A 72,089-nucleotide genomic window follows, 5' to 3' on the forward strand; every position below is an offset into this window, starting at 1 on the left:
TGTCATAATTAAATGCTTTGTTAAAGAATTGTATTGCCCACGTGGTTTGTAACTGTTCATAGGAGCAAAGTATAGCTTATACGTTTTTGGCCATGTCAAAAATATCAAGCTGATTGGTTTTAAAGCTCAATTTAATTGTCAGCTTGAAACAGTGCCTGAAACAAATATGAGAGCATATAAAAATATGTTCCTGCAACTTCACCCTTTTTGTCGAAATCAGTCGTCGACAGACAATGTTCTTTAATAGACAAGTGAATGATATATATATATATATATATCATTTATTCAATGAACCAGTAGTAGGAGATTCTATAAGCGTCCATGCAAATATGCACACTGGTTTTTGTTGTTGTTTCCCTTTGTCTTAAAATTAGTTTCACTTTACATCACGTGTCTAGTCTATCTGTTTCTCACACAGCTAGAATTCATTCGTTTAGTCTTCTCTATCTTTCTGTTATAAAGTAGATTTATCTGGTACTTGCGTGGATACCACGCTGTTATCTGCTGTTTGTTTTAATCCTTGTTTCTGTTTATTTATCCTGTTGTTACTGTTAATGATTTATTTAACAACTATTCTCTTCTTGGTTTAAATGTTTGTTTAATAACATTTTTCATTAGTTATATATTTTCATTAGACTTAGTTTTATATCAGTTAACCAAGTGATAAGAGCATCATCTTCCTGATTACTTTTGGTTCACACGTAAATGCACCTTCTATTGCATGTTTAAGCTTTGCTATCTGTACCAAGCAACCACCAGTAAATTTGTATATATATCATAATTATGGTTGTTCAAACATTATCTGATTTTCTTTTCAATTGTAATCTTTTGTTTTTAGTAAAATGGAATAAATAGTTTGTTTTTACATGCATTTAACTTTTAAAAATATTTTTAAGCGAATTTGTGTAATTTAGATATTATGTTGTCTAGCCTTTACGCTCTACTACGAACCAACAACACAAACAAATTATTTTGTTGTTTAAGCATGAACTTACTACTTGTGAGTTATTTAAAACTTATTACTCTACAAGGGTTATTTAATGGGAGAAAAACGGCATTTAAAGTTATATTGTCAGGGAATAATATTCTTAAATACATCGAATTGTATTAAACATAAGAGTATAGGAATGTCTCATACTGTTCCAAAGAGAAATATCACATTGCATATTTATGTCAGAAATATAGTTGTGTTTATTTGGTACATAATAGAAATAATTTAAAATATACTACAAAAATTATACAGAGTTTGTTTTTGTTCCACTTATCTAGAATAGCTAATAAATAAGTACAAATAAACTGAAGAGAGCATTGAAATTATAAAATAAACGCAAGTAATACTTCTAAGTTGATGCATTACAGTTAAAGAGACTTGTTGGCACAGAATTTCGGGTTTTTTGTACTGTAATTTAGATATACTAATCTGTATTGGTACTTGTAATTGTGATACATAATTATACGTTATGAAAGAAGTTAGTCTCATTATTTGGCTCAAAAATCCAGATTGAGCTTTTTTTTTTTATGTCGAATACTGCTGATTGTCTACAATCAATTTGGTCAGAATCTCAAACTTAAAGACGACTATATGTAATCTCCAAAGGTCCCTTGCCTTGTCATTTAGCTATAGCGTGTATACAGTGACATGAAAAGGGTAAAACGAAGTATGTTGTAGGGCAAACTACCAAAGACAATAAGGAATTAACTATATATATATATATATGCTCCCGCTAGTACAGCGGTATGTCTCCGGGTTTATAACTCTACAATCAGGGGTTTGATTTCCCTCGGTGGACTCAGCAGATAGCCCAGTGTGGCTTTGTTAAAAGAAAAAAAAACACAACTATATATATGATTATATAAATTAATTTGTATCTATAGTTAACTCCTTATTGTCTTTGGTGGTTTGAACTGCAACATACTTTTTTTTTTCTGTATAAAGTACTGTTCACACTCAAAATTCGAATATTGACACTAACTTTCATTCTATATTCTGTATATCAAATTAAATATTTAAAGGTTTGTATATATTTAATTTTATATATTATGATTTAATTCGCTGTATCAAAATTAGTTAAAATTTCGTGGAAAGATGACGAATAACTTGTTATAAAACCTGATACATTTCAAAGAACGAGTTTTTGTGTTTCAGAAATTAAATACAACATGGATAAAAACAAAAAATTACGGTTTAGGTATTTGAACTAAATTCAAATATATTAAAACCATCAAGTTATGTTTAAAAATAAATTTAAATTAACAATTACCTTTATCTTTTCTAAATTTATTTCAGGTTTTAATAAAAATCACATCCGTTGCGGAAATGGGAGTCAGGCAGTGTTCCATATCGAAGATTACTGGGGCCTGTTTTGTTAGTTTAACGTAGTTTGTGATTAAGGTGTAATATATTTGTTTGATCGTTCAACGTAAGGTAGTAGTACTTAAAATTGTATAAATATTGTGCAAAAACCAAAGATTAATTTATTAACATTTTAGACTCAAAACTTTCCAGACGCCAAAACAAAGTTAGGTTTTTCCACCTTACCTAATTTTTACATTAAATATTTATGTTTAAAATAGCTAGCGTAACATTAATATTACTGTATTGTATAATATAACTAAAACTAGCATTACCTAAACTAAAAAACGTTGACGTAGCTTTATTACGTCTGAATCTGATAAAATGGCGTTTCAACCAAATAAGCGACAGTTGCCGGAAAACAAGCATTCGTCGTTGTTGTCACCTGAGGAAAACAGATTGGTATTTACTCTTCTTGGAAAAAGATGTACGGTGAGTTGATAAGTTTTTCTTTTCTAATTGTAATTGTGTTTCACTATTTCTGGCTTACATATGAGGTATAACTCAATTTATCGTAAGTTGTAACTACTACTACTACTGGTGGTAATACAACCAACTATTGTAATTTGTACTTATTATACAACATTTAGTTGGTGTAAGATTAATTTCTGTCTCAATGATAACTTTAATTTAGTTGCAGAAACAGTTTAAGGTTATTGTCAGTTTTTTATAACATACCAGCTAGTGTTGAGTGTTCTGAAACTTGAATATTTGGAGGGTTGTAAGAGACAGAATGTTTTATACAAATGCATAAATCAAATATATTAGCATCTGGCATTTGAAAAATTATTGATCAAGCATGGAAAAATGCTGACACGAAATTTAAGATCCTTGTTTAGGTGGCATTGTGTGGAAGCTGTAAATGTGGAATATTAGGTACTTCTTTCAGCCATTATCCTTACTGAATTTTTGGGATACATTTAGGGTGATGGTGTAAGTAAAATAAGGGGAAAAGTTACTCTATTTACTTTGGTTTGTGTGTACATCAACATATCTACCTTTATAATTTTAACAGAGTGCTCTTCAGATTACTCGTGTTACAAAATAATCTTGTTTCTTCAACTTGTCGATTCTTCATTGCAGTCAAACTAGATTTTTCTTTATTTGCCCAAAATTTATCAAAGTAATTTTCAAAAGAATGTGTTGTCTTAGATTCAGTTACATAATTTTGGAGATTGTTCCATGTATGTCTGGCTAAAGCTAAATTTCATTACATTTTTTTTATTTTAATTTTTTACACTTTAGAATTTATTGCTACGTGTTTTAATATTCTTTAGTTATTTTAAACTAGTTTTCTGTTACAGCAGATATCAATTACATGCCATATCACATTTACACTTAATCTTCTAAAGCATAATGTTGGTAGATATACTTAAATAAATGTTTTTTTGTAGTCCATATCTCTAAGCCTTGACATAAATTTGGTTTTACTGCACATCTTCATAGCTCACCTGAACATTCTTAGGATTATGTCAATACACATTGGTTATATTTTAATAAAAACACCTATGATGAGAGATTTCAAGCTAGAGATAACTATGGAAAGATCATGCATGTTGAGAGGGGAAAATGAAGAAAGAAAAGAAGCAAAAAAGGAGGTAGATATATTTTCTGAGATAAGGAGACCAGAATTGTACACAGTATTAGAGGTGATTACTTCTTTTTACTTGAAGTCTGTATACCTGAAAACATTAAAGAGAAAACTGGGGATAAATGGCATAAGTTTAAGAAGATGAGACTGATAGATAGCATAAAATATTTACAGAACCATAGGAAATGTGAGGACTTTTTTGGAAAATATTAGCAGTTATTCCTGTAGATATTAATTTCTTGGTAGTAATTTGGAAGAATGAGATTAAAAAATAGATTAAGCATATCACCAAGACAAGTTTCTCTGAAGGGATTTAAAGTAGGTAAAAAATCAGATCTGTGAGCCTCTTTCTTTCATTCTGATAGATCAATAGACAGTAGGCAGGAACTGTATGACTAGGAGTTGCTCATGTTACTGTATTTTTATTTGGAGAGAGAAGAATTATGCAATACATTATAGGCTATTTATATGTAGTATTATGTTTGAGAGAGTGTGATAAAAGAAGCTTTAAAATCATTCAGTGAAATATTATATTGTAAAGGTAATGTGGATTCGTTGAAGAAAGATCGTGCCTTCCTAATCTGTTAAGTTTTTTGAGGCTGTTATCTTAAGGACAATGGAAATATTATGGACTTGTTGTTGGAGTTACAAGGAAAATATTTTTTTTTTAATAAAACATCACAGAAAGAGTAGTTTAAAAGAATTGTATCAATAGGAGTTGGGAAAAAAACTATTTAATTCGGGCCTCAACAGATATTTTCAGATCTAGGGTCCAGCCCCAAAATTTGAGCTAAATATGCCTAACTTAAATTTACTACAGTTTTTATACTGGGAAATGTACATTTATTTACTTTCACAGCAATAAGTGCATGTTAATGAACACAATATCAATAATTACTTAATAGTAATGCCTGAATTAACTGCTTTTGCACCAATCTGAGTCTAAACACATGCACTGATTGGTTGAATTGAGAGAAAGAAGAAAAACAAAATGACACAAAATTATTAATGTTATGCTGAATCTTCCATTAAAATTCTAGAAACAAGTTTGATTTAGGACTTGAAGTCAATGCAGTAGTAGTTCTGGATTCAATTTCCATTTAATACGCGACTATGCACAAATAAAATGGAAGAAAATACTGTATGCACAATGAAAGTTTTAGTCATCACAGCAACCTAGTGCCTGTGATTTGTTGAAGTCTGATTTCATTAGATCATAAGGTGATAGGATAAGAAAAATAATGTGTCAGTTAAACTGGATCCTTGTTATTAGTTGAATGCCTCAGGGATCAGTGCTTGGGTTCTTACTTATTTTTATTTACATTAATGTACTAGAAGGGGCTTAATTAGTAAAATATCCTGATAACACTAAAATATAGGGAATTTTTAGATGTATTGAGTATGTTAAGGTACATGCACTACACAGTGACTAATCATGTGGTGAGTAAAAACAGTTTTGGAAAGCGATCATTATAAGGCAATACTTGCAGTTTATGCATATAATTTGGATTCTTTTTTTAATACAGATGGAACTCCACACAGCACAGAACTGGCACATTGTTGCTAGTACTCATGTAGTTATAGAACTGATATAATTTCATTATAAACAAATTGATCACAATCAAGATGTATATAATTATTTCTTTTTACAAATTATCAGTTATGTATCACTTGGATTGTTGGGTACAGTTTTAGTATCTTTATCTCAGAAAGTATATTGACTTGGTGGAAAATGCTAAAATGAGATATACTACTACATGCAGTTCCATAGATGTAAGGGTTATGTTAGAGGATTTGGTTAATTTTTTTTTTCCTTAGAAAAGAAGGGTGGTAGGTGATCTTATTGAAGTTTAGAAAGATTCTTCAAGATTCCAGCAAGTTTAAGGAGTATTGTTTCTTTTTGTTACCTTCTAAAGACAGTAGAGTTAGAGGAAACAAATTTAAGATTTGGTAAAAGACAGGCTAAACTTCAGTTAAGACATTTAAAAATAATTTTCTATCCAAGTGGTCAATTTATGGAACACTTTGCCATGAAGTGAGTACTGTACAAGTGTTTGAAAGAGGAACAGATGACCTCTAGAAAAGTAAAAGTTGAATCTAAATGTTTCATTTTTCTTAGAAGTGGGTGTATAAGGATATTATTAAAGGATCAGCTGATCCCTTGGTGTCTGTAATATTCCTATTTTGAAACAGATGTTAAATACATTACATTTCTGGTTTTATATACAAGATTTACTTTTAGAAGGCAACTAGTTTAATTAAATAAAATGATTAGGGAATGTATTTAAGGGAGAAATGTAAGTAGTGTTTGAGTTTGTTTTTTTTATGAGATCTATTCAATTTCCTAAAAAAAATGTATCTATAAATATAACACTTCTGTGTTTTGTCTCTGTGTATCTACTTTGGAGATGCATAAAGATTTTTGTATTGTGGTTTTTATGGGCAGTTTTGCATTTTTTACCACTACTTAGTTCCTCCTCACCAAAGTTGGCACAGAGATTCATTGTGTCCATGGGGAGATACAGATTTTCAGTTTTTACCACTGTTTGCTCCCTGTTGTTGGATCTTTACCAAACTGGCATGTTGGGTCGATTCAGAGATACACAAATATTTGCAGTGTCACATTTTGTAATTTGCACTTTTTACAATTACATGCCAGGGAAGCGACTTTTCAAGTCCTAAGATAATATTTCATTAATCATGAATTTACATAACTTCTATCCACGAAATGGGTAATTAACTAGTTTCTTATGTTTTACATTCAAACCAACAGGAGGCCAAGTGTGAAATGGTTAAAGAGAAATATTACAGTTTTGATAAATTATCATCATATTTAACTTTTAAGAATATAACATTTCTGTAAAATGGGGAGGACATGAGTGAAGTTTTTAAAGAGTTAAGTAGTTCTTCAGAGTTAGATATTATTATTTTAAAAAAATCATTGCTTGGAAAATATTAGAAATATTACTATAATGCAGTTTTAAGCAGGTTAGTATTAGAAACTGGATTAGTCTTAAGCCAAACAACTATTTGCTGTCACCTAGGAAAAAAGATTTCTATTAACTAGATGTGGAAGGAATAGAGATAAATAATCAGTAACATTAGTCTCTACATGATAAGTGTGTGTGAAGAATTGGGTTGACATATTTTCCTTTGTATGCAGGCATTTTTTAGCACATAATCATTACATATTACACATAAATTATACTAATAATAACCTACAGATTTCCAACTTATATTTTATGTAATCAATCATCTTTTCTAAGTTTAAGCTGCAGTGTATGATGCAAATGAATAGTCACGTGGTATTGGATGTACAAGATGTTTATTATTCATTGTTTTGTGATGTACAGTTGTATTATTGTAAACATGACTCTACTGTATACTGAGCTGTAGTGTATGAATACTGAATTGCAGAAAGTATTATGACTTAATTTTTGTAATTAAGTAATTTCTATTGTTTAAGGGTTTTCACTAAGAAAAAAAAAATCAAGACACTGTAATTTTATTAAAGGTACAGAAACGTTTAGAAGAGGATTAAGATGTTTTAGTGAAAAATATTATCCATAAGTACTTATTTATACAGTCATACCAGTCTGTTTTCTTCACATCTTTTGGGAAAAAGAAAAATTCCAGTTCTTATTTCAGTTTTACATAATTTATACTTGTGAAGGAACATCTAACAAAAACTGAAGGGTGATTAGGTTTAACTTCTTTACACTAGTTTATTCCAGCTGAACCACTGATTTACCTTTTAATTTTATGATTATTCAGAATTGTGATTCTCATTTATAGAAAGTATGTTGCATTGTGTATTAGAAACTACTGACAATATTATCAGTTAGTGTTAATAAAAACAACCTTTGGCTTCTGCTGAAATAGAACCATACATGTTGCTAAGTGGCACAGACAGTCCATGCAAACACATGTATGCTTATGGTACTTAACTAATTTCAGTTTATAAAAAAGAACAGGACAGACAAATCTTCACATGTATCAAGGATAAGATTGGACTTCCAGTTAGTGTCATTATTGCCTTTAAACTCTTTTGAAACAAACTGTGTAAATGGTTTGAAATTTTTAATTTTTCTACTGTAATGAAACTAGTAGTATTCAATTACAAATAACTTGCTACTTCAGAATGCAATGTTATTTCTATGTTTTACAGTTCAGTAGATTTGTGCTCTTTTATGAAAATTGATGTAACAGTAGAAATTTTGCAGTACATTATTGATACATAGTACTTTTCATATTGAAGTGGACTATGTTAGGTCTAGTTAGATTTAATAAACACATCATTAGACAAGTTTTTATACAATTCTACAAAACATTTTAAATTTGAAAACCAAAATGTTATGTAATCTGTATAGATTTTATGTATGAGACGTGCATAAATTTGTTTAGCCTGGAATATTATAGATATTCATAACATATCATAACATCACCAGCACAGTGATATTAAGGTAGTAAGATATAGATCGGAAGTCCTCTTGGGTCATACCAGTACTGTAACTTTGTGTGTACTTATCACTTGCTTTATTTACTTTATTTTGTTCATAGACTTATTATAACAATGAGTTAAAAGCAATACACAGAAATATAAAAGTAATGTATCTAGGCATAGTTAGTTTGACCTGGTTTCTCAGTTACTTGCCATTGAGGTTGGGTTTTTATGTTGTGATAAACAAATATTTAGCCTAGTAGAAGAAACTCTAGTAGCCCTTTGACTTGTCAGAATTGGTATGAATGTTGTCGTGTTTACTACTTAAAATGTGTATCAGAAATACTTGTTAGGTCAAATTAGTAGGCACCATATTGAGTGTTCAGTTGCTGTTTCTAAAGGAATGCACACTTGAAAATTCAGGATTCCTATGATTCATAATTTTGTGGCCTCAATGAAACACTTAAGAATGTCAATAAATTATTCTTACATTTTTAGGTTTATGCTTTGAAAGCCTAAGACTATAAGCAAGTACTTGTGACAATGTTTATACCTTCTAATGAATCTAAATAACTTGTTTGTTAATGATAAGATGTATTTTTACAAAAATCATTAATTCTTGTGTTTGTTTCTTGTTTAAGTGGAAAAAATAATTTTTTATTACTGGTCATGAAGCCAATTAAATTCAATGAAAAATAAAGATTTATTCATTGTAATTTCTTATTTGGACTAATGTACTTTAAAGTGTTGAAACTATTCAAGAAAGTGATATCTCTGAGCCAGTTTAACAATTGGAATGTTGTAGGTAGCAGTATCAAATGACAATGGCTGCCATTTAAAGGTGTAATCACCTTTTTTAAATATATTTTAAACAAGTTGACTCATCTCTGTATATGTTTTACCTATGAATAATATTATTTCATTGCTCTGTCAAAATGAAACAATTGCATACCATTTGTATTTATGACTCAAATTTTAAAAGTTCATGAGGCAAACTTGTATAGCAGAACAACTTTATGCAGATGTATAAAATCAGTATTAAAGGGTAAAAAAAAAACATCTGTTTATCAACATTCTTTTAGTGCACACTGTTTTTTTATTGTTTAGGAACTAGTATGTGTGTGTGTATATATATATTTATAATGTGTATATTTTTTTAATGTTAACAATAGACACTGGCTACAACTGTTGTCCAAGTGTTTCTGACTGAACCTCCTCTTCATTCTCGATGGTCTAAACACTACTGTGGTGTTGTCTGTTTTGTGAAAGATAATTCAAAAAGATCTTACTTCATCAGGGTATTTGATATGGATGTGAGTAAAAACACCAATGTCTTTTGTTTTTTAATTAGCAGTGGTATATCAGAGTCTTGTTTTGAGAACAAATTTCAATTTTGTTTCTTACATGTACTCACAAGTTTTATTGTTCTTTCATGTTTATCATCAGTTTTCCTGTTTTGAAACAGTTAATCAGCAAGAGAAATTCAACACTAAAAACGTGTTTAAATAAAAGTACTTTTAAATATGTATTTGGTGTATGAAATGGCATAAATTACTATATTTGCTTGTATTTATAAACTTGTGGGTGTGTATGCATGCATTCTGATATATCTTATTCTTTATAAATAGGTTAATTGTGTAGTTGTATATTCAAGCGTAAATGATTGTGGGAATTTTTTATGTAAATTTATGTGTGACAATATCTTATGTATGAATAATCCTCTAGAATTCTTAGTCAAGGCAGACTCATTTAAGATATTAAAGGACTAAAATGTTGCATTGCTGTGTTAATTGTATAAATGCATGAGTTTCGACATTGTAAAAATTATAATGTTTTGGTTATTTTACTGCACAAAAGAAGACCTGTATCATTTAGATCAGGGGTTCCCAACCTATTGGCACTCGCGACATGAAAATGTAATTGATGAAATAAAATTAATGTTATCCCAAGCTACTTCTAACAAGGCTACGTGACTCCCCTGCCAAGGCTTCGCGACCCACCGGTTGGGAACCCCTGATTTAGATTAATTACTAATTTTCATTGTTTTGACCAAAGTAATTTCGAATTTCAGGTGTAGTTTACGATTTTGATAATTTTTCTTTGTTAACCTAATGCAGTATAATTTGTATGTATTCCTGAAAAATTTTAGATTTTTTGTACCCTTTGCCATGTTTAAAATGACCATTATCTTAATTTTAAAAAAGCAATGGGGGACAATGTTTATGTAACTCACCAGTCTTAGTAAATAAAGTGAGGAAGAATTTTAAAACCTATAAACAGTCTTGTGATTTGGTGATATTTTACTATTTACATTAACCATAGACAGTTGAAATTTTAAGTTATTTGCATAATAATATAAAATTTTTATTCATTTAGAAGAAGAAGGGTGTCTGGGAACAGGAACTATACCAACAAATAGTTTATAAGACACCTAAGCCTTTTTTTCATACCTTTGAAGCTGATGTAAGTATCTTGTCAGAGCATAATAATGTTGTTGAAATATATCAGGTTGTGACTTACTTTTTTGGAATGGTATAGATACAATTTTAATATGATTAAAATGGAGTGATATACTACTGTAGATAATTTTGTATTACCATACATTTGTTAAATAAATTTGAAAAAAAATTATTTTAGTTGTTCCAAGCTCTTGCACTATGAATAGAAATTGTTTCTAATTTTGGTAGCATTTAAATGTTGTGTAATATGTATGTTAAACACTTGTTTTGTGACTTAAATCTCAGTGGCACTTTTTCTTTATATGTTGTCCTGTACAGTTTACTAAGTTTCAAGTAATGTTATTATAATTAATTTATGTTCTGCTATTAATTCCACCAACTTCAGTATTTATTAATTTATCTTTCTCATTGTAGTAAATTATGGTGTACAATATGATAACTATTAATATTAAAGTTTTCTTATCTGAAGTTACAGATAACTAGCCATTTTATGTGTGGCCCAGCATGGCCAAGTGGTTAAGGCACTTGACTTGTAATCTGAGGGTTGCGGGTTTGAATCCCCATTACACCAAACATGTGATGGTCAATCCCACTATCCCTTCAGTGTGGATTCCTGTCCTTGTTGGGAGCCACCCAGGGAAGGATCTGTTCTTTCAGTTTACCTCCTCTGGGATCTAAACATCCAACCACATGTTTGCTGTGCATGGTGACCCACGAAGGAGAGGAGAGGATCCTGGTGGTTGAGGGGTCCAACCCTAACATACCACTTTGGCCTTGAATTCCTGTAGACAGACAGCCTCGGGTTGGCCCTTTAGGGTCAATTGGCTGGTCCACTTGGGCTATGATCAACCAAGTACCAATGTTGGATGTTCTCAACAGGTGTTGTGGGCATTGTATCTGATGCTGGTGTTTAGACATAGTGCTCACAAAACCCTGGCATTGCTGCAGTGCCCTTGTTTGGCATTATAGTGTGTATCTTCATAGGAGTTCATAGCAGGTGGGTTAGTGAGCACCGAAAAATTCTTTTTTTTTATGGATCCTCCAAATAAAAACTTCAATAAAATAGTGAAAAAACAGTTCATAGGTAAATGACCATTTCTTGAAGATACTGAGCAGCAATCTTCAACACCTGTACCTCATTTTCTTATACTACATTCTCTTTCAGACAAACCTTTAGGGCAAATTTATTTTTCATTCAAAAGGGACTAGAGAGACTTGCTGGCTTTCCAAAGTCAGTCAAAAAGCTTTGCTCTGGTGACATATTGTTGTTAATATCCACATCTCAGCACAATGTGAACTCCTCTTACATTTAAAGGTAATTGTGAATATACCTATTGAGATTATGCTTCATGCTACTTTGAATTTGTCACAAAGAGTTATTGTTGAGAGGGATTTGAAGAACATCCTTGAGTCAGAGATTCTTATTGGTTTCTCTACTCTAGGAGTTTCTGCAGTGAGGTGTATCTCCACTTGCAAAGATGGAATTACAATGCCAGCCAATATTCTCATTCTGACATTTACATCGTCACATCCACTTGCCACTATCAAAGCAGGTTATCTTAATTGCAAGGTACAGCCATACATTCTAAACCCTCTCAGATGTTTCTAATGTCAGCAGTTTGGTCACTCAAAGACATCATGTAATGATGGTTCCTTGATGTGTGGCTGTTGCAGTGGCAAGGACCACAGTGCCTACAAGTTATGAAACAGACACTCATTGCATCAGTTGCAATGGCTCTCGTGCATCTAACTTTAATTTTTGACCTAAATGGTTGGAAGAATAAGAGGCACAGCATTTTAAGACGATTCAGAACATTACTTACCCTGAGGATCGAAAGTTGCTGTTAAAAAAGTTGATTAATCAATATCAACACTCGTCTCTGTGCCATTTATCTCCAGCTTCTCTTGCTGTTCTTCTGATTGTTTTTAACAGGATGTAGCATGAGAACATTTTTACTGATACCTGGCACCAGGTTATTGTTCTGCTGTTCTCTAAGCCTGGGAAGGATCCCAAGATTCCTTTAAACTACTGTCCAATTGCTTTGACAAGCTGTCTATGTATGATCATGGAGAGGATGGCTAATGCTTGTCTTGTTTGGTTCATTGAATCAAAGAACCTCCTCTCACCAAAGCAATGTGGGTTTGGATGGCAGCGCTCCACCATGGACCACCTGATTCGACTTGAAAAGTCAATTGGAAAAGACTTATGATACAAAATGGAGGTATGGCATTTTGTGCGACCTCCATTTATATGGGCTACATGGTTATTTGCCCATTTTTATTTAATATTTTTTAATAGACAGGCAATTCCAAGTTTGTATGGGTTCAACACTTTCCAGTTCTTTTTTTACAGGAACTTGGAGTCCCTCAAGGCTGTGTTTTGAGTGTCACACTTTTCAGTATAAAGATTAATGTCATCACTAACTAACTCTCTTTTACTATTTCAAATGGGCTCTATGTCGATGCCTTTCATGTCTGACGTCAGTCGTCTAACACGAGGTATATTGAGTGAAAGCTAAGGATTTCCCTCAGTTGTTTACTAAAGGGGACCACAGCAAACGGTTTTAACTTCTTTCTTTCTAAAACCATTTACCTGCACATTTGCTGCCAACAGGGTATTCACCCTGATCCTGAACTCCGTATCAGTGAAGTTGTGCTATTTGTGGTCCCTGAGACAAAGTTCTTGGGGCTTATCTTTGACCATAAGCTGACCTTTATACCACACATCAAGCAGGTATGGGTCAAATGTACAAGAGCACTGAACATCTTGCATGTCCTCTCTTCCACCACTTCTGGAACAGATCAATGTTCTATGCTAAAGATATATCATACAGTTATTCAATCAAAACTAGACTATGGGTCACTGGTCTATGGCTCTGCCAGAACCTCAGCCTTGAAGATGCTGGATCCCGTTCATCATCAGGGACTTTGGCTCTGCACCAGGGCTTTCCACACTTTCCCAGTTCAGAGCTTATACACAGTCTCTTGAACTTTCTCTACACCTCTGCCATTTGCAACTGTGTTTACTGTATGCTTTGAAACTTCGTTCCTTACCTCAGCATCCCACCTGTGATTGTTTTCTTTCCTCGATGGGCCAGGCTTTTTCAGAACAAATGATCTGCCATTGCTCCTTTTGGCCTTCGTATCCAGGTGCAGTTAAATGAATTGGGTCTGTTGTTGGATAACACTGCTGCATCCACTGGTCAGCCCCCCACCACGGCTTATTATATTCCCCAGAAGTAACCTTTCTTTAAGTCATCTGAGAAAAGCAGATACACCCAATTGGAAATACTATGTTATTCACTGAATATCTTTCAAATCTTCCCTCCATTCCTGTTTATATAGATGGTTTAAAATCGGATGACTCTGTAGGCTCTGCCATAGTTTGTTGTGGTTCAGTGGTTGCATGCAGAATTCCCTCTCTAGTTTATGAGTTTACAACTGGATTCTACACCATTCCTCTTGCCTTGGATCATGTAGAAGCTAAGCAGTACTCAAACTGCACTATTTATACTGACTCCCTTAGTTCTCTACTGGCCCTAGAATCGCTTCATGTTAGTTCTCACCGAAATTCAAAACTGATTGGCCTATTTCTCTTTAACATCTTCTGTCCAATTTTTCTGGATACCAACCCACATTGGTATTCGTGGGAACTGGCTCGCCAACACTGCAGCTAAATCTGTCTGTTCTGGCACTATCACTGCTGTGCCTGTTCCATACACGGACTATGGTTCTGTATTTGAGACTCGGCTCTGTGCCAGTTCACAGTCAACTTGGAGTTAGCAACATGAAAACAAACTTTTTCAAATAAAACCCTTTATTCGACTTTGTCCATCTTGCTTCCATAAGGATTGGAAAGAGGAAGCTGTCATAACTAGAATATGCATTGGTCACAGGTTTTCAACTCATCGTTTTCTTTTATCTGGGACTGATGCACCAATGTGTTGTCTGTATGATATTCAGGTCACAATAAGCCACATTTTACTGTCTTGCCATTGTTACTACTATAATGACAGCACCATTTTAAACATGTTTTATCCCAAGGTTTATCCATGGCATTAGACTGTTATTGATGATAGTGACACTGTCCACCTTAGAAATGTTTTTAGTTTTTTAAAGGCCATTAATCTTTATGCTATTTAAGCTATTTAATTTACAAAATATACCTTTTTTAATGTGATTCCCTTTTAAGAATCAAAGTACATTTAGTTCAATTTGAAATCAGAAAATGGCCATAACATCAAATAACTTGAAACCAGGACTAGAAAGGCCAACTTCATGTGACTGACATTGATTTTTGAACTTGCACATAGTCATCCTAGTGAGTTATGATAATTACAGTTATGCTACAGAAAGTCCTTTACAATCTGTATTACTGTAGTTTTTCTCTTACTGCTGTAGACTAGATGTAAAAATTGGATTTAATGCTATTTATGTTTTTAATTATAAAATTAAACTTTGTTTTGTTTTATCTTAATTTCCTTTTATTAATTTTAATAATTTTACTTTAATTTTAACTTTTTACCTGATGTGTGGCACTGATAGCCTAGTTGCTTTGTGCCATAAAACACTAAACCAACCAACCAATTTCACAATTCATTGGTAAAAGAGTAGTCCAAGAGTTGGTGGTGGATGGTGATGACTAGCTATCTTCCCTCTAGTATTACACTGCAGAATTAGGAATGGTTAGCATAGATAGCCCTTGTAGTTTGTGCAAAATGTAAAACAAACCAAACCATTTTATGTGAGAAAACTGCATAAAATTATAGCTTTTCTTAATTGACCAATAATGGCCATTTTTATTTTTAGTTATAACTTGTTACTCTATGTGTAAAGAATAAAGCCAAAATTAGCTCTCTCCTACATGTTTTTTAAAAACTATGAAATAGTGTATAATATAAAATCATGAATATCCTTTTTTTTTTTCCTGAAGTAATTTATATGTCATCTAAAATCAGTACATAATGTTTTATTATTTACCAAAATTCCAAAGAAGTAATTGAGGAGTAATAGCTCTATAAATAAATATCATATATAAATTATCTGTTTTAAATACCACTTTTTCTTTTAAGGAAAATAGTGAATTGTACAGAGTGGAACAAATCAGTAAATGTGAAGTGTGGATTTTTCTACCTATGTGTAGGGCATCAAAAAATTCATTATATGATTGATACTTGAAACTCTTGGTAATTGAGAAAACTCCATAACCACAGGATTGTGGAAAACAAAATTCTACGTTTTCTACAAATATATCATTTATTACAACTGTGGTGTTGCCAGTAAAGGCATTATTAGGTACAGACTGAAATTATTTTAGCAAGGTTTTTATATATATATGTTTAAGTAAAGAATTGGAAGTGATCTTAGCATACACCTTGGAATTACATGGGGAGGAAATTGTTAAAACAAACATCAATGTGACCCAGAAAAAGAAATGTGCAGTTTTATGTATCTGTGAAAAAGGTAAAAAACTAGACAGTCTAGAAATTTTGGAAATAAAGTTTAGAAACAAATCCAGAAAAGTTCAAAATGATGAAACCAATTTAATCTCACCATTTCTTACCTACACTTGTCTCCAGGTGAATGTCAAGGTTCTCTATCTGTTCTTTATTTAAATGTTTATTATAAACATTGCTACAAAGCACTTCAGTTTGTACCTAATGATGCCTTTGCTGGCAAAGCCATCGCCATAATAAATTGTATTTACACATGTTCTGTTCTGTTTTTCCTCAATTCTATCAATATGTTTGTAAGTTATATAATTTTGGTGGAAATTGGACTGGAAAAATATACAAATGGTAAATTGACTAGTCACAGTGGTTATGTACAAGAAAATGGCATACTTTTCTACAGATAGAATATGAAAATCCTCAGTTTAAATAATCCAGAAATAAACTTAGTAGTGTAACAACCTAATAAGAGACCCAGGTGTGACAGATGACTGGGACCCTTGGTGGAACTGAAAATGTTTCACTGTTGCTCACTCAATTAAAATAAGTGTTGGTTTTAAAAGGGAAAAAACAGTAGGTAGGGTCTATACAAAATGTCAGTATATAAGCAGGTTTACAAGTACGTGTAAGTAGGTATACCAATTGAGTAACAAAATTCAAATTTCTGACTTCTGACCAATGATATTAATATGAAAAAGCTACTTTTTTGACTTTTTTATTTCATGCATAGTTGACTTTGAGCTTAACTGCTCCTTAAAATACATATGAAATAAAAACACTGAAAAACGAATTGTTTCATAAATTTGAAGTTTGTTTTGTATTCAGTGTCATCATTACACACTCCAAAAATTATAACAAAAAATGCCTTCATCACACCAAGAAGTCTGTGATGTAGAATATTTGTGGAATTCGGATGTAATGACCATTGTGTTGGGCACAACCATTTTTAATGTTACTGGACCCTGTTTATGATCTTTAGCAGTTGAAATAGAAGTTAAAATGTCCCATTGTACAAAGGTAAGAGTGGATAAAACAAACCTGTTCAGTGAGAGCAGAAACATTATGGGCTTTGAGAATGTTGTCCACAGCATCTTTTATCACTAGGCTCAGATTATATACTGTACAATGTACAAATTTAACATTTAGCTGCAATTTTTTGAGTCATGCGCACCTGAATATAAACCATTCATATTTGCAGTGCCTTTATAATCTTGTTCATTTAAATTTTCAATTTGTAAACCAGAATCACTGATACATTGGATTGGTGTCTTAGTCAGTTGTCATGCATCCTGGTGATGTACTTTTATAAAGCCAACAAACAATTCACTGATGGTAACATTAAGGTTAGTGGAGACATATGAGGACTCTTATAAATTGATTTATCGTTTTGTTTTTTTTCTAACAGATCATACAATATTAGAACATATATTGCTAAGAGCCCAATGATCGAGAAAATATTTTTCTTATTTATTTTTGACATTGCAAATTTTCTGGGTATCCTCTGAAAGCTTGGTTTGAAAAGGCTAATATTATCATCACACTGACTATGTAATCAAGTGCCTGTGTCCAGTAATTTGTTTCAATCTTTACTTGACACTTCAGCTACTCTTTAAGTGTATCTTTAAGTTTCCATTGGGTGAAAATCATGCAAGAACGGAGATGGTAGGTAGAATTTTATGTCCTATGTTTCATGAAATGTGCTGCCAGTTTTCGGGTTCTGTAACCTTTGACTCACAATTTTGTCGCAGCTTTCCCCAACTATTACAAAAGACAATAGCAGAGATCCATCTTAACTGAATGATACAACTAAGTACGATGTACATGTATTTCAGAAGCTGGTATTTTTTTATAATATGCTGCAGAAAATGACAACCTACATTTTGCTTTGGAAGACTTTGCATGACAGGTTGGTGAAGCCTGTTCTCAATTATGAAATATTTGTTGCTTTAACCCAGGTGGATAGTTACCCCTGTTACTCATGTCAGCAAAAACTTTCAATTTTACAGGCAATCCAGTCCACAGGCAGTGCAAGGGTAGTAGTTGGTTTTAATACCAATACCATATAAATTTAGGAAACTTTTCAAACCTTGCCTTATTTTCTGCAGCCTTCTTTTTTACCTGTACTCCACTAGGATGTACATGCTTCATCTTAAAATTTACAAGTCAGTTAAATTTATAGTAATACAATTATGTAATAAATAAAATTAAAAATTGAATATTATTGAATTTAAAAAAATATCGAACCAATGCCAGTTTCCAATATGTCAGAACCTACAGAAATCATTTTATTCATATTTTGAGTAGGTATCATTCAGCAAGCATCTGTTATTCTGAACTTAGATACAATAAATGCATAGTTATTATTTATTTATATATTTTCTTATTGTGAGAGGATATGAGTCGAGACCTGGGTGCGGCCATACTTCCCTACACCCTGATAGTTAACATCCCTGGGTAAACCTTCATCTAGTGTTGAGTCTTAGTTTTATAACAATTTTTTAATATCTGTCATAAAAATATTTTGTTGAGTTTGTGCAATACCTTCAAGAGGAATTTTATTTTTTTAAACTTGTGAATATTTTTCAGAATTTCACAAAAATTACTGAATAAAAATAATTTGCTATTTTATTTAAAAACGACATTTTTCCTAAGATTGACACAAATGGACAAACTTAACATTTCATAATAACCTCGCCATTAAGGAGTTCAGAATCTACTTGAACTGATATTAGGCGTGATATTAGTTTAAATAGTGACCTTTGTTTAAAGCTTTGATACCATCTTATACAAGTTTATAGTTTTGAAAAGTGTGTAACAGTATTTTTATGGAACTTATTTGAAACCATAAATTTTTGCAGAGTTGTCAAGCTGGTTTGAACTTTGCTGATGAAACAGAAGCAAATTTTTTTAAAAAGGTTGTCGATGAAAAAATTCAGGCTCGTCAGCAACGACGATTGGGTATGTTTTTTTTTTAACTTTCTTTGTGAGTGTTTGTAAATGAAAAAAAATCCTTTGTGATGAAAATTTCATTTTATCCCCCCCCCTTCAAAAAAAAGCTAATTTTATAGTTACCACTCAAAACATTTTAATGTTTAAAATGTAATTTTTCAAAAAAAAATAATTCTGTATATAATGCAGAAAGTATTGTTGCTTCCTTTAGATTCTATGAATGTGATACTTCAAGATTATCTGAAAAAAAATAATGTTAATCACAGTGATTAAATAAGTCCAAAAATATGACTCAAAACTTAATGCATTGGTTGATTGGAAAAGTTTGTACAGAATTTAGTCAGTTAAATTCTTTTAGATCATAGAATGTTTCACCTATGTTAATGACTTTGAACAAGTATCAGACCAACATTATTTAAGAAGTTGTATAGAAACTCTTTTGTTTGTTTTGGAATTTTGTGCAGAGCTACAGTGGGTTATCAGTGCTAGCCATTCCTAATTTAACAGTGTAAGACTAGAGGGAAGGCAGTTAGTCATCACCACCCACTGCCAACTCTTGGGCTACTCTTTTACCAATGAATAGTGGGCTTGGCTGTCACATTATAATGCCCCCACAGCTAAAAGGCTAAGCATGTATGGTGTGATGGGAATTCGAACCTGCAACCTTCAGATTACGAGTCGAATACCTTAACCACCTGGCCATATCGGACCCAGAAACTTTTTAATTCAACATATATCTGATAGTTTACAGTAATATAACATTTGCTTAGAGCTGTTGAAGCTGATTTGACCACACAATTGAAAAATGAAAGCACTTTTGTACTTACAAAAGTTATAATGTGGTTGCAACTGGGATCATTGAGCTGAGCAGAAATAAAATGATGGTAGATGCTGCCAGGCTATTACAGTTCAAAATTATTGGCAGTAACAGATAGCATTAGCAGCTTTTCCACTCTCTCTTTTTACCAACGCTAAACAAATGTAAGTAAAACAATTGACTTATAAAGCTAAAATTGAGCAGAACACTAGTAAAACATTATATAGCTTTGTGTTTAGCAACAAACAAACAAACAGCAATATTTTGGTTACGTAGATAATTGGAATAATTATAAATCCAATTTTGAGTAATTGATTACTTTGTGACATGTGACTTAATCATAACTTTGGTTAATTGATTGTTGGAATAAACAAATCAATAACCAGAAATACTAATTTTTGATTCTTTTGTGACAGTCGATTTAATCATAATATTAGTTAGTTAGTTGGCGGAATAACTAAAAATAGTAATAATCAGAAACTGTTTGTTAGCCACTTGAATTTCAGCTAATCGATTAAATTGCCTGACTGTATCTAGTTTAAAATGTATGAAAATGCTTTCTCAGGAAATATGTAGACTTAAGAGTTATTGCATGATTCATTACTTTGCTAATGATATTTTAGCTTAAGTTTGATCCTAGTTTTTGAAGAGTGAAGAGTTTGTGTTCACTTTGAAAACATGTAAATGCTTAGTTTACCACTAGTCAGTTTCTCCTATAGAGTTGTATGTTATATGCATGTGTGAGAGAAAGACAAACAGCAACAAAAATTGTAGCCACCTTTAAACAGACTCAAGCTGTTGTGATTTTTAAGTATATACATAGTTTCATATTTAAGTTTGAATATCCATTAATGTTGATGATCCTAAGTACAGAATACCAGCTTTAAATGAACACCGAGTTAAATATTATGTATGAAACATATAAGGGATTTTTGTTAACTTCAATTGAATATTTGCATTAAAAGCTACAAAATGAAAATTGAAAAATAAACTAAAACTATATTGATATATAATATTAGTTATCTCCTTTTTTATGCACTGATAATATACTCTTCAAAAAAAGAAACGCAAAAGGCAAAATATGAGACAAATTGTTAACAAGTTTATTCCGGGTAGTTCTGTATGGCATGTGTGAAACTTTGCACATTCACTGCTGAACTTCCAACTAGGTGAAGTTTAACGTTACTCAACATCAATAACGAGTATGCCCCCCGTGAGCATCAATAACTGCTTGGCATCTCCTGCCCATGGAAGCGATGAGTTGATGAATCACATCCTGTGGAATGGCTGTCCACTGAGCCTGCAAAGCTGCTGTAAGCTGAGGTAGAGTGCAGTTGAGGTTGTCGCTGTCGCATACGTCGTTCCAACTCGTCCCAAAGATGTTCGATGGGGTTTAAATCTGGTGATCTGGAGGGCGATGGAAAAATGTTGATGTTATGGTGTCTCTAGAACACAGTGGTGAGTCGGGCTGTGTGAGGACGGGCGTTGTCATGTTGAAAAACGTCGTTGACGTTCACCGTGATGGATTACACATGTGGCCTAAGAATCTCGTTGACGTATCATTGAGCTGTAAGATTCCCTCAAATGTGCAAAAGGTCTGTTCTGGCATTGTAGGCAATGGCAGCCCACATCATGATGCTGCCACCACCATATTTGTCAACATCCTGCACACAGTCTGCTGCAAAACGTTTATCTCGGCGACAGTAAACACGGGTCCTTCCATCCTGCCTATGAAGCATAAAACGTGATTCATTGCTGAACCAAACATGCCTCTATCGTCGATGAGGCCATACCCGATGTGCCCGAGTCCACTGCAGCCGTGCTTGACGATGTTGCTGGGTGAGGATGACGCCTCTGACTGGACGTCGAGGTCGGATTCCTGCATCTCATAGACGGTTGCGTACGGTCTGATTGGAAATCCTACACAGCCCTGGTATGGTTGAGGCAGTAGACGTTGCAGTGGTGGTTCTATCCTGAAGGTGACGCAACCGGATGTAGCGATCTTGTGCGGTGTGGTCACACAAGGTCTGCCAGATTGTGGATGGTCACGAGTTGATCCATGTTGTTGGTGACGATTCCATAGCCTTGTGATGGTGCTTGGGTGGACATTCACAGCTCTGGCAACATCTGATCGAGATTCACCTGCTTCCAAGCGACCAATGGAGTTGTTGCGTTGTGCTTCAGTCAGTCTTGGCGTAAGTGTATTGCATGTCGGTGGCTTAACGCTGAACTATGGAAACCGAGAACCAGTCACTTTTATAGGGATTTTGCACATGTTGCACTTGCAGAACATGCAGATCTCTCAAACAAATTTATTGGACACGCATGCGTTTTGGCAAAAAAATCAGATGTTTTCCTTCGTTTTGAAAGTGCACAACTTTTATTGTTATTTTGGTCTGACAATCAGTGCCTTAACACGTGTAACATCACATACTCTGAGCTTGTAACGTTATTACATATATTTTTCTTTAAAATAACACAAATATCCCTTTTGGGTTTCTTGTTTTGAAGAGTATATTAGATAAGATAACGTGTTTTGAGTATGTTAATTACACAATGATAAACTTCTATATTGTATCCAACCAATTGAGGTAGATTATTTTTAGTGTCAGTGAGAGGTTCTTAGAATATTTTAATAGGTTTCTAACAACTTCTGTTTACTGTAAATTTTAATGGGTTTCTAACAAACTACTGTTTAGTGTAAACTTTAATAGGTTTCTAACAATCTCCTGTTTACTGTAAATTACAGAAAGAAAACGAGCACAGAATAATGCAGTCCAGCCAACCCAGATGGGAATCACACTTACAGGTGAGATATATGCTTTTAAAATTAGTCTGATGTCCTGTATGTCTGGGTTGTTTCTCTTTATTCCATATACTTTTGTAATTAATGATCATTCCTTACTTTATTAACACTTAGTGTAGTTTCTCTGGACTAGTTTTATTTCTTAAAACAATACATTTCTATTTTCTTGACACCTAAAATTCTTGTTTCCAGTAGTACTGCACCAGAAATGAACATCACTTGTAATAATACATTGAAAGCTACTGGGAAAACACTTCAATTTCCATGGTAACATGCATAACATCACTTAAGTTTCACTTTATTTTACACTTTGCTTTAAATGGTCATTCCTTGTTTGGCCCCAAAGAAGAAAGTTCCACCTTTTCACTGTGTTCAGGTTATAGAATATATTTTTGAGTTAAATTTATTTCTCAAATGTGCATATTTTCCTGACATCGTGTATGATGCTTATTATCAGGGTTTGAAGTTAATCTCTCAAGACTGCAACAGTTGGTGACAAATTCATCATATTCAGCAGCTTTATATATAAAAAAACAGTAAGAATTTTAACTGCTGTTTTGAATGGATTTGATAACCCACATCTTCACGTAGGAGTGTATATTTATGTGAAAACCACCTTAATGTTAATGAGTGGTACTAAAATATTTATTAAGGTTATAATATTTGCATTTCATTTTTCATAGAAAGTATAATAAAAATAACAATTTCTACTAAATATTTCTGTTTGAAATCAATATTCTAACACCTCATTTGATTAATTTTATTTTTCAAACTTTTAGTAATTGAAATGCAACTTAACGGATTCAGGCTCAAGGAATTCTTATTACCTTAAAATCTCAACCAAGCTACTTCCAACAAAAATAAAACATTCTAATGTGTTGCCACTAATATGTGCAACTTCTTGTTATTGTAAAGTAGACATGTTCATAAAGGTCTGTAAGTTGATCAATAGGTACAGAACTTGAAACTTGTATAGTTAATTTTTAAAATGCTGAACATTCATTTATTCATTCCTTGTCCAATAGTCATTATTTCAAACGTTTTGTCACACAATTTTAAGGACATGTATATAATGTATCATAGAAAAATCAGCTAGTTAAGGAAAATTGGTTAGGCTACAAAGAAGCTGATTTTGTTTTGTAAGACATTCGATTTGGTTGTACTCACATGTACTGCTTAAAAGTGCATTACACTGTCTGTGGCATTTTTCTTGTATTTCACTTGTTAAACTTTTATCTTCTGTAACCATGCATCCATGCCAAGTATTTCACACCCCATTTAAGTGGTCGAGTCTAGTTTGTTGTGTTCAAAGCATTGCTACTGTAGTGCATTAACAGAAATATAGTGCAGTACACAGTTAAAATGAATAAAGACAACACAAACTTACAAAATAATTTTATTTCCCTTGTAATGTGTACTTCACTTGGATCATCGTGTATCTCGCCTCAGTAGTTGTTCCATTTTTTTTTATTATTATAATTAGTGTTCCTTTGGTGAGAATTTTGAGGGAATATCTACTTATCTAATTAATGATGTACATTTCTGGCATGGGTATGAGTGGGACATGGGATTTATTGGCCTTTTTATCACATGCTTCCATTCATCTTCCCTTTCTCGTTTGTTACCTTAAAAAGGAAAAATTATATTAAGACACTAAGTATAACATTCTAGATTTCTGTGGTTCCTGTTAACCACATACATACATACACACATGCAAAACATTTTGTGTTTGTGTGTTCAATGGATAAAAAGACTCTAAAACTTTTTAAACCAGTAGTAGATTTTTAATTTTTTAACTGTATTGTTAATTTATATAATATATTGGGTTGAGGAATAATTCGTGAGCGTTTTTTCAAGTTAAAAAAATATATTCATAAATGAAACACTTTTGCAAAATATTTTGTCATTTGGTAGATAATTTTTTGCTCTAATAGATGGTGTGTTTGATTTTCATATGTCTTTACTTTTTGCTTTCATTTTCAGCTCATCAAATGGAATGTCAAGTGGACAAAATCGAGCATTTTCGACACCATCTGCTTTTCACATTTAATTTCTTGCAATTTTGTTTAAAACAATGCATACTATATACCTAGGTATTACATGAAATAAAGTATCATAATAAATGTTTTGGGTGTAATGTGTTCATGCATTGAAGTATTGTATAGTCTTGCATGTAATGCTTGAATGAAATTATTTAAAAACTCTCACGAATTATTCCTCAACCTAATAAATTAATTTATTTAATTTACTAAATAGCCAGGTGTGTGGATCTTAACTCAGTGTAGATTGAACTTCATTGTAGCCTAGAAAGTTTTTAATTAGCTTAAGAAATAATAGCTTGTTTCAAAATTTTAATGAACTTCATAAGTTAATGTGTGGTACTGACAATCTGTTTTCTGCTCTGTAGTTCAACAAGGATATGAAAAGTCAGATGCATTTTCTGGGAAGTTAAGAATGGGTAAAAAAAATAGAAGAAAGTCTAAGATCACAAAGTCTGATATTGGACTCCCTACCAATTTCATGTAAGTGTGTAACAAATTGAAAAACTTTTGAAATACTACTTACCACCATTGTCTTGAATTTCAGTCCTGTAACTGATAACATTAAATTTCTTGAAACACTAAACCATCACATGCACAAAATTATCTTGAAAAAAATTGATAAATGCCATGATTTGTAGTCTACAGTTAGAATATGATGTCTCTGAATAATGTTTGTTTACATTTATCTCTCTCGAAATAGGCTTGGTCTATGTGATCAACCTCATGACCTCTGTACTCATTCAAAGTCTTTTTAGATTTAATACTTTTAACTTTCAATATATAAATTCACAAAAATTGGTGTCTTTCAGTTAGTAAGTCTTTATCATACGAAAAATTATTTGTAGTGAAGTATGCCTAATAAAATAAAAATTTGTCCAGGAATGTATTGAGTATCTATTTTGAATCATCAATGTGCAAAGTAATTTTCATGTTAAAATTAAAAATGCCTTTCCTAACTTCAATAATCTCAAATTTCCTTTGTGTAGTCCCCCCGAGACATCTTAAATACATTTCAAACATTATTTCAGTGAAACTTTATGGTTTATCTGTTATTTTCTCTACCCTATCTCAAAACAGAATCGGTCAATTTGAACTAGCTCATAACCACCAAAAAAGATAAAAATAAATTTAATTTTAAATTGTAACATGAAACTACATTTGTTTATTCTAACTTTTATATTTATTTATAATTAACGTTTATTGTTTTATTGGTCTTTGAACCTCTCCATGTGGATTTATGTATGTGGTGAGGGGACCTCCCAGAGAAGGTTCTGTACTTTCAGTTTACTTCCTCTGGGATCTAAACATCCACCTGCGAGTTTGCCATGCGTGGTGACCCATAAAGGAGAGGAGAGGATCCTGGTGGTTGAGGAGCCCAACTCCAACACACCACTTTGGCTTTGAATTCCTGTAGATGGGTGGTCTTGGTGTGGACCCCTCTTGAGTCGGTTGGTCCACTTGGGCTTGGATCGCCCAAGTACCATCATAGGACGTTCTTAATGGGTGTAGTGAACATTGTCTGATACTGGTGTTTGAGTGTAGTGCTTACAAAACCCTAGCATCACAGCAGTGACCTTATATGGCACTGTAGTGCATCCCCTCATAAAGCTCCATGGTGGGTGGGGTCAGTGGGCACTGAAATATTTTTTTTTTTTATTATGGATACCCCTCAAATAGAAAGAATAAACAAGCATGACAGCATAGAGAAAAATCTGACTGCTGGCAAATGACCATGCATTGATGACTGTGTATGGTCAAACTCACAACTTAAAATTGTCCCGTGATTTTTAATTATACATTCTTTAACTGAAAAACCCTTAGGGCATATGTCTCCATTTTTTATTCAGAAGGGTTTGGAAGGGCTTGTTAGCTCTCCTAAATTGGTAAAAAAGTTATGGTCCAGTAACATTTTAGTGGACACATCTTCATCACAACATTCCACACTCTTCTTGAAATCAAAGGCCGTTGGGGATATACCCATTGAAGTTACTTCTCATTCTACTTTGAATTCTTCCAGAGGAATTATAGTTGAGAAGGATTTAATGACCATTTCTGAGTTAGAGATCCTTGCAGATTTTACTAGCCAAAGTGTTACAGCCATGTGCCAAATATTACTCTTAAAGACTGGATCATGGAGCCAACAAATATTCCAATATTAACATTTACAACATTGTATCCTCCTACCACAATCAAGGCAGGATATCTGAATTGTAAGGTACAGCCTTATATTCCTAACCCTGTTAGATGTTTTTGTTGTCAACAATTTGGTCATTCGAAAGCATCTTGCCGTGGTTCCTTGACATGTGCCCATTGTGCTGGTAAAGACTATGGTGCTTTTGAATGCCAACTAAAACTGCATTGTATTAACTGTAATGGTCCAGATCCTTTCTATTTTACTTCTTGTCCGAAATGGGTAGAAGAGAAAGAAATACAACATCTAAAGACAATTCACAATATTACTTACCCAGAGGCTTGGAAATTACTATTCCCAATTCCATCTCGGACTTATGCTGCTGTAATCCATTCCAATACTACAGTAGGAGTCCAGACAGACCTTTCCATGCCTCCTACAGAATCCTTAACAGTGCATCTTAATCTAGTACCCTCCAAAATCAAAAACATTAACGAATTAGTGTCAACTTTTATCTCTGTCCCTACTACATCTTTCAGTTATTGCCCAACTTCACCTTGTTCAAGCCCAAGTGTTTCCATGTGGTCTTTCTCTCTTGACACCCCAAAAATTAAACAAACCATTCGTTCATGCCCTCAATCACTGGAACGTATGCCTACAAACACCAACCTGTCAACTTGATCAAGAGCAGGATCAATAGAGGGTGACAGACCCACATTCAGTAAAGAAAAAAAACCAAAAAAAACACGGTTGCGAACAGAAGGTCTCCGTACCATATTCTCCTCCAAAATAAATAAAAATTTGATTGACTTTTATCATCCCAAATGTCTTTCTGTGTAGGAAACATTTTTAACACCTACTAATACAGTAACAATTCGACAGTACTCCTTCGTTATACCAAAATTACAGGTCATGTGTAGGACAAGGACATAGGGGAGTAGCACTGCTGGTTGATCAGCATGTGCCCACTCAGTCCTTGTCATTGAATACACCCTTGGAGGCTATAGCCATCCTATCTACTTGGGTCGTACCATCACTGTTTGCTCTCTGTACCTTACCCCTGGAAAAAATTATAATCAATCAGACCTTGATGCCCTCATTGAGCAACTGCCAACCTCCTTTTTAATTTTGGAGGATCTTAATGGGCATAATCCCCTCTGGGGTGGTTCTGGTATTGATGTGAGGGGTCGTGCTATAAAGCATATGCTCTTGAATCACTACCTTTTTCTCTTTAATACTTGCTCTTACACTTATTTTCATGTACCCAGTCAGTCATTTACTGCTATAGATCTTTCTAGCTGCTCCTCTTCACTTTTTACTTGCTTTTCTTGGGATGTTGACATCAATCCACAGGGTAGTGATCGTTTTCCTATCATACTAAGAGAGATTGGCCGTGGTCAGTGCCACCTGACCTGTATGTCTTGATGAAAGTTGGATCAGGCTAACTGGCCCTCTTTCACTGCTCTCTCAGAACTTGCCACTTTATGTAAATCATTGATAGATGATTGTATTGTCCAAGCAGCTGCTCGTTGCATTCCCAAAACCTCGACATCTTTCTCACGGCATCCCCACCCTTGATGTAATTCTGCATGTTATATAACACGAAAAGCTAAGAAATGTGCTTGGGATAAATTTCATACATATCCCACGCTTTCAAACTGCATTGCATTTCAGCAAGCCCATGCATATGCTCAGAGAGTTAGATGTCAAAGTCAGAAGGAATCTTGGATTAAATACACCTTCAGCATTTCTTAAATCACCAGTTCAATAGTTATATGGGACAAGATCCAGAAGTAGAGTGGACGGTATTCTTCTGCCCCCCTCTCTGTCTTAATATCCAATGACCATGAAGTTGCTGATGCTCAGAGCATTGCCAATACTCTTGGTGAATGTTTCTCTCGTGTATCTATCTCTTCAAGCTCATTCCCTTCCTTCTTAGCTATTAAAAGACGAGTTGAACATCTACCTCATTCCTTTTCGACTGATCATCCCTGTGACTACAAAATTGCCCTCTTACACTGGTGGAACTCAAACTTACGCTTCATTGGTCTGGCAATACATCAGTTAGACCTGATGATATACATTATGAGATGCTACGCTACCTTTTTCCTGGCATGAGAAAGTCTTTTCTTGGTGCCAAGCTACTGTACTCCCTATTCTTAAACCTTGGAAGGATCCAAAGATTCCTTTGAATTACCATCCAATTGCTTTGATGAGTTGTCTCAGTAAGATTTTGGAGAGGATGATTAATGCTTGTCTTGTTTAGTTCCTTGAATCAAACAACCTTCTCTCACCCAATCAGTGTGGGTTCTGAAGACAATGCTCCATGATAGACCACTTAATTTGCCTTGAAACATCAGTCAGAGAAGCCTTTTTGAAGTGACAACATCTTGTTTCTTTTTTTTATTTATTTAGAGAAAGCTTATGACATGGCAAGATATGGCATCTTGCTAGACCTTCACTCATACGGATTGCGTGGCAATTTTTTTATTAAGCATTTTTTAATGAACCACAGATTCCAGGTCTGTGTGGGCTCAACACTTTCCCATTTTTTCCCACAGGAACTTAGAGTCCCTCAAGGCTGTGTTCTGAGTGTCACACTTTTCATTATAAAGATTAATACCATCAGTGAACAGCTACCCCCTTCAGTTGCAAATGGTCTTTTCATTGATGACTTTCACATGTCAGTCATCAAACGTGAGGTTTATTGAGCGGCAGCTACAAACTGCAATCAATCATATACTTAAGTGGACCACAGTAAATGGTTTTCAACTTTTTCTCCCTAAAACTGTTTGTGTACATATCTGCTGTCAACAGGGTATTCATTCCAGATCCAGACCTTTGTGTTGATGACATCTTACTTCTGGTCGTCCTTGAGACAAAGTTCTTAGATCTTATATTTGACTGTAAATTAAACTTTATTTCCCATATCAAACAACTTCATGTCAAGTGTATAAAAGCACTGAATATCCTCTGTGTCCTCTCTTCCACCTCTTAGGGAGCAGATCGATACTCCATGCTTAAAATTTATTGTGCCCTTATCAGATCCAAACTTGACTATGGGTCTATGGTTTATAGTTCTGCCAGAACCTCAGCACTGAAAATGTTGGATCCTATCCACCATAAGAGGCTTTAGCTTTGCTCTGGGGCCTTTCATACTTCTCTAGTCCAAAGTTTGTACGTGTAGTCCCTTGAACCCCCTCTGTGTATTTGCTGTTTGCAACTGTTTCTTATGTATGTTTCCAAACTTCATTCTTTACCACAGCATCCTACTTGAGGTTGTGTTTTCCACCTTCAATGGGCCACACTTCCTTATAATAGAAAATCTGCCATTGCTTCTTTTAGCCTTCATATCCAGGCACAATCAGAAAAATTAGATTTATCTTTGAATAGCATAGCAGTATCCAAAGATTGGCCTCTTCCACCATGGCTAATTAGTATCCCCAACTGTGACCTATCTTTGAGTTATCTGAGGAAGGCAGATACTCCTGATTGGAAATATCACTCCTTATTTGCTGAACATCTTTCAAAACAATCCATCCATACCCATATATACAGATGATTCAAATTCAGGTGACACTGTAGGCTCTGCCATGGTTTGTTACAGTTCGATTGTAGTACACAGAATTCTCTTTACACTTTTTGTGTTCACTGTCGAATTTTATGCCATTTTTCTTGCCCTGAATCATATTGAAACTATGCAATATATGAATTGTATGATCTATACTGATTCACTCAGCCGTCTATTGGCCCTGACATCATTCCATGTTAGTTACCATCCTATTCTTATCAATATCCAAAAAAAAAGTGGTCTATCTCTCTCTATCATCTATCTCTGTCCAGTTTTTGTGGACATGTTGGTATTCATGGGAATGAGCTAGCTGACAGAACATCAAAGTCCATCTGCTCTGGCTCTATCACAGCTGTACCTGTTCCATACATGGACTGTGGTCAAGGTATCAAAACCCGACTGTACATCAGTTGGTGGTCGACCTGGAGTGACCAATGAAATAATAAGCTTTTTCAAATCAAGTTTTCTTTAGCTCTTTGGCCATCTTGTTTCTGTAAAGATCGAAGGGTCGAAGTTGTTTTGCATAGGCTACGCATTGGTCTCAGTTTTTTAACTCATCACTTCCTTTTATCTGATACTGATACATCAATGTGTTGTCTGTGTGGCATTCAGGTCACAATCATGCATATATTATTATCATGCCATTGTTACAACCAAACACGATGGAGCCATTTTAAACATTTTTAGGGTAGATTTGCTCTCAACATTAGCCAATATCATAGGTGATACTGCTCACCTCACTCATGTTTTTTTCATTTTTAAGAGGCATCAGTCTTTTTAACTTAATATAAGGGTTTTTATTGGACTATACACTGTTTTAGCATGATTTCTTTTACACATTTTAATATTTATTTTGACCTGAATCCAGGACTGTAAAAGCCAACTTCAGGTGACTGACAGCAAGTTTGAACTTAATGCATCTAATTTTAAATAACTTAAAAAAGATCCCTATTTTTTATTTGTTACTTTTATAATTATACATAAAGGATAAACATGAAAAACAATAAATAAAATATCTATCTAATCTTTTACTAATTTGAGTTAACCCTAATTTTTTATACTACGCATAATATTGCATTTAATCATTTTTATTTGAATAAATAATGCACCAAAAAAATAAAAAATAACGTGCAAAAAGTGAACAAATTCCCTTACCTCACAAAATGTCCTTAGCAAGTGCAGCAGTAATTCTTCAGATTTACAACGCTAAAATTATGGATTCGATTATCCTAGGTGTACTCAGCAGATAGCCCAATGTGGCTTTGCTATAAGAAAACACACTCCTCAAAATATTTTGACTTTCTAACTCTGCTACAAGAGTCATTACAAATTCATCCCAGCTAGTTGTTAACTTTCCCATGGGAACAATGTTGGTACTCTGAGTGTGAAATTGATATTTAACCATTCATTTGATAGATGAAAACCTTGAGTTTCTATTGGTTATAGATAGTATATAATTAAATATAAGAGAGAACTGTTGACCAATTATAAAATAAAGGATGCAACACTTGGGTGTGGTAGGACAGAGCCTGATTTTATATTCCATAACTCTGTAATCAAACAAAATTGAAGGTTATGATGAATGTTGTATGCCTGAGAAATGATAATTCTATACAGAGTAATTTAAGTTAAATTTTATACTTTTTCAAAGGGTGGTGGATAAAATAGGGATGATGACATGCTCAGAGAAAATGTTAAGTGTGTCACACCAGGGAATATTCAGGATTTTAAAAAATATTGCCTTGTAGAATTAAGAACTTAAAACTTCTATACCATTAAAATATAGATTATTAGCTATGATCTTATGCTGTTCTAATTATTATAACATAAACAAAACAATTTAATAAAGTTTTTAACGTAAGACATTAAAACTTTGTGTCATGCACAGTAAAGGATACCCATGGTGATAGAATTAACCCTTTCACTGTGGGCTCTGTCTGAAGGACTGACTTCTTAACAGTTTTGTGCTTACTATAGTTTTCTTGCTATAAATTTTAACACAGTATGCATATATTTACAATATGGAAGGTTACTGTTCAGCATAAAGCTTTCATGCACAAAATATCAGTATTTTTTAACTAAAATTTGCTCATTCATTTTTTCTTTTCAAACATTGACTATCTGACATGCAGAGTGATTTTGATTTTATGGTTAAAAATACCTTTATACGTGAGAAAAAATGGACGTTACTCTCATAGCAAAAGAATTAAAAAAAGAAATAGTCACTGGTAAGTTCTTACTGAAGTGATGCTTGTAACATAAAGTTGGAAATAAAGACAGAAAATAATAATAACAGGTACCATTTAAGATGTAAAACTGTCTTAATGTTAAACTGACATTGGGATCCAACCAAAATACTACAAAAGTAAGGAACACAAAGAAAAGAATTACTAAAGAACAAACACCACTAGTGTTAACTAAATGACACCCTTAGTGTAATCTACAGGTGAGAAAAATTATAAAAAGCACTAACCACAAAATCTTGAAGTAGCATCATGATATAGAAGTGTTGCCAATCGTAGTTCTTACAGATACGTAAGTGTGAATATATTGCTGAGTAACCATGCACAAAATGAGTGAAAATCATGCATTTCAAATTCCCTAATTATGATTGGCATATCCTTATTCACAAATGTGTGAGAAGAATATTTACCATTTTTCTCGAGGTTATGTAAGAGTTAAATTATAAAAATATCAAATTTATTTTGTAACTGGATTGGGGTGGTATACTAGGGCTTCATAATATTAGTTTTTATGAAGATGACTGTATATTAATTTCTGCATAACTGTATTATTAATAGGGTGTGTTTGCCAGATATGTTTTTGTATTTAAGTTTTTGGGTTGCCACCTAAATAATTGTTAAAGACACCTTACTTTATGTATAAGGTTTGTATTGAATAAGATAAATTTTATGCACTGTTGAAATCAGAAGATTGTTATACCCAGTGTTATTGTAGAAGCCCAAACAAGTATTTGAAAAAAAATGTTTCTCTCCAGATAAGTGTCAGCTTTGACAACCAAGTTACTTGTAATTTTAATAAACATATAAAGCATATTATATCTTTTAACAGGAAATACCTTTAATAATTATCAAGTATTTCAAGGTTATAAGATCTATTAAAACTTTATTCTTTGAATCTGTCTCTACCAATGTGGCTTTGAAAGTGTTTAAAGCAAGACTGGTTGAAGATAAAACAAAATCTACAGCTCCTTTACTGAAGAAAACATGCACACTGTGTTCGATTGACAATATATTCACTGTTATAATGAAAGTAGAGTGGAAATTGGATCACCAATTAGTACTGTAGATAAATTCCTAAACTATCATTCACATAAAGCCAGTTGTTGAAGCTTAACTTAGAGATTTCATAGCTCTTATTCTAACAAATCTGACAAAAATAAAGGAAATGTAGCACAAGCCATAACAGACAGTGGACTTGTATTTAAATTAATGAACAAAATCAAGTAAATTCTTATAAATGTATGTGTGTGGGGTTGTTAATGTAATGGTCAATCCCACTGTTCATTTGTAAGGAATAACCCATAAATTGGTGGCAGGTGATATTCACTAGCTGCCTGCCCTCTGTGTTAACACTTCTGAATTAGATATGGCTAGCACAGATGGCACTTCAGTAGCTTTATGTAAAATTAAGTAAAGAAACAAATTGATTTCCCATGGTGGACAGAGCTTGGACAGCCCATTGTATTGTTTTTTACTAAAAATAGAACAGTAAAAACAAGTGACTCTTTCTGCATATTAGTTATTGGTAATTGCATAGTTTAAATATTAGTTGTATAGAAAATGCTTTAAAAGTCAATGCAAACCAGAGATGTATGAATAGTTAATTTGCTGGCTGCAGATTGGAGAGATTAAAGTTTGAACCATAATGTTAAATATGTTTCACTTTCAACTGTGGGGGCTTTTGAGGCAGTGGCTACAACCGACTGCCTCTTCTTTTTCTGATCAGTAGCTCAACATTTGTGATGACTTATGCATTGCTTGATATTGAAAATAAATAACAAATCTACCTGTTAGAGATGTTTTTGAATAGTCTAGACATTGAACTCTGTGATTCAGAAATTAAATACATTATTTCCAGTCACTGGAACACATTTGAATTCATACAAAGTACGAATAAAGGATTAAGTTAAAAATCAAAGTTTGCAAGCTTGTACATTGTAGATTTACTTGGTATAAATACATTTTTACTCTTTCATCTAAAAGAAAAATATGAAAGGGACATTGATTAGTCATGTTGCATTTTATTTAAGAGGAATATTTCAGACTGCTAGTAATTTATAAACAAGCAATGGATGTAAAACACTTGACTTTCACATTCCCATTTCTTATTTAACTTAAATAAGACAGTATAAAATAAGCAGTGTTCTAAAAATTAAGTAGAATGTATTTTAGTTTTGTGCAATCTTGAAATGTTTATTTTTGCCATATGCATTTTGTAGTTGCATGTTTTTGTTTATAGCACTTAATACATTTTCAGTTTTGTTTGTGACTTAATTTGTTTCTTCAGGTAGTGAAGACAAGTTGTAAAAATGTTCTATTCAGCTGAAATTTCATGTGAATGACATGTTTTTTTTTCAGCAAAATCATAATTTTTCTTTTATTTAATCAAAGTATTTGTTGTGTGTGAATAAATTGCTGTGTTTTTCAGACACATTCAGCACATTGGTTTCGATCCCAGTACAGGATTTGATGTAAGTTTGTTTTCATTATTTCTAAGGTGGATCTAAAAGTAACTGTCAAATTACTATCATAAGTTGAGTTAAATACACCTTTGTAATATTTATAGGTACATGTCTTCCTTAGTCATTTTTATTTTAGATAGTTCTTCAAAATCTTTATTTTCAAAATGGAATTATATAGATTTTTATTATGATGATTTCTGTGTATTTGTATTAGTAAAATAAAATAAAAAAATATATATATAAAGTATTAGTTTGTTATAACTTAAACAGGCCAAAAAAAATTAATTAAACAAAATATGCTGCACTAATTGAAAAGATCCTAGGGTACAAGCTATAATGTGTGATAATAAAATGTACCCTAGGTTTTGGAGGTCATTGCAGCAGTAGGACCCACATTGCAGTGGAGATACACCATCTGTCAATCTTAACCTCCAATCACCAGTCTCACATAAGAAATAAAAGAGTAGCAATAGATGTGGAAATTAGGATAGTGAGATGTGAGTGGTCAAGCCCACAATGTCCAACATCTATTTTACCCTTCATTTTACTATAAATGAAAAGGTCCCAGAATCAAACCACAATTTGCAAACTATTGCTTTTTCCAGTGCCAACTATGGGTATGTTAGATCTATGGTAGTTAAGAGGAGTTACATAACTGACTAGTTATGCTTCCTTTAGTTTAGTAAATAGACCTGGCACAGCCATGTTGTTACAGCTCTCAACTTTCAACCTGTGGCTTATGGGTTCAAATCCCCATCCCACCAAACATGCTCTTTCAGCTGTGAGAGCACTATAATGTAATGGTCAATCCCACTATTCGTTGGTAAAAGATTAGTCCAAGAAATGGCAGTGGGTGGTGATGACTAGCTGTCTTTCCTGTAGTTCTTCTGCTAAATGTGGAATGGGCAGTACAGATAGCCCTCATTAAGCATTATGTGAACTTCAAAAGAAATCACATCCTTTGGTCAGCAGCTCTAAATTAAGAATGGTCATCCATGAATTTTTGGAAGCTGAATTTAGCTCATTTTGTAAACACAGCAGTGTACCAACTATAGAAGTGAACATTTTATCTTGTTGAGAAGTTTAAAATTTGATACTGTGACATTTTGAAATATACGTAATACAGTAGTAGATTATAAATAGTGATAGTTTATATCTGTTACTCAAAAAATACAAGAGTATGTAGTAAATTGGAGATGAAGATTAAGTTGCCTCAATTTTGTATAATATTTGAAAGTTCAAAAGTGGTAATGACCAGGTTTTTACATCTTAGTTTCTTTAACAATATGTATTTTTCTTAATGTGAAGTAATTAGTATTATTAGCATTTAATCATTCTTGTCAATCTAAATAATAAAATTCAGTGTCTGTGTGTCATAAATCCTTCTTGGCTGCTGGACTCATCAACTTCTAAGTGGTGCCAAACAAATCATCTCAGTCCTGATGTTTGCACAAAGGTAAAACATTTTAACCAACCCACTTAAGGAACATGGATATTTTCTAAAAACACTTTTGCAGGGATTTCCCCAAAAGTGAACCCAAGATTTGGCATTGATTTACATTAAGAGCATCTATTAAGTACTCCCAATTACTGTTTGTAATTTGATTAAAGAAATTAAACTTTTATTGTAGTGGCAGTGATAATTAAACTGAAAAAGTGGAAAATGGTTGTTCAAGGTTGTCCATATGTGTCACCTAATTTCTTCTAAACCACTTTTTTTTACACTGGCAGTGCAGTGTGTTTGCATTTTAAACTAGTTTTTAAAACATACACATATTGTTTGACAACTTGCAGCTAGATGGTAATGTCGACGAAAATCTTAAGGAATTCTTCAGTATAGCTGGAGTTTCAGAAAAGGATCTTCAAGACAATGATACACGCACGTTTATCTATGACTTCATTGAAAAGCACGGTGGCATAGATGCAGTACGAGCAGGCAACCAGCCGAATCCACCATCAAGTAAGTAACTTAGTTGTTCTATTAGTACTTATTAATTTGTTTGTGGTATGTATACTTGTGTGTACAAATAATTAATACAGGTGTAGAATAATTTTTATTAGAAGTAAGTGCAATAAAAGTGTATTTATTATTTACCTTCTGTATATATTTTGAACTATGGTTACATGTAATATATAACAATCTTGCTTTTTAGGTCACAATCAAATACCACAATTCTCTTTTGTAGGTATACCTCCTCCCGTTCCTGCAAGAGATCCATCAAGCACGCCAACTCTGGCCAGACCACCAGCTCCACCAGTTCTGTCGAGTAATTCCTTAGCTCCATCAGTGCACTCTGTTACCTCCTCTCCTTCTCTTACTAGAAGTATGGGAGCACCCCCTCCACCACCAAGCAGAACTCCAGGCCCCAAACCTCCCCCAGCTGTAGCCAAACCTCCCCCTCCTCCAAGTTCTGCTCCCCTCCACCACCACCATCCTTAGCTGCAGCCCCTCCCCCACCTCCTCCTCCCCCTCCACCACCACCCCCTCCTCCTCCAAGCCTTCCAATCAATGGTACACATGAAGGAGGTGGTAGACTACCTCAACCTAGTGACTCTCGAAATGCCCTTTTAAATGAGATCAGAAAAGGAAAAAGTTTACAGGTGAGTTTTGCATGCCTTACCTTAAGAGTTTGATAATAGTGAGAGATTGTATTATTAAATCCTTTCCCAAATACTTATAAATAAACTTTTAAAATTTAATTAATTTGTAACAATAATTCTACTTCATCACATTTTAGTTCAAAAATGTTCCAGAATTGCTGTTTTATTTAACCCTTACCCATGTTGTAATTATTTTGCACACAGTCGCATATCAACTTTGAATTTAATTTAAAAATATAATTCTCGTTTTACAGTTACTTATTCAAAAATGCTGCAGAAGAGATATTTACATCATATAATGATTATCCATTCTATTTCTTAGAGAAAAATTAAAAAACTATCCAATATGTTATTTCTTTCATATCTTCAGGTGTTTGGGCCATGCATTTAATCTTGGTTGACTTGCTCAGATTGTAACTGTGAGGGCTAATTTTTATGCCCTGTTACCATAAAAATGTATTCTATTCTATAGGGTTTCGAGTGCACTGTAAGTGTGATGCTTAAATTGCATTATTCAGTCATTTGAGAATTAATTGTGTATGCTTTTGGCTAGTTGTCTTCTCTATAATCTCTCAATTCAAAATTAGGAATGGCTATCTGCAGATGGTTCTTGAATAGCCTTTTGTGAAAATTGTAATACAGTACAAATGCCAAAAATACAAGTGTCTGAACCTTGAATGTTGACATTAATCTGTTTTTGAAAATATTTTTGTTGGACTCTTAACTTGTATTTATTTCTTCCAGTCAGACTTTATCATTTTCATTTAGCTTGACATTTTCTCATGTTCCTGCAATTTTTATACTATGAGCTCATTGGTTGAATCCACATTTAATTGACTGCCCAGTGGAGCACTGAGATGTTTGACTTCTCTTAGCTTTAAAAAGGGAATAGTCTGTAAAGCCAGTAACTAACATTAAGGGAGGGAGCTTAGGTTTAAAACTATTTAATATCAATCACAGTAGCTCTAAATAAGTTACACTTTTTAAAGTGATGGCATTCAGCCTCTTCGAAACAATCTTCCAATCAGTTAGGTGACAAGAATTTTTTATAGTTTCTGATAATGTTCTTTTCTACCCCTAACAATTTTTTTTTGTGTTATGTGTGTCTGAAAGCTATCAGAATCTTTTGCGTCAAAACATCAGGTAAGGATAGGTTAAGTGGATACAGTGAACTAAGACCCATGATGTCAAGCTCTTTTATCTTTTATACTGAATATATTGACAAGTTTATTGTATTCAAATAACACACACAGTTACAAGAACTCCTTAGTTGTTGAAAGAAACAATAATTTTAAATATGAATTTATTTCACCCACATATAGTATTGGCAAAATATCATATTACCACACTTTACAAACATAATGATAATACCCTATTGAAAGGAAAGATCAGGTACTACTTAATCATTGGTGACTGTTTAACAGTCTTACAATGTTTCTTTTCATTCTAATGAACAATTTAAAAAACTGAAATTAAAGATGAAGGAAATTATTTTTGTTATTTCACGATGGTGTTTTTATGACAAAGCTGCGGTGTTCCTTCTTTAAAAATTATACAGACGTTAAATCTTTTTTTGAATGTAGTGTCAACAAGTTATTTAAAGTTTCTACCAAGATTTGTGCAAGTTGGTTTAAGCATTTTCTCTCTTATAACAGAAAGAACAGAGATACCTGGTTTGAAAAAGGTTAATGAGATGAAAACAAAGAATTATTTTGTAAGAAATTGGTAGATTGTCTGTGATAATTTGTTTACTATTTTGTTGTTTAATACTTTAGGAATAACTTATCTCTTTCAGCATGTTGACAGTGATTCAGATTCTACAAAGAGCAGTAGTGACAATAGAGGTGCTTTGTTGGATCAAATAAGACAGGGTATTGAACTGAAATCGGTAAGTACGTACTATATTTTGCATAGTGTTAGTATACACTGTTTACTTTTCGTACAAGATGGTATTTTGAATACAAATTATTGATATCAACTGTGCTTTAACTAATCTGGTCTCAGGGGGGTATTTGAGCAGTGATCTGATAAAAGAGATTATTGAGTCCAGATTCATTGATACATGTATTTACTTTTTCTTGGACAAGACCAGGTCTTATAATGAATCTGGCTTGCATTGGGAATTAGACTCTGCACGATTTGCTTAATATTTTGTCCCTAATGTGTAAGAACACTACTGTGTTATGTTGAGTCAGATGAAACAGTTTAATTTCTTCTATTGAGTTTGTCTCTGAATAACTTTTCTTTTATTGTCAGGATAAATATGTATAACTGTTTTCTGAAGGATAAAAGTTCTAGATGTGACAATAAAAGAAATACGTGTGAAATTAAATACTGCATTTTATAATGTATGCATTTTATATAGTAAAACAAAAGGATGTTTCTGTGAATTGTTTTTAGATGATTACTGCTGTTTATGGTGGTTGAAAAATGTGGATTTAACACACCAAGAAATATTACCTCAAAAATTGAAGTTATTGTTATAATAAATATAGATATTTTTCATACAGGTTTTTTTTGGTTTAGTGCCATTTTAAAATTTTTATGCTATAAATACAAAACTTTTTTAAAATATGCATATTTTGAAGATATTGTTAAAATATTTGTATTTTAAGAATAATTAGAACTTAATAATAAAATTTAACTTCATGTTTTTCCCATAAAAAAAGCAACAAAAGCATATAGATACATTGGAAATTAAATTCTTTATAACGTGTGATCAGATAGGTGACTGACATTTATATTATTAAAGCATGTGAAGTTTATTTACTTACTCTTAGAAAAACATCTGGAATAACCATTGAAAGTAACTGTTCTTCTCAAGGTTACAGAACAACCAAGACCTAGTTCTTCTCCATCAATTCCACTGGAAGGTCTTGCAGGAGCTTTAGCTCGAGCTCTACATGAAAGATCTCGGGCAATTCACCAAACAGGTTAGTGTCATTAACTGATTTGTGTGATTTGTAAACTATGTACCAAATCAGCTAATATTTAACAACTTGAGTTCTCTCTGGGTTTTAAATATCAGCATATTTACATTTTATTATACTTTGTGATTGTTACAACTCATGCCACAAAAACTTAGGTCATTTTGTTTTTGTAGAACTAATGGTAACAACAGTAAATAAAAATAGGCCAGTTATTAAGACAGAACCCACAAAAGTTTTGCATAAGTTCCATGATTTTTACCTGTAAAAGAACACATGTATTGATATTTTATTTTTTTTAAATATTCCTGCCTAGTATAAAGTATTGGCTGGTATTTGCTAAGAAATTATCACTTAAGAATGTAATTCTCAAGGTTTCATTTCTTGTTTGATTTTCCATTTTCTCTTTCTGATCTTATGAACAACTACAAATAAAACTGAGCTTTGAGAAACATTAGATAGAGTAGGTTATAAACTACTTACACCAGCCAATAAAGTGGTATGAGAAGAAATATAAGAATCCATGTCCAAGTGTTTAGATGTTACTTCTGAAAAAAGGAGCAATAGAATTTTGTGAAAAGTTTAGGAGATTTGGAAACAGACCACAAATCTGGGAAAGTTTTATAGTTTTTTAGACATTCTTTTCATTACCTAAAATGTTTTTACATTAAAGTTGTTTGAAATGGGTAGGAATTTTCTTCTATGAAAAGACCTCAGGTAAGCCTAACTAGGTTTAGAGAATACAGTAGTGATGGCAAAATATTCTGATGACTCAGATCCTTATCTACTGAATATTATTGTTAAGCTTATAAATTACAACTAATGTAGGAAAAAAATTATCAAAAAAATGTTTATTAAATATAAATTTATCTCAGCCAAGAATATTATTAACACAGATATTGGTACTTGGTCAAAACTGATGACCTTTTGAAAGGTCAAGTTCCAGGACTTATAAATAAATTGTTGATAGTTTACAACTTGTTTTTTATGATCTGTAGTTAGAAATGGTGACTAATATAATGAGAAAAATGAGGTATTAAAAAAATTGTTAACCCTTAAATGGTGGCCATCATCAATTGATGCTGATACCCACAACATACCTGCTGTTTAAGGGTTTATGAATATGTGTCAAGTTGAAACTGGATATGTAAAAATGGAGCTTTCTGATCTACAATAAAAAAACTCAAATTATTCAGATGAAAGGAAGTGTCTTTAATATTTTTTAAAACATTCTCTCAACAAAAGTTTGAAAATTTCAAATATACACAAAATGATAGAAAAAGTAAATCAAATTATATACACTTTTAAGCCAGAGCTAGATACAATTTTAGTACTCGTCTTGCTATGACCATGAAGTTTTGGTTGAGGAAAAACATCAAGGATATCAGTGACATCCTATCCAGCTTCTTATTAATAAATTCACCAAAATTCCGGTGAAAATTTTAATTTGTAAAATTAAAAATTTTCTACATTGTTTTGTGTTACATAAACTTTATTTTCTTGTTCAGAATATAATATTTTGCTATATATAAAATTGAGGAAAATACTAGAATGTTTGATATTGGGTGTAAATGTACTAGTATAAGTTACAAAATTTCAAAAGTAGTACATCAGAGATACCAATATATCACGACCTGAGAAATGTACTTAAAGTTTCACACAGCAGCTTAAGGAAAATGAAACAAGTTATAAAGTATCAACATGCTGATTGTAAGTACTATCTGCTATTGTCATTATAAAGTATGTATTTTACAATAATATGTAACAGGTTTAAATCAAGATATCTGCAACTTCCAGTATTGTCTGATGCTGGCATCTAACTCCATGACTTTCCTTAGAAACTGTAAATCAAACCAAATGCTTTTCTGCCACTGCAACAAAACTGGCACAGTCTAATTTGCAAATAAACATCATTATTTTGGTACATAATGCAAAATTGAAAGCATATTAAATTGGAGAGTGTGCATCTGTTCATCAGCTATTTTACAAATCCAGTATATGGGATTCATTCTAATCACTACCATTTTTCCAGCTTTCATACTCATAGTATACATGCATACTTTGCAGATACGAATGTTGGTGGTAATACATTGGATTTAGTAGGTAATTGGCATGGAGAACCTCCATATAAGAATGTCTGTATCTTATCTTATTCAGACCTTCCTCTTGGTTTCCATTGTGTAAATTGATAAGAGTTTTATTTCCCTTCACTATAATCTTATCTTTTGTAGCATTTGTTTTCATGAAGTATTTTCTAATTTGTCTAAAATAGTTTTGAGTTTTCTGTAATGCAGTGACTTCACACTCCCATTCCCAAAGGATGTCATGTAATAGCCAAGTACATCATGTACAAGTAACAAGATTGTATATATTTCAGTTTGTAGCATATTCATAGTTGCTTTGATGTCCCATATGTTTGTTTCCTTTTCAGACTACTGTTTTGGTTCAGTTCAGAAATATATCTGAGGATCCATTTTGGCATAGAATCAAAACACCACCAAAATATTTGTATCTTTGCTGATGAGGATGGTTTATCTGGTGTTGGCTAAACCTACAACAGTATAGATAATCTGTACATATATATTAGACTCACACATGGCATGTTACAAATCCAGCTCTCTCAAGCAAATCTATCAGCCAATGTAAAAATTGTTTATTAACTTAGTTTGCTAGAAAATACTCTTTTTTCTTGCAGTCATAACCATAGTCCTTACAGATTGCATATCTATATCAACATAACCTCCATCATGTCTCAGATTTATAGCATACTCTAGTGGAGTCATCAGCATAGCCATCAAATGTACAATGTTGTCCACATCAGCGTGTAACCAAACTGACATACAAGTCACTAATAGCATCATATATCTGCTTTTGAATTCTTTGTAGGAGTGACTTATGGTCAAGCACAATGGTACATTCAGTCCAGGTTTATTTGTGCTACATGTACCATCAAGAAATTCTATATTTTGATAATCACTTGAATTTTGAACACTCACCAATACATGAAGCCCCATTCATTATTAAGTCCAGTAGAATTAGAAGTTTATTACACATTCTTGAAGTGTTCAACATGCATAATTATTAAGGGTTGTGTATTTTGCTTTCTCCTTACCAACATGTGAAACTGATATACTATACAATTTGTGCTTCAAGTTAATCCAGTGTAGGACTCTGAAGTTTACGTCTCGTGATAATCGACGATCACAAAGGTTTTTACATTTCTTGTTACTGATGATGTTTGTCACAGAGCTCAGCATGTGTAATGCAGATGATAGGCCTTTGAGTATGTTGTTTACTGATTTATTAAGACTGCAATGGCTGTGTGGTTACTGCAGTTTCAGATGGAGGTTGAAAGATGTATTGGTCACATGTAGGCTAGATAGTTCTTAAGATTCTTTTGTCTCTATAGAAATACATTATTATTGGTAGCTGGACATAAGTGTTCGCTTGTAATTGCTATATACCCATTTATTAAAAGTATTGATATTACATCTAATTCAATTTAATTTGCCTCTTTCAAAAATACCATATTTTCTTTTGTATCAACTCATATGTCCCATAGTTCCAATGTCCAATAAAAAAGGAATATCAGGTATTTGGTGAATGAACATTTGGTATCCAGACAAAACAATTACGTCTCTCATTAATGTAAGAGGAACTTTTAAAATTGTGGTAGTAATTTATGGAAACTGTCCAATTTTGATCTTAAACGAAATGAGCCTTTCTTTCAGATGAAAGTGACAGTGATGAAGATGAAGAGGATGATGATGATGATGAATGGGACTGCTAGGAGGTCTCTGTTCTAACCCTTTATTAAGAAACAGGTGTTCTTGTTTCAGTGTTGTATCTATATACTCACTTAGTGTTATCTTAAAATAAGTCTGTTTTTACTTGGAACGTTGAAATATTCAGAGTGTATGGATAAATTAGAAGTTACCTGTTTCTTGTAAGTTAGGAGGAATTTTAGCCTTGTAATTTTGTTTTAAAGAAGGAAATTTGATTGTGTAATTAAAATGAAAAGAATCGAATCCTTGTGATGTAACATTAACAAATCACTGGCTCTGAAGTGAAGAGGTAATTTGCACACTGAGGAACTAATCACTATGTTCCTGAAAGAAAAGTTTCTATACAAAGGTAATTTATATTGATTTATAAAGTAAACTGTAAATCTTAGTATGTCTTGTAAAGTTAGCTGTATACCATAACGTAAGCTTCAATTTATCTCTGTGTAAGTGGTGTGTTTTCAATATTTTGGGTCTCTCTCTGAGTCAATTAGGGTAAATCATGAATTTATAATAAGAAATAAATAAAATTTTCAAAAGCTACAATGTGAAAAAATAAGAATTGTTTCTGTTTTATTTAAACAAAATTAGATGGATAGGAAACAGGTTGTGTTTTTTGTATTTAAGGTAAAACACCAGAGGTAATTAAAAACAGATAAAATTTCTTGATATTTAATTGTGGATATTACAATCTAAATGATTTTAATTATGAGGACACACTGTTATCTATAATATTGTATTATCAGAGCTTTGCTGAGAAGGGTTACTTGCTACTCTAACCTTGTTGAAACTCAGATAAACAGTGTCTGAGAAATGTATCCAGTTATTGCTTTTACACCATTTGGTGACATCCTTGTGTTCTGTTAATATCCATGTTGTACAAAATAGTCATTAAAAATGAATAATTATTGTTCATCAAATAATAGCAAATATGTTTTTGTGCACTTAAAATCATTAATTTGTAATATTTTCTGCTGAAAAGTTAATGAAATTAATTGTTCACCACTGAAAAGATGCATTTAGTTTTATTATCAATAATTAACTACAATAAATTTGTTTAGGATAATTGAGTTTTCTTCTTTCTTCATTTACCATTTGTACTATTTTTAGTTTTATATATGCAAAAACGGCTCGTTTGGGTTGAGAAAGTATTTTACGTAGAATATTTTCGCAACCCAAACGAGCCGTTTTTGCATCTATATTTCTCTACAAGTGGGTTTTCTTGACATCACTGATTATTTTTAGTTTTGTTGAACTTAGGATAGATAGATAGATAATGTGGCATGCATATTTGTTAATGGATATAGCAAGAAGGCATTGTAACTAATTTATGAAAGATGAAAGTGGACTGATAAATAGTAATATATTTTGTTTTAGTAGCATGTTGCAATAAAAAGTAGTTTTTCTAAATCATAAGTAATTAATCTATCACATAGGCAAACAGACAGTAAAAATAATATGTGAACCTTGTGAGTACTGCTGTATGCATTGTTTGGGAAGAGGGTGTTGAAATTGCATTTGTCTGTTATCGAAAAGTATGATTCTTATAATATGTATCACAAAGTAAGGTATGATAAATTCTCTACCACAAATTAACACCTATGTGTAATTATATTTAAAAAATGATAAAGACATAATGTTAGCTATTTTCAGTTTATTCAGGCATTCTTTATTGTGGTTGTGCCTTTCCTGTCATATAATAATATCTGTTAGTTGGTCACACCTGGTTTCTCTGTATGCAAGCTATGAGAGGTACTTTTCAGTAGTTTGTGTATTTTTTCATCACATCAAATGATATTTAACAGCTATAAGAGTGAGGTGAGGTGTTTGATAAATATGTGACACACCATTAATACAATATCATGTGCATAGATTCTCCCATATGTGTGTAACAGTTATGTCCTGTGGATATTAAAATGCTATATGACCTTCTGGTATAAGCTTATATCTGTATATGTGCAACATTATATAACTTATGACATAAGACACTTGTAGGTGTGTGACAGTTTTGTCTTATGGATACCAAGACATAATATGATCTTACGGTGCAAGATATCTAGGCAGTCTATTTTGCCACTATATGCATGGGTTTTGTCACATGGATATGAAGTGATATGATTTTGTATTACAAAACATCTGTGGTTATATGACAGTTTTACCATCTGTACACAGAGATGTATAGATAATGATTTGAAAACCTTCTGTGATTTTTTTCTACTTTCAGGTTCATTGTTATCACTTCAATAGTTCTTATTAAGTGTTTGTCGGAGTGTTTTTTCTTTCATTTTTGCTCAGTAAATTTCAAAAGTTTTACCAGTTATAAAGCACATAGCTGGGATTTTGTGAACTTTTACCTTTAAACGAGAAAAATGTTGCTTGTACTTTAGATATTTCTTGATTTTAAATCAGAAAAGTAAACTATTTACAAGCTATAGAAGCATAATGGTATAATGCTGGAATAAAATATGTTACAGTAACAAACCAACACTTCTGACCTAATAGTTTTGTATATGGATTAAATTGGAATTTTTTTCCTTTCTATCTCTAATACAACTTGTCAAATTTGACCTTTTTTTGGGGGGAGGCTGTTTAAAATTTACAAGTAATATTAAAAAAGTGTTCTGTTTGGATACTTACTGGTCTTTGTTAGATATAATCTTAATGAAATAAAGCATTTGTTTCTTAAAAGTGTCTGTGGTCCTCCATTTTTACCCACCACACTGAATCAATGTTTATTTTTTTGTATAGGATAGAGACTGATCGAGATCTTACAATATTTATTTTGTATTCCAGCTTCTCATTAATTATTTCAAAACTACTATTTATTGTATGTATTTTTGCTTGGTAATTACATCCTTAACTTGTTTTACCACACATTCTTTTTTGTTTGTTACAAATAAATTGAATCTAATCTAGAGTCTCTTCAATTTTATAACATTTTGTCAGAATTTTCACGTAATGGTATGGCTAGGTATTCACACGCTAGTGTTAATAAATAGGCTTTCAAGGCTTGAACCTAGAGTGTAACGATTTAGGGAATGCATCTCAGGGATATTTTTTTATTTCAAAACAAATTTATATCCTTATAATTGTATTTCAATTTATTACCATTTTTGAATTGGTGGATAATTTTCCAAATGAGTCATTTGAGAAAGAACAGAGGTAGCATAATTCTAGACGTAGAGCACCAGTTAAACCTAATGTGCCACTGGATATTCCATAAGCAGTAGAGAACTGAGTGCAATTTCTTATAAGTTCATGTAGTGTTATCGCTATATGATAGAGAAGTTGTGAAAACATGTGATTTCCAAAAGACAGTGCTTTACTTTGATTTATCATTGATGCATATTTTAACTGCCTTTTTAAAGTTAGTTATGAAAGATTAGAAGTCTACACCTGTTAAAACAAGCCACATATGAACAACTGTTTTGAGGCGTATGCCCTTGCTCACCCAGTAGTTGCAAAGCATTTTATGTGTGGATTCACAGTCCAGCCGCGTTTTGGTAGGTGAGGTTGGTGGAGAACAGGTAGCCCATAGTGTAGTTTTGTGCTTAAACTAGAAACAAACAAATCTGACTTGTGTCACGACCCACGTGTGCCCATTCATTTAGTGTGATCTTCTCATAGATATAAAACCCACTTTTCAATTGAAATCACGAAATAACCTTGGTTTTCATTGAATTTATTAATTGTGTTACTGTTTTGTAGGATACCTCATTCCTATTGTACAGTATGGGTGAATTGGCGTTTGTATGGTATGGTTAGTTAATGTGTAGTTTTTAATAGTTTGTTCCCCCGTATCTGTATACGTGGACCAGTTTTTATGTTTTCATTTAGTGGCATAGTTTCTATGTTATAGATTAAGGATATTATATTATTCATCTATATTGTAGTTCGGTGATTGAAACACAATTTCCGTGAACTGTGTTAAAAGGTTTTTCAATTTTTTCATTTGATAAAAGCTAAAAATATCTGACGAGTGGTACTGTTTAAACAGTTCCATGATTGTGATATAGTGTAGTACGTATAACAAATATTTGTCCAACATGTTTACACTTGTAACCCTTGTGTAAGTTTAACTATGTATTTGTTTCGTATTTGATCCATACATTTTCTCAGTATCAGATGACTGACTTTTTGCTGACTTTCTCTTCTGGACTCCAAGGATCGTGGATTCGAATCCTCGTCACAACAGACATGCTTGTCCTTTCAGCCGTGGGGGCGTTATAATGTTTGGTCAATCCCACTATTCGTTTGGTAAAAGAGTAGCCCAAGAGTTGGCGGTGGGTGGTGATGACTAGCTTCCTTCCCTCCAGTCTTACACTGATAAATTAGGGACGGCCAGCGCAGATATCTCTCGCGTAGCTTTGCGCAAAATTCAAAACAAACCAAACCCTTGTGGACTAGCTTGTTTAAAGGGTGGTATGTACATTCTGTGGAATATTACTTGTCGTTAACTTGTATTACTAAATATTGGCTGGAATTGGACATAAACACTCTAATGGGGTTAATATTTAACCCAGTTCAAGTCTCGTAATCTGAGGGTCGCGGGTTCAAATCTCCATCACGCTAAAACATGCCTACCCTTTTGGCTGTAGGGGTTTATAATGTTACGGTTAATCTCATTATTTGTTGGTAAAATAGCAGCCCAAGAGTCGGTGGTGAGTGGTGGTGACTAGCTGCCTTCCTTCTAGTCGTGTTACACTGATAAATTAGAGACGGCTAGTACAGATAGCCTTCGTGTAGCTTTGCGCGAAATTAAAAATAACAAACAAAAAATAATTCCAGCTGTCGATTGAGGCTTTAATCGGATCTATGTTTAGATTTATCTGTTTCCCATTTTTTTCTTTTATCTTAATTTTCGTATTTTATCGTTTTTGGTGTTTTAAAATTGGTTGTAATAAAATGATCAGTGAGTATGCATCTATCAAGGCCTTCGGTACGAAAGGAAATTCTCTGTAGCCTAGATGAATTACAAGTGTGAAGTACATTAATATAACTATTTTTAAATCAACTTAGGGAACTCGCAGTATTCGCAAAGCATCAACATGTGTGTCAAATAACTAACTATTTTCCCATCAAAACATTAATTTCGAAATTTATTATTATTATTGTACTTTGCTAGTATTTCTTATACACCTCGAGTCATTTTTATGCCAACATTCATTAAACATTTGAAATTAAACTTTGGTTGTTATTACTGTACAATGTGACTTCTTTTTCTGTCTATAAAGACGGGCAGAAGTGTAAAAAAAAGGCTACGTTTGTGCAAACAATGTTAGAATCCTTAACTATCAATTTATCCTCGACTTTCAATATTCCAGTATCATTTGTAACAATCGATTGAGCGTTGCATAACCCTATGTTTAAGGCGCTTTTCTCGCAATCTGAGAGTTACGAATTCGAATCTCTATCCTACCAGTCATTCTCGCCTCTTCAACCGTGGGGGATGTTATAACCTCTAATACCACTATTTGTTAGTAAAATAAAAGCGGTGGGTGGTAATGACTAGCTTCCTTCCTTTTTAGTTTTTCACTGCTAAATTAGGAACGATTTGCGCAAACAGCCCTCGTTTGGCTTTACGCGAAATTCAAAACAATCTATCTTTCAAACAGTTAATAATTTATTGTTAACTTACTATTGATGAAGCTGTTAAAGTTGACGATAGGTGTCGTTGCTTATGTTTTGCTTTCTGTCTCGAAAGAAAACATTACAGGCCAATAAAAACAAGTAGAAAATTTTCTGAGCCTTTAGATGTTTTGGTGTTCGTTTCTGTATTATTCTTTCGCACTTGAAAATATTCGAATTATAGTAACGCCTTAAAACTCCTTGTTTGCGCAGCAATCCTCACCCCCCTTCAAAAAAAATAACCAACTAAAAACCGTATGTTATCGTATCATCAAATGCTACATTGCAACAAGCATTGTAGTTAACTTTAGATTGCCCTCTTCCTAGTGGCACGGCGGTGTGTTTGCAGACTTACAACGCGAGAAACCAGGTTTCGATACCCGTGATGGCAGAGAACAGATTGCCCATTTTGTAGTTTTGTGCCTACATTTAAACAAACGAGCAAAACTATAGGGTGTTTAGTTTAAGATTTGTCATAGAAATTAATGTTGCTTTTATGGGATTGAAGAAACATCAGTACTTTAAAAAGGTTTTTCGTTGTTTGGAGTTTTTCTATAAAGCTTGTGCACGTTGTCAGAAGATGGCGCGGTAGCCGTTGTCTTATCGCGCGTAAATTAGCGATTCTCTATATGTGGTTTGAGAGCCACTTTTAGGTAGTTTGCGAAAAAAAAATAAAAAACGCTTGAGAACATTAGCTTTGGCCAACCATTTTATGACTTTTATTGTCGCATATAGTTTAAATTAAAGATTGAAAACAACAAGCACAAAATAAATATTGTATGCATGCCAAGGAATTTCTATAATAATAGGAACGTTTTTTGGACAGTGGTCAAGTATACACTAGTTGCTGTCTGGAACATCGGTTCTTGGACCATTTACAATGTTTAAAGAGTGATACTACTTACGTTACTTAAATATACGTTAAAAATGATACTATAAATATCTGAGAGCCGCTGGTTTGAATCCCGTCCCACCAAATGTACTCTCTTTCTCTTAGCTATGGGTACGTCGTAATGTGATGGTCAATACTACTATTCGCTAGTAAAAGAGTTGGCGGTGGGTAGTGCTGCATTCCATCTAGTCTTACTGCTAAATTTGGGACGGCTAATGCACATAGCTCTCGTGTAGCTTTGCGCGAGATTAAAAGAAACAAACAGCTGATTCCAAACCCCTGCATCACCTATGTGTGAAAAATCATACACAATGGTTTTTCCTATATTTTTTTTTAGGAATATCAGTATTTTACACTAGTGTTTTCATTATTAGTACGTTTTATTGAGTTAAAATAATAACAATTTTACTATTTAGATCGGTGATATTTGATTTCAGTGTTCTGTTTGCCATGCGGTTCAAAGGTTAGTGTTAAACTGTGAATCTTATGTTTAGTGATCGTGACAAACAATACAAATTCGGGTCATAGTGTTATAAAATTGGAGTAACCCAAAGATCAGAGAAGCCCGATAGTTGGTGGTGGGTGGTCACTAGCGGCCTTTCTTTCTAGTATATTTGGCATTAGGAACGGCTGACGCAAATAATTAATTCTATGGTAGCTTTCACGAAATTCAATAAAAACTTGCTTAAAAAATATATTTACGATGCATCATAATCCAGGTACAATATGACAGAAGTCGGTGACGTATGTATTTATGGATTTTTATTTTCTTCAGTGACTCGACCCCGTGGTGTGAGAGCGGTGGTGTAAGTCCACGGATTTACAACGCTAAAATTAGGGGTTCGATACCCCTCTGTGAACCCAGCAGCTAGCCATATTTGACTTTGTTATACAAACACACCCACAACTACACTCTTCAGTAACTCAGCGGCAAATCTGAGTGCTTAAAATGATAAAGATTGGGTTTCGATACCAGTGGTGGGCAGAGCAAACTCAAACAGTCTATTATGTAGCTTCATGCTTAACAACATACAAATAAACGTAATATATCGGTACACTAAATTTCGTGTTTAAGGGATAGATTCTAGTGAATCTGAGGGCCAGGTGGTTAAGGCACTCGACCCATAATTCGAGGTTCGAATCTCCCTGTCGCATCAAACATGCTCACCCTTTCAGCTGTAGGGGCGTTATAATGTTACGGTCAATCCCACTATTCGCTGGCAAACGAGTAGCGCAAAAGTGGGTGGTAATGACTAACTGCCTTCCATCTTACGCTGCTAAATTAGGGATGGTTAGCGGATATAACCCTCGTGTAGCTTTGCGCGAAATTCAAAACAAACCAAACGAATGAATATGAAATAAGTAAAGTCCGTGCTGGAAATGGAAACGAAATGTTTTTTTCTTTTTTTTAACTTGTTACTTTAACAATGTTTCTCGGTACTTTAGTTGTTTGTAGAAGATAGGGATAGAGTGAATATAAACTATATTAATAAATTATTTAAAAGTGCCAGTTCTCGAACGTTTGCACGTGCGATTTACCTACCCATTTTCCATTTTAAACAAAATGCGAGATCATCGAAAAAATGCAAATGTATTTCGAGATGTTCACTACGTGTTAACTCTATTATAAACTGCACTGTATGCGAATAAACACAGATAACTATTTTTAAGAAACAAAAATGTAATTCCACAACATAAGTCACTGGTTTAGTCCAACTGAACATTTTATTATTTCAAGTCTAATGCTGCTTAAAGCCAAAGAGAGATTTTTTTTATGTTTAGCGTATAGTCTGGTTAAACAATTATATTTACTGTTCAAATCGCCATTAAAAGACACAAGCCTAATCAAGTGAAGTCGAAGACATTTTTTAGGCGTTTGAGCTATGCCTGACCGACTGGAAAACAATCAAGTCTTTGGTCACGTTGTGAGGAGTGATTCACATTGATGCCCGCACTGTCTGACCAATATCCGTTACAGACAAGGACTGTTAAATTTGTACTAGATTTATGACATCACCAACTGTCGAGATATCTGCTTAACAGCTGTCTGTGATAAAGCACTAACGCCCCCTCTTATTACGATAACGTCATTACAATTGAAATAAACAAATAATGGTGAAAGTACGTTCGGATGTAGTCGGACGATGAACGATTTTTAACTTGAGTGTTTTAACATCACATACGTGACCAGAAGTTAACGTAAAGGAATGTTCATAATGATTTCAGACTATTTGTTTTCCAGGTTTAAACAACATACAGCTCACGTTGGATCATTGGTTCGAGTATGGATGTATATATATATATGTGTGTGTGTGTGTGTACAAATTGTGTTATGTCGTGATGATAAAAAAATAACTAATAATACCTAAAAATGTATGTGTAACATGTATGTATGTGTGTTACGCTATTTGGATAGACGCAAACACCCACACACACACATCCATATGTGTATGTAACATACGGACGTGTTTGTGTCTACCAAAGTAACCTAACACGGGTATATCGAGTGAATAATTATTTATAATATATTTATACTCTAAATGTTAAGGTATATCTTTATAGTTTTGTGCCCCCCTTCCACAGATGTATTTTGGCATAATTTCCTTCTCGGATGTCACATGAACAAATTGACCAAGTTTTGATATCCAATTTTAAGATGAAACTAGGTCAAATAACACAAGCATGTATGTTTGGTTTGGTTTTAATTTCACACAAAGCTACTCGAGGGCAATCCGCGCTAGTCGTTCTTAATTTTGAAGTAATAGGTTATAGCAGAAACAGTCAACGCCACCCACCACCTATTCTTGTGACAGTCTTGATATTGAGATTGGCCGATACATTATATCGTTCCCACGGTGAAAATGGCGAGTACGTTTGTCGACGAAACTCGAACCGATGACCGTCAACTTGCGAGTCCAGTGCTTTAATCGTCAGGTCTAGCATTTGTAAATACGAAAAGTTTAGTATCTGTGTGTATTAAGTAATAAAATGTCTCTTGAATAGAAACTGACATGATTTTGAAAACACTTTAATGCTAGCTATCTCGGCATGGCCAGTTGTTTAAGACACTCGACTCGTAATCTGAGGGTTCGGGTTCGAATCCCCGTCACATCAAACATGCTTGCCCTCTCAGCCGTTGGGCGTTATAATGTGACGGTCAATCCCACTGTTCGTTGGTAAAAGAGTAGCCCAAGAGCTGGCGGTGTGTGGTGATGACTAGCTGTCTTCCGTCTAGCCTCACACTGCTAAATTAGGACCAGCTAACGCAGATAGCCCTCGAGTAGGTTTGCGCGAAATTCAAAACAAACTAAATCAGCTACCTACGAGAATGTCAATAGTTTATATCATTTCACATTTAGAGGTATCATATGAACGTGCACTTTGAAAACAGAAAAACAAAATTATACTTACAACTTTGGTATTTTTTTAGTCCGCAGTTATGAAATCTGTTTCACAAAATTTATGAAAAATGATTTATGGGAAAGAAACAAAAAAAGATCATTGAAGATACACGTGCATAAAAAAAGTTTTTAATAAAACGTTCTATCATGTAGGTAAGTTAGCATTTTGATGTGTATGCGTTTTAATACCCCATTCTTAGAATCTTGGTTCTTTTAAGAAAATAAGATAATTTAGTGAAAGATTGGTAAACATTAAGGCATGTTTCTGCCATGTGCTCAACTTTTGGCTTAGCGATAAATAGAAAGACTCGTAATCCTAAAAATCGGTGGACAGAGCACAGGTAGCTAGTTGTGTAGAAGCAATGCCCTCCCCGTCCACAAGTTAGACTGTGGACTTGCATTGCAAGAAACCGGGTTTCGATACCTGTGGTAGACAGAGCACTGATAAACCATTGTGTAGCTTTGTGCTGAACTACAATCAAACAAATAAGTAACAAACAATCCAACAATACAAGGTGGGTGGAAAGCGTTGATAAGGATATTGAAATCGTTAATCGAAAGATAAGTACAGTTTCCAAACAGCCCAAGTTGGTGGTTCAGTTTATAGTACGAGGTTATCACGCAAATATCGGGTTTCGATACTGAGCGCAGAACTGATAATTCATTATGTAGCTTTGCGCTTGACAGCAAACAAACAATTACTGTGCAGTGTTACCTGCGTTGATCGAATGACTGCACTTCAGTCATGTTTGAAGATGTTTAAATATGTTAACACGGGCTAGTTTAACAATACCAGTTTATTATTTTTGTTTTTAAATCGAACAAAACATAATACCAATATACTAAGCTGTTTGATGAATTACTGTAAAAACACAAAAAATAAAACCGTTGTGCTAACTTATAGTAGTAAGTGATGTCCCTAACTGTAGTTCTTGTTAGCATCTGTTAATTTGTTTCCCTTACGTTCCGCGAGAGCGTGACGATTAGTTTGGTTTGTTTTGAATTTCGCTCAAAGCTACACGAGGGATATCTGCGCTAGCCGTCCCTAATTTAGCAGTGTAAGACTAGAAAGAAGGCAGCTAGTCATCACCACCCACCGCCAACTATTGGGCTATATTTTTTCCAACGAATAATGGGATTGACCGTAAATTATAACGCTCCCACGGCTGAAAGGGCGAGCTTATTTGGTGTGATGAGGATTCGAACTCGCAACCCTCAGATTACGAGTCGAGTAACTTAACCAGAGCGTGGTAAACCTAAGTATTCGTAACCTAAGATATTGAGTAGTTAGAAGTGTGTTTACATATAGTAAGGCCACATTGGGGTATCTGCCGAGGAAAGGCAGTTAGAAACAGCATCGGATTTAATCATTTTCACTACATTCTAGATAATTGTGAAAACAAAATGTATTTGCGAGTTTAGGTTTAATTATCGGTTTTTCTTAAACATGTTTACGGCTCGTTAAATAACCTTCTGTGTCATAATAGAAAATGTAATGAATTAAAGAAACTTTAAGTACGTGAATAGTAACAGGAAAAGGTAGTCGACATAGAAACTCACAAGCCAGTTTTTCCGCATGTTTAATTTGGTACGGTTACTACTGCTACACAACAGAAAATATGTTAGATTAAGCATGGCTTGAGTGAAGGAATCATTCATACGACTCTTACCTAAGCATAGAGAGAGTTATGTAGCGAATAATTTGTGTTTTATAGTGCATGGAATATTAAAAGGTTATAACCATTAAATAACTCGTTTAATGCCAATATACGTAAGCACGAAGTGTTTTTTTTTTAACAATAGCCTGGTAGTTAAGGCGTTCGACTTGCATTCTGTGGGTTGTGAGTTCGACTCCCCTTACTGAATATTCTTGTCCTTTCAGCTATGGAGACGTCATAATGTTACGGTCGTTATTCTTTAGTAAAAAGAAAGTAACCAAAGAGTTGGAGATCTGTGGGATTGCCTAGCTGCCTTCTCTAGTTTAACACTGATAAATTAGGCGCGAAATTCCAAACAAATCAAACCATTATATAACTATTTATCATAGACGTGGCTTTACTTTTCTCTCGGGGCTCGGCATGGCCAGGTGGTTATGGTAGGGGGCGCTCGACTCGCAATCTGAAGTTCGCTTGCTCAAATCCCCATTACACCAAACGTGATCGCCCATTAAGCTGTGGGGGCATTATAAGATTACGATCAATCCTACTATTTATTGGTAAAAGAGTTGACGGTGGCTGGTGATGACTAGCTACCTTCCCTCTAATCTTACGCTGTTAAATTAGGGACGCAGATAGCCCTCGTGTATCTTTGCGCGAAATTCAAAACCAACAAATATTTTTCTCTCGAGAGATCCAAGAGATTGGCATAAGACCGAAAGTGTGTTGGTGTAGAATACTACTTTCTTAAATTGACATCGCTTATAATACGCAATAAATTTCGCAGAAGAAACAGAAACATTTGAATCGCCGATAGAAAGTTTGGCAATACAGAAAGAAGTACAGACAATACGTTTGTTTAACATTCCATGTATCTGACATGAAAGTTAAGTGTAAAATATGATTTTGTTGGTGCATGCGGTTAAAAATCAGAGTTGATAGAAACTTCAACAATAATTGTATAAACGTAGCTGTGTCTAACTCGTTTCAACAGCTAACTTTTTTGTATTATTATTATTTAGGACCTTGTTGGAACTGACAAGTGTTCTTAAAACGAAACACTTCATTCTCGGTGATACTGATATCGTAGCTTTACACTGCGCTATTGATATCAATTATTTATAGACTGATTACCATGTCCGTGATAGAAGCAAAGAAGTCTAATGACATTACGTCTACGGGTCGCGAGTTCGAATACCGTTACCAATTATGCTAAACTGTGAGGGTGTTGTAAAATAACGCTAACTCCAATGTTTGACGCGGCCCGTCATGGCCAGGTGGTTAAGGCACTCGACTCGTAATTCGAGGGTCGCAGGTTCAAATTCTCTTCCCACCAAACATGCTCGCCCTTTTAGCCATGGGGGCGTTATAAGTACGGTCAATCCCACTATTCGTTAGTAAAAGAGTAGCCCAAAACATGGTGTTTGCTGGTGTTGATTAACTAACTTCCCTGTGTTTAGTCTATTGCTGTTAAATTAGTTGTCTTTCAAAATTCAAGAATACTCTAATGTCAACAGTTGTGTATATTATATTAACCCTAATGAAGCCGCAAAGGCGAAACGTTGGCTAAAATAAAAAATAAATACATATATAAAAGTGTGTTTTTCTAAATTGTTAAACTAGGGATGGCTAACGTAGATTGCCCTAGACTAACGTAGCGCGAAAAAAAGTTATTTTATTTATTATAAAGTGACTCCCATGTCTCTTCTACCCCGATTTGCCCTGTACAGGGATGTTGATGAGAGTTGTAATTTTTAAAACCTGTCCAATTCGGCGAAAAAATACCAACCAAAAAACATTGCAAGTATTTATATTTTAACGGTAGGATACACTTTCCTAAACAAGGGGTGTTCCAAGATATTAATATCCCCTTCGGTCCGTTCGCGAAGGGAAAAAAATGCTTCTACGGTCATGAGGTTAAAAGTAATTTTAATCAAAAGATAGATTTGATTTTATACGTATTTTAGTACTATCGCATAGTCCGTCAAAAATGACGCGGTAAGTATTACCATCCACACCCCATAGTATACTCTATCCTCCCATTTCACAGCTAACTGATTAAATAAATTTTGACCACCAAAGAGGTAGAAAATGTAGTCGAATCAGTCATACGTCGGTAAATTTCTTTGTGAGCCAATCAAGACTAAGATAATTCAAGAAATGAATTAGTAGCGTATTCATTCATAGAATAATTATTGGTAAGAAAATCAGTTAACAACTTTTAATATGTAGCCAGTGCGTTTGGGTAACACTATGTTCCAACAGTAGTTATGTCATGTTGCTTAACAACAAAAGTACAATATAGTATTGTTGTCAGTCTGTTTATTTAAAGTATAAAATGAAACGTATAGACAACACAGCTGGAATAATATTTGTTGATTTCGTAGTTAAGAGTCTCCATCGATTAAAGATATTTTGTTGTTAAGAATGTTGGTGAACATAGAAACAATCTGAGTTTAAAATCGAATCGATATTTTTACGTTCATGTTCAATCTTATGCTTTACGCTAAGTGATTACTACATCTGAAGGTTTGTTATATCAACACTTACAACACTTATAAGGTTTCAAGTCTCCCTTGCATCCCCGTCACTAAAATCGTAATAGGGAGACAGTAATCGAACTATTCTATCTAAATAAATACATTTTGGCTTTTATGGCTCTTCCTCTTTCGAAGAATCAAGCGTGATGTGACACACACTTGTTTTTATATAGGTAAAATCTGGACCAGCTTGTGTGCCGAAAAATTCACAAGTTAGTATCAACGCTACATATTCTTTAAATCCTGTTTACATAAAAGTTTAGTGGGGTGGGTAAAAGACAAATAAAAACATGACACTTGTATTTTTTCAAAAGTTTATCATTTAATTTCTGTATAAGACTACTATTTTCAATATATATTTCCTTAAATTAAACACCTCTTCACAAGTTTGTACAGATGATTAAATATTACCCAGAGTTAGAGATGCTTCAGGGAGTATTAAAACTAGAACAGGTCAATATACACGATCAACAATAATGAGGAGTGGCTGGAAAGTGGAACAACTCTTTAGAAATTATTAAGCTGAGTTTGTTAGCTTTCTACTGAAACAAGCTTTGGTGTTCTGAGGAGTCTTTGAAAAGTAGGTTTGGAAGGTGGACTTCTTATATTATGTAAACGGTCTTTGACCTCCAAGTTTACAAACTTATTTATACCAGAATTAAACATAAAAAAGTCTTTAACCTTCAAGGCTATAAGCATAAAGAGATTAAATGTAAAGCAATTTTTAACCCTCAGATTTATCAGTTTGATCATACAATGATTAAATGTGTCGCAACATTTTGTTTTCAAATAACTTTCAGTTGATTGAAAATATCGTTATTATAGAATAATTATAAAGGCTAGAGGCGTGTTATTACATTTAGAGATCTTCCTTTGAAAACAAAATAATGTGCGTAATAACCGAAACCACTGTACAAAGAATATGGTTTGATATAAACATTCATAACATAAAGATTTAAAACCAATGAAATTGCAAACGCTTTATATATATGTTGTTTTGAATTAAGCATAAAGCTACACAATGGGCTATCTGTGCTATGCCTACCATGGGTATCGAAACTCGGTTTTTAGCGTTGTAAGTCTGCAGACGTACCGCTAAGTACGTCATGAAATACCAAGCTATTTGTTTCGTTGTTTTTCCTATCGCGCACCATCGTTGGTCATTTTGCTAAAAAAAAAAAATTCTCAAAAGCTAGTATTTGTACTGAATGTTCGCGGCTGGGACTAATATCAACCTAAACCGAAATAATAATACTTAAGTACAAATAAATCAAGAGATAAAATCATGCTATGGCCTTTCACCTTAATAATGATGCCTGTGAAATTGATTTTGTGTTTGGATTTTCTATCACATCTAGAATCACAGTAGTATACAATCTAACGCTATGTAAATGTTTAGAATAATATAAAATACATCATAAACAACGTTTGGTCCCTAAGGGGTAAGTAAAATGAAACGGCAGCTTATGTTTTATTTAAAAAAATTATCTTTTCTTTTTATAGTTGTTTTGTTTTTCATAACAGCGTGGATTGAAGTATGTGTACGTTTTTTGAAGATTTTTAGACGTATCTATTTTCATAAAGTAGTATTTATTAACACGCAACATGGAATACATTATAAAACATCCAGAAGTATGTTGAATTTGGCTCAGATGAAGGTGCAAAAAAAAGTAAACTTATGAACTCTCGAAACGTCTTATCGAAAATTTAATACAACGGTTCTTTTTTTTTCACTTGAGAAAAGAATTAACAGTTCATTACGTATTTGAACTGCGCTTAAGTTCGAAACGTTGAACAAAAACTTCCTAGACATCTGCAGTCCATTAAGAACGACTTCGGCCTGGCATGGCCAGGTGGTTAAGTAGCTCGACTCGTAATCCGAGGGTCACGGGTTTGAATACTCATTGCACCAAACATGCTCGCCCTTTCAGCCGTGGGGTCGTTATAATGTGACGGTCAATCCGTCTATTCGTTGGTAAAAGAGTTGGTGATGGGTGGTGGTGGCTGCTAAATTATGGACGGCTAGCGCACATGGCTCTCGTGTAGCTTTGCGCGATGTGTCAAAAGGAAACAAACAACGACTTTCAAGTATCATGTGTCTTTATGAAGTAAAACAAAGAATGTTAATAGAATAAATAGAAACATCAAATTTACATATCTTTAAACATAACCATCTTCTAAATTTATGTAATCTGAATTTATTCAAAAAATAACTCTATATTTATACGATTTCGTTTTCTGTAAGTTACTTTTAGCTAAACAATGTAGGTTTAAAATCAATTTGCAGCCTGTGGGTCGAGGGTTCGAATCCCTATCCCACCAAAAATCCTCGCCCTTCCAACCGTGAGGGCGTTATAACATGATGGTCAATCCCATTATTTGTTGATAAAAGAGTAGCCAAGAGTTGTGGTGGATGGTGATGACTAGCTGCCTTCCCTCTAATCGTACACTGCTGAATTAGGGACGGCTAGAGCAGATAGCCCTCGTGTAGCTTTGCGCGAAATTCGAAAGAAAGAAACAAACAAGGTTTTAAGTCTTATGTCCTTAAAAATTAAAATGATGATTATAATAATTGTGACAACAAAAAGTGTACAAATATATTATTTGAAATGACTGTGGAAGCAAAGCGGAAAATGGCATAAAAGACAAAAAACTACTAAAATGGTATCCATTTTTCGTGTACTATAATACAGACACGTACTTAATCTGTAATTAGTTGTCGTCCAACCAATCAGAAAGTGCCACATAACTATATAGTTTATGAATATACAAGCAGTTATACTATGCCCAGTAGTAGTAATGTTATTCAGACCATAACTTCTAGAACTGAAGTTTCGCATGACAAGCGTGTAGAAACCAAAACTTTGACTGCTTAAGGAGACTTCGTGCTTCAATAGGATCTATTTATAATTTTATGAAGAGAATACATGAAACGTGCAGTGTTAATAAGAGAACTGTGTCCATTTTGTAACGTCAGTCTGGTTTAGATGTTTGTTATCGAGTATACGTTGTTTTGCATGCGCTTGCAAACATATTTTAATTGTGCAGCTTTCAAGTGTTTAAATATATTTTGATTTTAATCCCATAACATGGATAAGTGGATAATTCGAAAACGAAAGAATCCAGATGATAGTGAACACTCGGAAAATAAACACAATTTAGTTGATTTTGGCATTACTGCCGAAAAGAAAATGGCGCGTGACTGGAAAAACGTGAAACGAGAATTTAATGAAAGTTGGGAGTTGAAATTTGTAGTGATTGAAGCAAATAATAAGCCAGTGTGTCTTTTGTGTAGTAAAGTCTTTAGGAATAATAACTTATACAACCTTAAGCAACACTTTAAGAATTTTCACAACGAATTTGATGTAAAATTTCCAGTTGATAGCAAAAATCGTATGAATGAAATTAGCTGTCTGAAAGCACAACTTCATGAACAAAAGTGAGGCCTAAAAGGATTTTTATCATCAACAGAACTAGTTTGTTTGTTTTTTTAATTTCGCACAAAGCTACTCGAGGGCTATCTGTGCTAGCAGTCCCTAATTTAGCAGTGTATGACTAGAGGGAAGGTACCTTGTCATCACCATCCACCGCTACCTCTTGGGCTACTCTTTTACCAACGAATAGAGGGATTAACTGTAACATTATAATGCCCACAGGCTAAAAGGGCGAACATGTTTGGTATGACGAGGATTCGAACCCGTGAATTACTAGTCGAGTGCCTTAACCACCTGGCCATGCCGGGCCTGTAAAGACTGACTCCATAATGATATAGTAATTATTACCATTTAAGAGTGATTAATGAATTATGAAAACAAAATGAAAAGCAAATAAACTGGTATTTTAATAGTGAGCTTCGAATAATCATTAGTTTCTGCAAGTTCGACCTTATTTTTTGTTATCTTTGTCAAAATTTACTCCATTTTGTGGTTCTTCGCGTTTAATTTTTGGTTCACCGTATTATTTTTTAACTTTTTTAGTATACACAGTAACGTCAGACTTCAGTACGAATAGCTGGTTAAATAACGAATATGAATAGTCGATTTAAAGGGAATCCAGTTTGGAAAAGTGAAGCTATACGTATATGTATATTGCTTCATGTGTGGAACAGTGACATCACGTTATAACAGGATTTTATCTTTTCGCTCTATATACTGTTCAGGAAACTGTATAATTACGCTTGTACCAGCCGTGCATCATTGAAATTATCGAGTCTAAATTCAGGTTAGTTCTTAGTAGAAAATTCCAATTCAACAAATCTGCTTTAGTATTAGTGAATTTCTAGAGCATTTCTTTTTATTAAGTAGTCCTTCCTGATAGATGTACCCTCGAGTCTGGTCCTTGACTTACCTTGTCCTTGATTCGAGACTGCCTAAAGCGACAACACGTAATAGAACACATAAAGGCCGTCGCCCGATAGTGAGCCAAACAGCTTTTCTACCACTCCCAATAAAATAATAAAACATCGAATTGTTCTTCTAGGATCTTGCACCTAAAAGGTCGTTGATTCTGAAAAAATAAAATAGAGGTTGTTATCTGATATTTCACTGCTTGTCAAGATTAAAATAAGATTGTTCATGAAGCGATAACCGCCTGTTCAAGTATTCATGCTAACTGTCAGTTGAGTGGAACCTGTTTGTGTCGACCACAAATTACACTCTGAAGACGTTTCTATCTGTTGCTATAGTTCATATAATAAACTTGCTCTCATTTAGTGGTTTTGAATTTTAAAATATTTAATAAATTTTGGGCAACAATTTTAAGACGTTTGTGGTAAATTAATATAAAACAAGGGCAATATTGCCTTTCTCTGTGTCACACATAGCAAAATCGAACGTTATGGCCAGTTGATTAAGGCACCCGACTCGTAATCCGAGGGTCGCGGGTTCGAATCCCCATCGCACCAAACATGCTCGCCCTTTCAGCCTATTCGTTGGTAAAATAGTAGCCCAAGAGTTGGCAGTAGGTGGTGATTACTAGCTGCCTTCTTTCTAATTTTACACTGCTAAATTAGGGACGGTGAGCGCAGATAGCTCTTGTGTAGCTTTGCGCGAAATTCAAACCAAACGTCATGGAGTTTAAAAAAGTAAAAAAATATGAAATGTTGACTTCCTATATGTTAGATATAGCAAAAAAGGAACGTCGCGGGGGTTTATGTAGCATTGAAATGCCGTCATGTACACAATTATTACTATATTATTATAATAATTAAGGATCTGTTTACAAGTAACTGTGATTATTCGGAAATAGGACGTACAAAACATTAACTTGGAACATTTAATAAGATACGTATGATTATCTCTCTCTCTCCAGATATAATTATTTTTGATTAATTTATAAATAGTTCGCGTTGCGTGTTGAGTTCCAACTGTGTTTATAGACTTCAGATGCTTTCTAGAAGTAGCAATTTCATTTTCAGATGGATACAATAGCTGCAACACGAGCAGCTTGGCTAGTTTTTCATTCTTGAGTCTGTTGATTTACCAATAATTATTCAACCTGGAAGCTGAAATACATATATCCGTAGTTACAGGTCAACACTCAAACAACATCAAAACCTGAAAACAGCTTTGTTCATTTGAACAAGAGCAACCTTATTTCCAGAAAGAAAATTGTTTGCTTTATTTGTTGGATATATCACCACAGCAAACAGTAAGGATGCATTAGGTTACTAAAGTTGTATTATTAGTACTCATCAAGTTACAAAATTACAAGTTTATAAGAACATTTCAATATTAGTCATTTGAAAAATCAACAGACACTGATGAAAGGTACCATGGAAGGCATATCAGGTTCAATTCAGATTATTTTCAAATGTGAATGGAAGGAACAATAGACAACACTTTATTCACCTTTCCGTCCACTTAGAAGGACCAGTCTTAACAATATTAAGCAATCTTCCAACGGATAGATGTAATAAATATCAATCGTTGGTGACTGTCTTACCAAAGGTTGGAGTGAGACACTAGAAGGAAGTTTCTAAGCTTAGCAGGAGACGTTAGCCAAACTTTTGGAAGATGTGTAAGGACTATCTTATCTTGATGATCCAAGTGATGTTATGGTTATGTTGGCAGATGGCCAATTCATAAATGCTATACTGGATGAGGATATACAAATTAGGCTAAGCCAGAATGGGTTTACGTCTTTAAGAGAAGCCTGGCATGGCCAAGTGGGTTAAGGCACTCAACTCGCAATTTGAGGGTCGTGGGTTCGAATCCCCGTCACACCAAATATACTCGCCCTTTCAGCCATGGGGGCATTATAATGTGATAGCCAATCCCACTATTCGTTGGTAAAAGAGTAACTCAAGAGTTGGCGATGGGTGGTGATGACTAGCTGCCTTTCCTCTAGTCTTATACTGCTAGCGCAGATAGCCCTCATGTAGCTTTGCGCGAAATTCAAAAACAAACAAACGTCTTTAGGAAGAAACTGTTGATAGCGAAAGAAGTTAAAACAATTAAAATAAGAGACAACCAACTTCACAATTTAAGAACCATGAACTAGTGCAGAAACATTGGCTCTGATGAAAGTCTCGAAGTGTTCAAACGATTCATTAGAAATTTGTTTATTCCGATAGGTTAACTTACTTCTGGCGAAGTATTCACTAAAGTGAAGCAACTGACTGTTTTCTTTTATTTTTCATTATTTTATCGATTTTTGTCGAGATTACTTTCAGAATATCATAATGGATGGAGAAAAGGCTATAGTCTCTCGACCGTTTATCCTTGAGACAAAATATAAAATAATGGTAAAGGACAGGAAATCATCCTGTTTACGTACCATAAAACCCATTAAAAAAGAAAACGGGCAAAAAGATTTAGTTAATGGAAGTTTAAAGGCTTTGCTTTTTAAATTAAAATTGTGATTCTAATTTGTCTTTTGCTTAAGACATTGAATTAATGATTACGTGATGTTACTGCTTGTGTATAATTAGTAATTTTTGGTAATTGTAAATAGTAAATTTGTTTGTTTGTTGTTAAGCACGAAGCACACTGGGCTATTTTTGCTGTATCAACTACGAGTAACAAAACTTGCCTTTCATCGTTGCTAGCCTTCAGAGTTATTGTTGTGCCATGGGGGGGACAATAAATTTATTACTAATTGTGTAAGTGTAACATATTACTATCCTGGTTAGTATCCTAGACAAACGTTTAATATTTTAATTTAGATGGGTTTTTGTTTTGTTTTCAAGGGAGTTTTGGCGCGATGTAGTGATGAAGTCTGTAGTTTAACAGTGTCTTGGTTTGATGTAACGTCTCGAATTTTTGTGAAATATGTGGAAGAACGCGTATGGTATAAAACACAAAAAATGTTCGTCAATCAGTTAGTGAATGAATTAGTTAGTTAGTAACTTCAAAGCTGCACATTGTGAGTACATCTATCACTTGGTTATCGTTAATATGTGGAACCGTACAAGTTGTAAAACTCATACTTGAGGAAATAAGTCACTTTCCTGAAGTGGATGGCCCTTGAATTGTTATTTTTTGAACAATTAGAAAGAGCCCACCAGAAAACAATATGTTTACGACTCTCTATATATAGATTGATGCATGTTAAGAGAGAAACATAACCTGAAATATGGTAAAAAAATACAAACAACATTTGAAATTACGCTTTTTTTTTTAAATCTGTGAAACCATATGTTTCAGTATAATAATCTTCCTCTTTGAGATGTAATGAAGTTTTAAGTGTAAAATTATAAACATTACTTTCAGTTTTTTTAATATTCTACACTAATTACGAAAGTACATGACGTAATTATTTTAACAGATGCATACTTAACGTTTTCCTGACTTTAAATCCTACTTAAACTAAATATAAAATGGAATCAGCATTATTTAGAAACGAATGTTAAAAGAAAATGGATATGACTGACAAGAATCGAAAATAATGAATAATGTAAAAGAAAACAGAAGTGTAACATAACCTAAATATTAAAATAATTTAATCTTAATTGTAGTGAACGTGCAATTAAACGTTTTAGGCTCGCAAACGTTGTTTTCAGTTGGCCTTGATTTCTAGATTAATGGATACTTAAAACAAGAGATATGATATATTCTTAATAGGCACCCCATTATTATTCGAAATAAAACGACCTCTGGCCATTATTTACTATACTAACAGAGTTAATTATTTAAAACAATTTTATTTATATAATAATATTCAATGTAATTTTTTATGTTTTCAAATGAATTCCACTTCAAAATATTAAAGCATCATATTTTTATAAAAATCAGTGACGGTAAAAACTTTTACTTATTTTAACTGCCTGGTTAGTACAACAAATCCAGTTTTACTCGACGACGAGAAACCCACTTGAAGTAAAAATGTATCTCAAGACGGCTGATATTGGTATTAAAACTTTTATTAAAATAAAGAAGACAACAACGTTTTGACCTTCTTAGGTCATCTTCTAGCTAATAATTTTAAGCCTAAAGTCTCGGGTTGTATTTAAGTAATGTACAAACAATATGAGATATCATGTTGCTTTAGTCTCACTCAGTTACATTTAAGGCCCGGCTTGGCCAGGTGGTTAGAGTGCTCGACTCGTAACCTGAAGGTCGCGAGTTCGAATCCCCGTCGCACCAAACATGCTCGCTCTTTCAGCCATGGGGGTCTTATAAGTTGACGGTCAAGCTCATTATTCGTTGGTAGTCCAAGAGCTGGCGATGGGTGATGATGATTAGCTGCCTTCCCTCTAGTTTGACACCTCTAAATTAGAGACGGCTAGCGCAGATAGCCATCGTGTAGCTTTGCGCGAAATTAAAACAAAACCAATTGCATTTCAAACTACTATTAAGAAAAAAGAACTAGCTAGAACAATTGTAGTAAACGAAGTCGAAATGAACCTGTCAACCTAGTTTAATGCATGAAACTGCTTTTAGTGAGCTGTGGTTCTATACATAAAATATATCTTATAGAAGAAAGAGAGCCGAGTTAATGTTCTTGTCGCAACGTTTGTGGGTTTTTTGTTGTTGGTGGTAATTTCTGAAATTAACATAGTTTAATTTAATGAAAACCCCAGATTCAAACTAAGGAAACCTTGTAGCTGTGAAGGGTGCTTTGTTTGTTATGGAGTAACATGAAACTTTCTGTCAATCGCTTTCCAAGGTTTTGGATGTGTATAACTACTTTCCCTGATTTTCAGTCGAGCTGCTATCAAGTGGTTTCTTTAAAACAAACATTTTAGCCTGTTTTGAATTTCGCCCAAAGCTACACGAGAGCTGTTTGACCTAGCCATACCTAATTTATCAGTTATAGATCTAGAGAGAATGCAGCTACTAAACACCACCTTCCGTCAACTCTTGGGTTTTGTTTTTTTGTTTGGTTTGGTTTGAATTTCGCGCAAAGCTACTCTAGGGCTATCTGCGCTAGTCGTCCCTAATATAGCAGTGTAAGACTAGAGGGAAGACAGCTAGTCTTGGATACTCTTTTTACTAATAGCGGGACTAATCGTAACGTTATAAAACCCTGACAGCTGAAAGGGCAAACATGTTTGGTGTCGAGGATTGAAATCCGCAACCTCAGATTGCGAGTCGAGAGCTCTAACCACAAGGCTGTTATCACACAGAAAGAAACGATTATTTTTTATCCAATATAACGAAATACTTGACCAGTTTTCTATAAGTGTTTTTAAAACTTTTTGAGCTCAAATCTTGAGTTGTTTATACAACTAAATCATGAAAGCATTTTGTTGTGACAGGTCACTCATTTATCAAAACGAGGTATTGGTTTTGTTTTCACTAATATTCTCACGATGCTCTTGTACAAATGACAAAAGAAGTTGCAATAGTTTCTAGGAAATTCCGTCACAGCCAACATCCTTTAAGATATGTGAACTAACCCTGGTATGTGAGTTATTTCCTTCCGTTAGTGATGACGACATTGAACAATCATACGATCGTCTTTCTTCGTTTTCTTCACAGAAAAGCACGTCACAACGAGTGGGATTTTTCTGTTATTTTATAACTTGCATTTGACATGACCAGGTGGTTAAGGGGCTCGACTCGTAATCCGAGGGTCGCGGGTTCGAATCCCCGTCGCACCTGACATGCTCGCCCTTTCAACCATGGGGGCGTTATATGTGATGGTCAATCCCACTATTTGTTGCTAAAAGAGTAGCCCAAGAGTTGATGGGTGGTGATGATTAGCTACCTTCTCTCAAGTCTTACACTGCTAAATTAGGGACGGCTAACGAAGATAACCCTAATGTAGCTTTGCACGAAATTCAAAACAAACTGTTGTATTTCTAAATAAACTGAAAATAAATATTAGAACCTAAAGAGCCTAGTTTAAAATACAAATATGAAAAATGTTCACTATTTGTTCTTACTTATTTGCTTTTAATTTCGCTCAAAAGCTACACAAGGACTAATTACTAGGAGTCAAAATCGAAACTGTTTGATCTTCTAATTTTTCATATCACTTAAGTTTGGTTTGTCTTAAATTTCGCTCGAAGCTATATTAGGGACGGCTAGCGCAGATAGCCCTCGTGTAGCTTCGAGCGAAATTTAAGACAAACCAAACTTAAGTGATATGAAAAATTAGAAGATCAAACAGTTGGTAAAAGAGTAACCCATGAGTTGGCGGTGGTTGGTGATGACTAGCGGGATTGACCGTTACATTATAATACTCCCACGACTGAAAGAACGAGCAAATTGCGAGTCATGTCGGGCTCTGTATGGTTGTTATTGAGCATAAAGCCAAGTGTGCTATCTGTGCTCTGCACCACTATGGGTATCGAAACCCGATTTTTAACATCTGCAGACTTGCCTCTGGGGTGGAAAATCATATTCACTGATAATGACCGTAAAAGCTTATAATGGATTCAGTTGTAATTTATTTATTTTTATGAACAACTGTGAGATTTTTGTAAGTTATTTTCTTGTCGAATAGTGATTTAAAAATATACGCTAACCGTCCCTAATTTAACAGTGTAAGACTAGAGGGAAGGCAGCCACATCACCCACCGCCAACTCTTGGGCTACTCTTTTACCAATGATTAATGGGATTGATTGATATATTACAACGCCCTTATGGCTGAAAGGGCAAGCCTGTTTTATGGGACTGGAATTCGAACCCACGAATCTCAGATTACGAGTCGAACGCCTTAACTACCAGGTCGGTTTATGCCGTTTTTTGTTATGGCAGCGTCAGTTTACTATTGGAACATTCCAGAAAGAAGCGACAGCTATATTCATTGGTGAAGTTTCTTATATGTTTGGTCAAATAATAGTAGTTTTTGGTGTACAAGGAATTGTATTAATGGATAAAATACATTCCAAGCAGTGTCAGTCCGTTAGTGGGACAGCGGCAAGTCTATAGATTCACAACACTAAAATCAGGAGTTCGACTTCCTGCGGTGTATTTGTTTTGTTTGTTTGTTTTTTTGCTCGAAATAGAATACAAACAAACCCCAAAAAAATTTCAAACACCGTTCCGGAAATCAAAGTAAATATCGGTTCGGCGTTTTGTTACTACTCAAACGCTGATTTTATAAATTTGTGTTGGACAGTTTTATTAAGTATAGAAATAAAAATGTAACATTCCGAAGAAAAACTTTATCCACAACATCCTAAAAAAAATAAAGAACTGAGGGTAAGGTTTGATGCACTACGGACACATTTTTATACCCGTAAAATAGTATAATAACTGTGACGTAAAGTGTTGAAAACTAAATTATTATTGTTGTTGTAAAGGGACATGGCTTAATATACAGTTAGTTAGTTAGTTATCACCAGTAGATTTCATCTAGGAACATAGGGCCGCAATCGCTTGCGGATTCTTCAACAAGTATTTAAGTGAGCAGGTTGTTAGCCCACTGCACCGAGCCGTCCCTAATTTAGCAGTGTAAGACTAGAGGGAAGGCAGCTAGTCATCACCACCTACCGCCAACTCTTGGGCTACTCATTTATCAACGAATAGTGGGATTGGACGTCATATTATAACGCCCCCACGGCTGGGAGGATAGCATGTTTGGCGCGAGGCGAGACCCTCGGATTACGAGTCGCACGCCTTACGCGCTTGGCCATGCCAGGCCGGTTTGATATATACTGGACTTTAATTAAAAACATTTCTCTTTAAGGCCCGGCATGGCCAGGTGGTTAAAGGCTTTCGACTCGTAATCCGAAGGTCGCGGGTTCGAATCCCAATAACACCGAACATGCTCGCCCTTTCAGCCTTGGGGACATAATAATATTCGGTCAATCCCACTATTCGCTGGTAATAGAGTAGCCCAAGAGTTGGCGATGGGTGGTGATGACTAGCCCCTTTCCTCCAGTCTTACACTGCTAAATTAGGGACGGCTAAAAACATACGTGTTCTTTTCGTTTGAGAGTAGATTTTTCAATAAATATTCCTTACACGACGAAAATTTTAGTTTACTTTAAACCTAAAAAGTGGTTAAAAAGAAAACTGAGGTACCCGAATACTTCGTGCTTCCCCTCAACCACCTACGGTGACGTCATCATTTTTGCAATGAACGTGACGTCATTTTCCCGGGAATTTATTAGTCCTTATTGCGCAATAAAAACCTGTTTCAGCCTAATCTGCACTCACTTGACACTGCGCAGGCTTTGCTCTATCTATGAAACGGTCTTTTTCTACTCTCGATGACGTAGTTCCGGTTCCTGCTGTCTTTGTTTATTGTAATCTTAACGACAATTCAAATCGCTGTAATGCTTAAACACGCGGTACGATAGTATTATTCTATTCCAAAAGGAATTGTTTTTTTATATTTCAACATCACACTGTCAAGTCAACTAAGCCTCAACATATTTTTTAAAAAAATGCTACTCTCTTGTGTGCTAATTTTTTCTTTAATTTCGCTTGATGAACCTGATAGCGCTACGGATATTAATTAGTCAGTGTGTTGCATAAGGTGTTGTTGATGTTTATATTACAAACAACGAAAGTTTGCAAACCAGGAACTATTTTATGACACGACGAGTAGAGGTTGCAAATTAACTGTATCAAAATGTACCGCTTTATTTACATACAAATGCATTTTTTCTGTATTACGCTCAGAGTTTGGGAAACTTTGCTAGCGAAAAACAAGATGTGTCGTAAAATCTTGCTTGTTTGAAGTTAGGCACAAAACTACACAAAGAGTATTGAAACCCGGTTTCTATTGTTGCAAGTGAGGAGCGAAAAATAAAATAACAGTGTAAATAACATATAACAAATACTGTTATGTATCATTTGTACTTAGTTAATCAAAATTTACCATCATTTGTGCTGAATTTAATTAAAATAATACATTATTAATACTGAGGTTTATTGCAATATATAAGGACAAGTTACAGGTGTCGTACTGCCTTTAGGACTAATGTCCCTCTCAACAGTACTGCAC

At 33.9% G+C, this 72,089-nt stretch overlaps 1 protein-coding gene across 1 annotated transcript; it reads left to right on the plus strand.

Annotated features, from left to right (window-relative positions):
* The first annotated feature begins 2,308 nt into the window (after nt 1–2,308).
* Nucleotides 2,309–45,545, plus strand: LOC143222124 (actin nucleation-promoting factor WAS-like). The gene is given in 13 exon segments (XM_076448116.1): nt 2,309–2,785; nt 9,558–9,698; nt 10,762–10,848; nt 19,153–19,252; nt 22,810–22,869; nt 25,274–25,388; nt 35,282–35,324; nt 37,110–37,275; nt 37,502–37,728; nt 37,731–37,916; nt 39,712–39,804; nt 40,741–40,849; nt 44,575–45,545. Coding segments are annotated over 13 exon segments (1,494 nt in total). The 5' UTR covers nt 2,309–2,677; the 3' UTR covers nt 44,634–45,545.
* The last annotated feature ends 26,544 nt before the right edge of the window (nt 45,546–72,089 follow it).

This window comes from Tachypleus tridentatus, chromosome 8, assembly GCF_004210375.1.
Source record: "Tachypleus tridentatus isolate NWPU-2018 chromosome 8, ASM421037v1, whole genome shotgun sequence".
Classification (NCBI taxonomy): Eukaryota; Metazoa; Arthropoda; class Merostomata; order Xiphosura; family Limulidae; genus Tachypleus; species Tachypleus tridentatus.